The sequence below is a fragment of the Daktulosphaira vitifoliae genome, unplaced genomic scaffold, assembly GCF_025091365.1.
Source record: "Daktulosphaira vitifoliae isolate Bord-2020 unplaced genomic scaffold, ASM2509136v1 Scaffold_1, whole genome shotgun sequence".
Lineage (NCBI taxonomy): Eukaryota > Metazoa > Arthropoda > Insecta > Hemiptera > Phylloxeridae > Daktulosphaira > Daktulosphaira vitifoliae.
The window spans coordinates 21,314,494-21,386,582 of record NW_026099572.1 but is presented as its reverse complement, the minus strand read 5'-3'; the positions used below and the strand labels follow the sequence as shown (position 1 = coordinate 21,386,582).

Below are 72,089 nucleotides of genomic sequence, written 5' to 3'. Positions count from 1 at the left end.
TTTACAAATTTGTAATTAAAATATCTACGATAAGAATAAAAATGACGCATAATGTGTAACTTATGAGTACAATAAATATGTTTACATTTTTGATAATTTGTAAACATATATTTTTGCTTCGATGTGTAGTAGAAAAGTTATTGGTTGATGTCGTATTTTTTTGGATTTGAATCGAATTTTCTCAGCGATATGTCAAAAGATCACAAATTGTATTTAGTTAAAGCTATTTGAAACATAATTTGTAAAAAAATCCTCTCAATTCCCACATTAAAGGAAAAGCTCCTAAAATTCCAAAATTGTTATAAAACAATCGATATTTATATATTTTAAATGTACCCTTTACATCGAATTAATTTTTTTTTAACTAACAAATTATTATACAGTGTTAATTGACAATATTTTAGACCTTTCCCATGCTGACGACGTACTCTTTTGGGAATTACAAACATCAGTCAGAAGTACTGGAGAAAGTTAAATACCATATTAATTTTTTTTCCTATTCAATTTTTGGTAATCCAAAAAAAAATTGCGTTCTTTACAATGTCTTTTGGGATAACGAAGAAAAACTATCCTAAAAGTTAATTTTTATAAATTGTGAATAAATTAGTCTAAAAATCATCTAAAAAAAAAAAATAATTATATCGAAGCGTTTTATGCTAGTGATGGTAATCACTGTCAAATTTTAATCTATACTGAAGTTTACCATTTTAGATTCCTACTATGCTGGATTTTTTTTTATAATTTTGTGAATGTCATAAACTAATAAATAAAAAATAAAGGATATCATAGAAAAATTAATATTTCTCAGCTTCTAATGGAAGCTAAAAACGTTCTATCAAAAAATAATTAATTAAACGTTGAGAATGTACAAGCAAGGTACTAAATAAACATTTTTTTTTTGCTCAAGGCTATTTATGTACACAAGAAAAATCGNTCAGCTTCTAATGGAAGCTAAAAACGTTCTATCAAAAAATAATTAATTAAACGTTGAGAATGTACAAGCAAGGTACTAAATAACACATTTTTTTTTTGCTCAAGGCTATTTATGTACACAAGAAAAATCAAAAAATAAAACCAATATTTACATTATACAAATTAGTATACAATTGCGGAAATATTTTTACAACTTGACTGGACTGATAAAAATCTTTAAGACTAATAACAAAATAGAAACTAAAACTGTTGTGAAAAAAGCAATTCATCTATAATCCCATCTTAAAACTACCACTGTTCATTTTATCTCCCAATTTAAAGTGATTACTAGTCAAAATTATTAAAGTCAACTAATAATACTAAGGTATTATTAGTTTTAAGTTATGACGCGTTTAGATAAAATAAACAACCTTACATGACATTAATACAAGATACCAACACAATCGGTCACTTAAGTATCGTTATAAATACCTTACTAAGTGTTATGATGATCATTTTTATGAATTTTGGTGTCCTTGCAAGTGTAGTTTCGTCCGGATTATTTGTTAAATTTCCACACAATGTATTTTTATGAGTTTTAGTAAAAAACGTAAATATTATATTTTGGCTACCGGATTTGTCATTTGGTAGTAACAAATACGGCTTAGGCTAATATAAATCATGATATAATAATCAAACTCCATTTAATAAATAACAATTTATTACTCTGAACTTGTACGTGGCGTCACAAAAGTCGTAAGAAACAGCTTATTAGGAATTTTTATATGAAGAAAATTCCACAGAACTAAACATTAAAGACGTTATTTATTGGAGTTCTTACATTGCACTTTTGACACTTAACAGTAAGTATTGTACACAAACTTACTAGGTGTATTTTATAGACACCTATCATAGTTAATAAATAAATTTTATTATACTCTATTGAGTTGTATTCAAATCTTGAAACTGACATGAAATATTTCGGATTTGGTTTCAATTCAAAAACGGTTTTCTATCAAGGAACAAATGCAAATAGTTTTTGATTTTAGTCTAATTCGTGAAAAAAAACAATAGATACAATTTTGAGTAAAGCAATACATTAATGACAGAATACCAATAAACACAAATTATGCCGTTTCGCGTAATGGTGTGGAATTTTTATATCACTGTATCAGCCTAATGGGTTTAAATAGGTTGGAAATGGGTTAAAGTTCGTGTCCTCTGGTGGTTGGGGGCTCGAGCTGACCCCAAAATTTGTTTTAAAAAATCTAATTTAATTTTTTTTCCTAATTAGTGATATATTATGAAAAAAACTCATGCGGGGTCGCCGCATAATTAGGACAAGCATATATGATATCTGTTAGTGATGTTAATCACTATCATAAAAAACGCTTCAACGCGAATCAGTTAAATTTCACTTGTAATTTTAGTATTTCAATATATTTTTAAATTTTACTCAAATATTAAATCATTTCCTAATTATATGATTAATAAAAATGCATATAATATATATTTTATGATTTTTATATAATTTAATTTAGATAATGTTCTTTTTTTCAATTATTAAAAATAAAAAAATTGAAGTATTTTTGAAAAAAATGCGATTTTTTTATTTTAACGACCAACATTCATTGGGGCAAATATTTTTTCATGTATTTAGAAAGTCACTTTCAAATCCTTTCTGTACTTATGTTTTTCATTAAATTTTCACAAAGCACACCTAAATAAAGCATATTGTTTCCTTTATAGTGTAATAAAATTTTACGAAGATCAGTATTTCTAATAAATGCTTATAGCAGTTTTTTAATGCAAAAAAAAATAGAGATGATAATGAAACACCAAAGATAATTGGTTCAATTATTAAAATCAGGTTATTTTGACGTATTTATCATTAAAATCAGTCCAGTGAGAGCTGAAAATTACTACACCACCGTAAATCGAACTTTTTTACAACTTAAAAGCAGAAATTCCGGATCATATTAATTTTAGCCGGCTAAAATTGAATTTACTTTAAAAACTTATCTTTGCATAGAAGCTAAAACATGTGCAATGTTTACTTAAAAAAATTTTTATTCATAAAAAAATTTATTAGAGCAAATGTATTTGAAAATTATTAATTAACAAGATTATTCAAATAGTTGAAGTTCAATTAATATTTGTACAACTGCGTTGGGGTTTTAACCTAAAAATAAAATTATGTTACTGTAATATTACATTGTATGCTCGTTACTCAATATCAAATAAACGTCACACTATTGAAATAAGACAGCGCAAAAACTCCATTATATAATTAATCGAAAATGTTTAGTCCTTTTTTTACAAAATATTTAGATGGGTTGATAAAGTCTTGCGATTTGACAAGCATTTTAATACATTGATTATAATACACGCGCTGCATACCCATTCTATATATTAAAAAAATATTTATCCATAATCGTGAAATAAAGATACTTTTTTATTTTTGAATTGTATTTATAAAATGTTGTTAATTTTATTAACTAATTGAGCTATTTGCGTTCAATGCTATGACGTGTATTAATATTTTTTAATATCTTCTAGCATTTTGATAATGCAAATTGTGTATTGCGTTTTTGCGCGTGCGAGATAGTCAGCTATATTAACTATTTCGACGAAACTGGTTTAAAAACGGCATTTGTATGTATACCCATCCCACAACTTACTCTGAACGACACTATGTACTGTATACCGATCACATTGTCACCTGTGGTAGATATTAATTAAAATTTTCTATTGAACTTTCGGCACAATTTCTTAAAATTTCACGACCTTTACCTCTCAAGATAAGTGTCAAAGTGTCGTCGCCGTAACGGCGAGTTCTGAGTTGGGAAATTGTTTAAAATTAGTCATCATCGGAACTGGTTCAAGTTAATTTCCCAATCGTAGCAAGTTGTTTTTTTTCGTGTTGGGTGCGCTACAGCTGTCTTTTAGATGAATGTCCGCTAATTATCGCTTTGATGTATTATTTTAAGCATATATTGGATATACTTAATGTCTTTAACTTTTAATTGGAGTTATAACATATAATATTATTTTTATGTACTACACATATTTAAAACCACCATTGTGTTATTATTTAATTCCATTTTTAAATACCCGATATTTCAAAAATATTGTTGGTACTTGAATATGAAATGAATTATGATTAAGTATAGCAATACTCGAGAAAGGACTGATGTTTCTCGAATATTTTTACAGTTTTAGAGTATTGTTGAATGAATCTATTTACTTATGCAACAATACGTTACGAAATTGTAAACATTGATAACAATTTAATGTAACATTACTTAAAAATGCCACTGCAATGATAATTGTTTATGTTGTCGCAATTTTTCAACGTTATCATATGAAACATTGTTATAATGTGATCTAGAATAATATAGCAATGAACCTAAACATTTATACTTAGGTTACTGAAGTAAAACACTATTTGTAAAATTCTGTTTTCATAAAACACCGCATAATCGCATATGGAATATGATTCCGAACAATGAAAAGCGTTTTAAGCGAAAATATTTGTCAATACAAAAATTATCATACAAAACGATTTTAATAAATTTTATGTTCTTATGAGTTTAAATGATAGGATTTTTAGTGGAAAATCATAATTGCATGAAAAAATTAAGTCTAATTATATATTATGTATTATTTAGTTTATTGTCTAATATTAAGACAATCAACTCTAAAAATTATAACTGAAATTTCGTAAAAATTCCTTTAATAATAGATCGATGCAACTTGTAGCTGTAATATTTAGTTGGTATTAAATACTATGACGTGATTAATATTTTTAGTCAATTTTTTTCCTTTATATTTTCTGTTTATTCTTCTAAAAAGCACGGTAATGTATTTACTTTTAGATAGAATGATTTATTTATTTTCTTATGTACTAAACCGAAAATTTGGGCTGAATTAATTTTGTCACAATAGGTCATTTGTAAACTATTTTATCAGAATGTTTTTTAGATAGAATGTTCAATATGTTAAAATGCTAGGCTTTATTAACAGAAGTACTCAAGATTTAAAAGAAAATCCAGTTTGAAAACATACTGTTCCCTAATTCGACCAACTCTGGATTTTGGCTCTATAATGTAGTCTCAAAATCTTTTTACATATTCAAAAGACCTTGATAGAGTCCAATATAAATTTCCTAAGAGAATAGCTTTCTTATAAAATTCAAATATATCTAGTGATTCATATAGTACTATTCAGGATTCTATTGGTTTACATTCACTAGATCTAAGAAGAAAAATCTTTGATGTTCTATTTATTTATGACCTATTTAATGGTCATATTGATTGTCCACATCTTCTGGCTTTAATTAGAATACGGGTTCCCTCTTACAACTATAGATTATCTGTTCTATTTTTTATTCTTCACTTTTTTTTTTCCTCGTGCGCTAGTTATGGCTAATATAGTTTCCATTTCCGTCAATTTTTTTGAGATAAATCGTGAGTAGTTCAAGTTAAATACATCACTGGTATTAAGAAATAAAACAATTCAATAGTTTTTTGTCTAAGTAATTTATTTATTCTTAGTTATTTTATGTTTTATACTTGTTACAATATGTTCTTATTCTTATAGATTACTGTTTGTCTGTCATTATGTAATTTGTCAATATGTCATGTAATATGTATATATTTATTTTAAATATATATATATATAAAGGGTCAATGCCCGTAAAATGTTTTTATAAATAAATAAATAAATATTAAATATCTATATGAATAGATCTATATAAATAAAATTATACAATAAGATTTATGTAACGTGAAGTATAAAATATTAAGTTATACAAATTATGAATACCAGGAAAATAAGTAATTCCTTTTTTTAAGTTTTACAGAAGTAGAATATTGGATTTCACTTAGTAATATTTATCTTTACAAAATTATTAAAAATAAAGATATTTTGAAAACTGTAATAACGAAATTTGAGGAACAAAGTGAGGAAAGTTATAATGAGATTATCAAAAATATTAAAAATGCATATAATGCTGCCAAAAATTATTATTGGTTCGTGATATATGGATTTTGAATATTTATAATTATCAACAAAAAATCTTTAACATTCTAAGAGTGTTAGTTTTGAATATTTTGAGAAAGCATATAATATACTTAATGTATAATAGTAAATATTATACTAAAATATACAAATTATTGTTCGGTAATGTTACATTGGATAATATATACAAATTTAAAACTACAAATATCGACTACATTATAAATTTATTCTCTATTAAACTAAGCAGCAATGATGATACCTATAATGTTATAAATTCTGATAATATAAAACATAATATGTTTGAAATACAAAATAGTTATTTGTTGAGTCCATTAAAATATTACCGGTACATAACGAACACAATATAACACGAATTCAATTTATGATACTGAGACACGTTCAATTGAGAAAAGAAAAACAAATATTTCAAAATATCTCAGATATGGAAGAATTGATTGATAACTTCTAAAGATTTAATATTTTTCTAGAGTATTTAGAAAATATAATTAAAAGTATTAACATTAGACCTTTTAAAAATATAGAAATTTATCAATTTTAGAAATAGTAATTTTTGGAGTGATTTCCGCCAATAACAGGAACTAGTCAATTTTTTCGACAATAATGCCTTCAACTAGATGATTTGTGATCTTTTGATATACTATTCAGTTAAAATAAAAATAATAAAAATAATAATGCTAAACAAAATTCAAAATTAGTTTTATGAGTTAGACGCTTAAATCTTATACATTTGTACGAAAACGTGTTACAAAAGTAGATAGCTGCAAATAAATATTTTAATAACGAAAACTGAGCACAGTGAGATCACGCAACAGTTGGAACGTACCATAGATGGTATAAGTTTAGATAATATTTGACATCATAAAAAATTATTCTATGAGAATCTGTTGAAATAAACAATATTTTGTGTGCGTAGTGATTCTTTTAACATTAGCCAAAATTTTTCTTTGAAATAATGTATACGAATGTGAAGAAAATTCTTTTTGATATATTTTAATTTCATGTATTTTTCTATTTATTTTTGGTATTATATCATATTTTATTTTATAAACTAATTAAATATACACGTTGCTATTAAAAAATATATAGCTAAAATCCTTATAAGGTATAAGTGATGAATTAAAAAAATACATTTATAATAATAATTGCTGAATTGAGAAATTTATAGTGTTCATAAAGTATGGTAACAGGTCAATTGTTACAAACAATTAAAACAATAGAAACCCTTTTTTTTACGTACTGAACAACTTTATATATTTTAATGTAGGTAATTTTATCATTTTTATTGCAGTGATAACAAATAAGAATTCATTCATTTTGTAAAAAAGTAGAATTGTCCCAAAAATACATTTTTTTAAATACGCCGAATACGCTGAATTTAATATATCTATTAATATCTAAAATATATTAAATAGGTATATAATAATTTGTTGAAATCAATTTTTAAATATTTATACATTTTGGAAAACATTATTTTAGTTTAAATTCAGCAAATTTGACACAATGATTTTCCTATATCCAAATCACCCGTTTGAGTTAATCACCTCTCTATATTAATTGTGTTTATTTTTATTAGTATCCCATTGACACTATTAATTGTGTAAATTCTATGATATGCTGTTCATGAAAATCCAAAAGTATAAGAGGAGTTTGAAAATTGTTCAACTCAATTCATGAAAAGATTCCAGAAAGATGCGTTCATCAAACTTATAGCAATTTAAAACGTTGGAATTGTTTTACAAAATCAAAAAATAACTGTCACATTTTTAGAAAAAAATTACTTAAATTACAATTTTTGGAAATGTTTCAGGACGTATAACAAATATCAAACTGATATATATATTAAATTAAATATTTTTAAGATTACTTAATGATGAAAAAAAAGCTCACTCTGTCGTAAACACATTTTAAATTCTTTATTTTTATTATGTAATTATTAGATAGTGTATTATATTAATATTTAGAAAGTAATCATTAATCCTGTAAATTTTATGTTAATTATATCTTTAATTGTTAATGACATTTTTCCTTATAAAAAGAGATCTGACTACGGGATTCGGTAGTCAGTGTTTCATCAGTGAATGTTAAATAATAGATATTATTTTGACTCTTCCTGAAGACACTTATCCGCGTGAGACTTAAAATACCCAGTTTACCACAACACGATATTTTTTCTATGTAATATTTTAGTTTAAAGCCGAAAATCGCAAAATTTCAGTAAAAATCGGTTACTTTTTTTTATTTTGCTACAACCCACTGTGCAATATGTTAATATATTTATGTTTCATAAACAGGCCCGTATTCAGAAAAATCTTCACTAGGAACATAAAATTTTCCGCACCTCATATTTGAAAAAATAGGAAGGGCCTAATATTTTTAAAAATATATTTTGTACTAAACCTGATAGCGAAAAAACTGTACTGTACTCGTTTCATTTCAATTGAATTTTTTTATTCTCGACGGATCCAAATATTTATGTAATCATTATAGTAACGCGTTTAGTATTATACTTAATATCACGAAGTTTCTCATTTGATGAAACCCACTTTGTCCTAATTATGTCGAGGAAAAAACAAACTGAGAAAAATATGATTTGTGATAAATTCAAACATTTTTGATAATTGAAATTTTGCAGACGTTAAAATAATGTCGCCCCTAAGAAAGAGCCGCTGAAAGTAACCGCTCACCTCTGCCCCTACTTAAATACGGGCCTGTTTATAAACATTAAATTTCTTAGTTTAATTTATGTAAATTTTATATAAAATAACATGCATTTTGTTAATTTTGCGTTTTGTTTTATTGAAATGCAATGACATTACACTATGGTTTTATTAAATAATTAAGGGAAATCCGTTTTTATTATTTAGTAGAATAGCTCCATCAAAAGTGTACACAATGTTATAAAAATCTGAGATTCATTTTCGATAAGAGAGTAAACAATGTTACACATAATGAAAGGCAATGTGCCATATGCGTAATCGAAATCCTAAAAATAATGATATTAAATTCCAAGAACCTAAAACTTAATAATAGTAATATCTTCATACATTTATACAAAACTTACACGTTAACACATAATAGTAAAAATAGTAAGTCAATTGTCCCATATGTATCATAGTTTACAAAAATTAAATGAACCATTTAGCGCTCATGAATTATAATAAATGATTATTGTGCATTATTGGTATTCTACCATATGTAAAATAAAGATTATAATACTCATTATTAATAAAAAATATTCCATTATTGAATACTGACGTTAAAATCATATACATTATAAGTTATTTAAATATCTAATCAAAACCGATATTTTATCAATTTCGGTGATAAATACCGGTATTAGATATAATGGATTTCCATAAGTACCAAATACCGTTTAATTATTGTGTACAATATCATCTCTATGTGACATTGAAACGGTATAATTGTATTTATTTAGGTTCTGACAGTTTTTCTTGGTTAATTCAATGTTACGTATGGTACGCGGAAAATTCAGTTAATGGAAATATTGTTTTCGAGTTTGAGAAGATTTTTTTTGTTGTTCTCGCTGTTTATTTTTGACTAGTGTAGGTTGAGTAATCGCGCATTGTTTAAATGATTCACTCGCCACTTTAATCCGTTTCGTTCTGGTGAAAACCATTAAACTAGTCTATGAAATTATTGAAAAATAGCTTAAAATTTTTTTTATTATTTTATACTTTCATTTATTTAGTACACAAACTAGATAAATTGAATTTGTTTTTTTTTTTTTGTGATCGACTGTTACAAATTGCACATATTCTATTTGTATACGCCTAGTGATGCTGCGGGTACGACAAATCGACGATTGCGATAGTTTGGAGGGGGGGGGGGGGGGGTGGCAGTACGGAATCGGAAACCGCATAGAATACGAGGGGGACGGGTAACCGATAAGTTTATTGTACTTGGCTTGGGCATGCACAAGTAATACATTTTGGCCGGTGAGACCTTGGGACGGTTTCTTAACCGTAGACTTTATAGTCGCAGACGGAGGCCGACGTATGGTGAGACGAGGTCCGAATGAGAAAGACCGAGAGAAAAGATTGGCGGCGGTAAAATACCTGAGGAGAGACATTGTAAATATTGAACTATGTGTCGTGTCGAATCAGCCAATGACAACACGGCCGCGCACGGCTTTTGTTCTTGCACACGTAAATGTACATGGCGCGGTACACCGGACCCGTGACCAACGCGTTTATCTCCGGTCCCATCCTCGGCGCACATAAATATGACAATGACATAGCAATAACACAAGTCGGGGCACACGGTGTTGCGGCACCAACGCGGTGTACGCGCTTGCGAGAGGGGCACGCCGGGGGAATCGTCATGTTTATTATGTACGCCGTGTTGGTTATTACACGTGTACAGCACAGCGACACCCATCTGCTGGACACTATTGCCGTTCGCCACCGCTCCCCGCCCCATGCCGTCGTCCGGCGTCCACACGCATCGTTTTGCCCAAAGAGTGTATGACGTTGTTGCATACGTGCGGCGGCGGCGCAAGGGGATACGGATGAGACTCGCCGGAGCAGCTACCGTGTGTAAATCGAATCGTATTTATTATTATCATTATTATTGTAAAAGGCCTTTGTTGGCTGTGTGTATTACAACTGTGATTACACGCGATCGAAACAACAGTGAAAAAACGCTGTGCCGTGTGACTGTTTTCTTTCATTCCATTTCGATTTGTTTTGGTTCCAGGACGTTTTATTATTATCTAATACGTTTTTCGTTTCGGCAACGTGTTAGGGCACCGATTATGTACGGCTTCGGGTCCCATATAAATATAAACAATAAACGAATTTGAACGCGTACAGAAAACGAGAACGCTCAATTGTAATAATAATTGTTGTACGACTGTTGTGTTGGGGGCAACACAGAGACCGTGTTTATTGTGTTTCCACAATTTTTTCAGGGTAGCTGTCGGCTGTTCGACGAACGGCAATAGCGGTTTTGTGTAGCCGTCAAACGTTTAATGTTTATTCCCTCAAATGTCCAACCCAAACCATACCAACGTTTTCTTCGAGTAAGTTACACTCGTCCTGACCGTGAAATTTATCACCGTCGCTAGTTTATTATTCAGTAGGTTCGGTTAGGAATTGCTATGCATATTTGCGCGTGGCGTAAAGTTAATCGAATAATGTAATTAAATGCGAGAAAACGTCATGAGCTCAACAAACAAGCGGCCGACTCGATTTCGATTATCATTCGGGTTGCCGTGTAATGACATGTTTAGAGCGCCTAAAGACGTGATAACGTAATTGAATTCAGTCGCTTATTTGGAATTCGAAACCCGCACGCATTAAAAATGTATTTTACTAGCGTTTCAACCGAGTCCCAAACGGATTATTACTCTGACTTGAGCGGATTATTATTATGATCAGTACCGTAATGCAATTACACGCTTTAACGTCTTGATCTTCGGATGTACATTTAATTGAATCGCCATGGATTAATTATAGTTGTTGCCATTAAATTTATACATTTTATGCGGATGTGCGAAAAGTAGAATAGTGTTATCCGCACATTATTTTACTGAATTTGTATTTGATTATATTTTTTGTGTGTAAATACAGCAATGATAAAAGTAAATGATTTTTATTCATACAAAAACTACGGTCAAGTCATTGTGGTATTTAAGTTTAATCCGAAGACTACGTTTGTTTAACGACACAAACGGTAGTATTATAGTTTTACTGGAAATAATTGTGTTTATTTTTTAGTGCTAAAACGAATTATAATTCAAAATTAATTAATTAAACATAATGACGCTCTTCTGAGTACATACTAACCGGTCTAACACACACGGCCCGTTTGATGTTATCTAAAATCATAATCTCTACGTATGTACATTTTTAACTCGCACAATGTTTTTATTTTTCTTTATTTTAGCCGTGTTGACCACTTAATTACCTTCCAAATTATAGTATAGCAATGTTTTAATTAAAATGCACAATTTCAAGCATAGAAAACAAACTTATTAACGCTATAATTAGTGCGTCTACACTTTCTGGATGTAATTCACAAATATAGTGTGACATTGCAGGGAATTAATAGGATACAAATAATTTAAACGTTCTTATGTTTATGTTTAATTTAAAAAGGCAGTGACATTTTTCGGTGCACTGTAAGTAAAAGTCAATTGTTTATAATCTTAAGAATATTAGTTTAAATAACAGCCTATATAAGTTCATTTCGAAATCCAAGTAATAACATACATTTATAACAAATATACATTGATAATGGGAAAAAAAGGGGCAAGTGAAGCTAATGGACTTTTCTTTACTATAATCGACGGTAGGTCGCAATTTGTTAGACGTATAACAGTCACATATTAGAAGAGTTTGTGGTATTTTCGCTTTTAGTGGATTTTCGAGAAAAGAATCAACGTCCCGTGACCATCCAGCATAATGCAAACATTGTGTTATGGCATAGAGTCATAAAAACTAAGTGATATAACACCCTACTTTGCAGGGGATCTTATAAATTATATACCATTATATAATACATATACTAAAGCAATATTTACAATTTAGTGGAGGTCGACTTGTGTTGTGGTTGCTAAAAACTTGACGAATAAATTTTCAGATATTTACAACAAATAGTGTTAGTGCTTTTGATACTTACCACTTTATGGAGTCCTACTAAGTGTTGACACTTTTCAGTTGTAGAAACAATTCATGGCTAATAATTATATATTTCAGTTTTTCGGTGTCATATATTGACAGTGTTCTATATTATTGTGTACTTTTTTTATTTATTTATTTTTGTGGTTATCAATTATATTTTGTAAATCGTTACTAGCGTAACTAGAGTAGACTTTAGACGGATTAGCTCCTGTTTGAAGAATTAGTACCCTCACCCAAAATTAAAATTATAAAAGATCATTTTTTAATTCTATAAAAATATTTTTCAGGGCGTGTGGAAAATAAATTTAGCTCTTTTTAAAATGTTATTCTAGTTGCACTGGTGGTCTATATTGATTTAAGTTTTCACTTAAAAATGTGTAGATGAGCGGCATTAGTCCAACTATATGAAGTGCTAGTGATCCTGCAACACTCCACAGCTCTATATTGGCAGCCTCATTGCCAATTCACTAAAATTGTATGAAAATATCTTTTCATTTTATAAAGGATTTTTTTCTATCAGTAGCTGTTAATAATCAAATAATAAAAAATGTATTTTTTTATACAAATAGAAACGCCTTTGTGGTTATTTTAAAAATATGATAATAAGACAGACTGAATATTATGCTAATATAATGGTTTATTAGTAAAAAAAAATGTTTTTTGTATTTGTTTTCAAATTTTATTCGATGCTTATGTATAGAATGTAATTTTAGCACCCCCAACTTCGTAACCTCATTGTGTTTTAGTTAAAAATATAATATAATTTAATTTTTTTCAAATTATTTTTAAATTATTCTTTTTGCAAGCAAATTTCCTTTAGTACGAAAACAATCTATTGGTAGGACTTTTAATTAAAAGATTTCCCGATCAATCACATATTTATAATTTCATAAATTTTTGAACAAGAGTGTTTTTTTTTAATTTAGTGACTTTGTAATCAATCATATTTTAGAGAAAAAAATTTCCGAATTTTCACATACATGCAGTAGAAGTTTTTAACGCATATAATGTGAGGGAAAATTTGGATAAATAGTGATATAAATAAGTACAATTTCTCAAAGGAATGAGAAATGACGGAGAGTGGCCCAATCACTTAGTACTGATCTAAATTAAAAAATTTTTAATATATGGCCATTAATTGTTAATCAACCCATTATTATACAGCCAAAAATAATGATTTGTCATGAAAACAGATTTTTATCTATTTATTCAGTAGTTTTTTTTTTATAGATTTACAACTTTGACAGCATGATCCATAATTAATATATTAATAATACAATGTTACATTATTTGCAAGTATAAAATTGTATAGTATTTACATTATATCATCGGTAGGTTTTGAATTTGTATAAAACGTTATAAAATTTTTAATCTTCAAAAGAATATTAAATCTATTCTGAAATCTATTTTGAAACACCAAAGTAAAAATGACAGTAAAAACTTTACAATGTACTTCTTTTTTCTTTTTTTTACTTGTTATAACATCAAATGTAAGTATTAAACATACACTTTCAAACAACTCTAGTGGCAAAATAATAATTATTTTTTTATTAACATCATTATGTATAATAGAAATTTAGATTTGATTAAAATCAAAAACATATTGATTTTAATTATTGTGGTTTAACAAATAATATTGTCTTTAAATTGTTTTTATTTTTTTAGATAAATGCATTATCATGGCAGGAAGTTGTGAATCGCTTAGAGAATATGCTACATTTTATAGATTTTAGTGATGATACACAATATCAATTGGCAAAAAATATGAAATATATTCATGGTAAGATTTTAATTTGTTTTGCCAGAATAATTATTATTTTTTTGTTTTTGAAAAAATAGAAAAATAATAACAGCGATTAAAAAAAACAGTTTAAGAATTAAAACAATAGGAAATTGTTTATAATTTACTTCCTAAGTAATAGTACCTGATAATCTGTTGCCATGCCGAATAATAAAAAATATTTATTTATAGATTTATTTAAAACTATGAACAATACGACCAGTGTGAGTTATTATAGGCGCATCTAAATTGAAATTTTTGGCGTTCTAATAAGAGATCATCTACATTGTTCTGTGAGAACTACTCGCTCACAGACCGTGAATTGATATTAGTCATATGCGAGTTAAATATTTCTTTTCTTATAATTAATTATTTTAAAATATATTTTTGATTTTTACACTATACAAGTGTTATTGAATTAATAAAAATATATGGCATAACGGCTATATTTTTTTTTATTTTTAGAAAGGTAAATAATTGTAATAGTTTAATTTTTTGAGCTACTGATCTTGTAGTTTATTTCATTTTATAAATAATATACAATTACATTATTTAATTATTAACATATTTCTCTAGTCATAGATTAACACATGGTAAGTAATATTTAAGAATTATGTCATACATTTAGGTTAATAGTATTTGTTATAATGTTCCCCTCAGTACAATATATTACAATACTCTTCCACTAAAATAACCCAAATTTATAACAACTAATTCATTAACTACAGTACCATATGTTTTACAGTTATGTTCACATAATCACAAGATTATTATTATTAGAAATAAAGTTTTTTATACATATACAATTCACTTATACAAAATACACACTTAAAAATAACAGAATAGAAATATACAGATTAATAGTTAATACCCAACCACTTTAAAATAATACATACATTAATATAAAAAATTTTCGATAGTCATTCAAAAATTATTTAAATAGTAAAAATATTCGATAGTTACCCAATATATTCGAATAGTTATTCACACTATTAGATAGTTTTTTAAATATTTGATAGTTTATGCTAAAAATAAACTATTCGGTTGTGTAAAAACAATTATAAATCGACAGTTTTAAAATATTCGAAAATGCCCATCACCAGTTTAAATGTCTCTACTGTGTTGCACCACATTTAATTTTTATTAAGTATATTCTTTCATCTAACCTTAAATATTTTTAATTTTATTCATACAGGATTATTAACATTTCTATAATCTTTTGAATAAAAAGTTTGTCCAACTTCAAACCTTTATTCTTTGCCTTTCATACAATATGTTTATAGTTGCTTCGATTTTTATGTCTATTTAAAATGGCGGCTCGTGGCTTGGACGACAGGACGATCGCATCCCCTACTAAAATTAATTAAAAGAAAAAAATCAATTTTATATTCCTAATTCTACATTTTTATTAAAAATGCAAATTTTTAAATAGTAATATAGTTATAATACATTTGTTTGGTAGATAGGTAAAAATGGACCATTTTTATCTATCTGTATTGTACCTATACCTGTCTGTGAAATGTAAAAACATACTTTAATAGTAAAGCCATGTCGTATGTACTAATAAATCATTAGGTACAATTGCTTCCTTACACTTATTGAAAGCCATGTTTCATTTTTAAAACCAAAAAATTCAACTCCTTTATTAAATAAATTGCATAATAGTTCTAAAATATTAGTTGATTGATTTAAAAATTTATGATAAAAATTTCCTATTTTTACAAATGCTCTAACTTCACTGATAGTTTTAGATTTTGATACTTCTACTACTGATTTTATTCTATCTTTTTATATACCATTTGCAACTACGATATGACCAAGATATTTTATTTATTTTTGGAAAAACTGACATATACTCAATTATCAACTTTTTCAACTTTATTAATATTTATTACTGTCATCTTAAATAAATTCATTAGATCACTACCTAATGTAGATTTATATTCACTTTTAACTATAATTAATTTAGCCATAGTTACATATTATTAATTTCAATATTAACATAAATTTCTGTTACCGGTTTAATAATAAAGCGATATAACATTTTGAGTGTTACTTTAGTTAGTTCAATTAAATAATTTTTTTAATAACATACTTTTTGGTAGTATAAATGTTTCAGTGCTGAAGTCCAGATCCATTTTAACTAATATCCCATTCATTTTTATGTCAATTAAAATACGTTTTACCGTACTTTTAAGAGAAATATTAAACATTTCTATTAAAATATCAATATCATTGCAGTGTTTTGCTTCTAAATAAGCATTATATTTAGTAAATTCAGATTTGCTCTCTGCCATTTTTCTTTTATATACTATTGCTATCTTATATTTATAGGTTTTATATTTACAGTTATTATAATTATGATTATTTTTACCATACACAAAAATAATGTTTAGCTATTGATATTGGTTCTATTTTTTAATTGACGTTAATGGACGCCTTGACTCCTTGATTTTTTTTTATATACATTTGCAAAGATTGCAATCTGCTTCATGCTAGTTTACTTTTTAAGAATTAAATCTAGCCACTCATTCATAGTTCTAGCGTGTTCCTCTTCACACAGTCTTCACAAAATTGGTTCATTTAACACACCAGAAATAGGCTTATCATTGAGAATGTTGTCAAGCATCCCAGAAATTTTGCTCGGAATAATACTATTTTAATTTTAAAGAACTATTCATTAATTGATTCACCACTATTTTGCGTTAACTTATAACATTAATTTCTATTTCTGCATACTGAACTGCATGGAGCTAATTTGGTTTCTGAGCATTACCACTAACTCCTTGTAAATTTTTTTGATGGTATATTACACAAGTCCCTGATCATTTTTTAGGCTTGATTTTCTATGGTAGTCAACAAAACTGCCATTTGATATTGAGTTCATGATTGCCATATAATATTGTTTAAGTCTTTCTTGGTATATTGTCTACTCGCCATTGATATAAAACTCTAGAATGGATCCAATATACATTCTCACCGTTTGAACGGGTTGGGTTGGAATTGTTCGAAAATATTGTCTTATAATCAGATTAATCACATGGTAAGTAATACATAGGAACTATATCATACGGCTGGTAAATAATATTTTATACAGTATAATGTATCACAGATCCCAAGTTGATAATTATACAAAATGGTCAACATTTGATAAATCATTGCAAATCAAAAGATTTAGCAAATGAAATTATAACTATGATAGCTATTATAATGATTATTTTGTTAATTTATTAAAAAAAATAATGGAATCAATAGTTGTCATTTAACTTGTGACTGTAATATTTTCTTTTCAAAAAAAAAAACAAAATTATAAATTATAATTTTAACAACGACATAAATAAGATTATTATTTTTAAGTTCAATCCTAGGGTTACATTATAAGGTTTTTGGAAGTGCTTATGTCTTCTAAATACGTCCTTCTCTAGTTTTGTAATATATAGTTGTATACTGCAGACTGTAATATCTTATTAAAATTCATTAAATTTATAGACTCAGCAGATTTCCTGAAATCAGAATTGGTAGACGAGTATATTATTAAAGGCCTGAAAGCTTCTGAAGAAGGTGTCTATACATTTTGTGCTCCGAGGAACACAGTCAATAAACTGACAAAGTTTGCTCTTAATAATTACACACATCTATCCAAAGATAATAAAACAATTTTTTGTAATTTTCTCAAAAAAAAAGATGTAAATAACGATGGTATAATTGATTTAAATGGTATATACTTTACAGTTATTTAATTTTTATTTACATAAACAATTAATATTTTTCTAAACCTTAAAAAAAAATGTATACATAGACATCAAGGTAGAACAGATCTAATACATACCTTGTATAACTTTTTATACAATTAACATATTGTCTTTTTCTTTTTTAATAATTTAATTCTTTCTTCTGTTTCGTCGCCTTAATCCTAACTACTTGAGTTCGGCCACCCTTATCCTAAACTTCCACTTGACACGATCTCCCACATTATCTACGCTCACATCAGACATCCTCATTTCACATTCAATAACATCCCTCCAACTCATTTTTGGTCTTTTTCTACCTCTTCTTTCTTCAACATTCATTTCTATAATTGTTCTTACAGCTTTCGATTTTCTCTCCTCATAACATGACCAAACCATTTAAGCCTATTTTCTCTCATCTTATCTACGATTGACGCTACACCTACACTCCCTCATATATGCTCGTTCCTTATCCTGTCTTCTCTAGTCACTCCACACTTCCATCTAAGCATTCTTATCTCTGCTACAATCAATCTCTGCTCTATTTTCTTATCAACCGCCCAACACTCTGATCCATCATAGCTGGCCTCACTACAGTCTTGTAGAATTTATCTTTCAGCCTCATTGGAATTCTTTTATCGCATAGACGTCAGACGCTTCTCTCCACTTCAACCACCCGCACTTAATTTTTTGTCTTATATCCTTGTCAATACCACCACTCTTTTGTACAACTGACCCTAAATACTTAAAACTCTCAACCACTCCAATCACGTCTTCGTCTACTGTCACTGATATTGCCATTCCGCCTATCTCGTATTCTCCTCTGTCAAACTAATACTCTATATACTCTATCTTACTCCTACTTATTCGTAAACCCTTTTCTTCAAGAGCTGATCTCCACAACTCTAGCCTTTGATTAATTTCCTCCCAATTTTTTCCTATTAACACTATATCGTCAGCGAACAACATGCACCACGGCACCTCTCCTTGTATTTCTCTAGTAATTTCATCTATCACTATAGAAAATAAGTAAGGGCTTAAAGCAAAATCTTGGTGCATTACTACTTTTACCCCAAAACCTTCTGTTACTTAACCTACACTTTTTACCCTGGTATAAGTGCCATTATACATATCCTCTATTATATTAATGTACATTTTGGGACTCCTTTTCTCATTCATGCCAACTTTAAAACCTCTCTCGGTACTTTATCATACGCTTTCTCCAAACATATAAATACCGTAAACAGTTTTTTCTTCTTTTCCCTAAACTTTTTTATTAGTTAGCCCACACAAAATAATGGCTCCATTGTTGACTTACCAGACACAAATCCAAACTAGTTTTTGGATACCGATATCTCATTTCTTATTTTCTTATCTATTACCTTTTCTCAAACTTTCATACTATGCCTCTATAATTTCTCGACTCCTGTATGTCTCCTTTACCTTTAAATATCGGCACCGCAATACTATTCCTAATAATAAAAGTAACATAACCTGCACTTCTTCCTATTCTTTACCAAATGAGTACATATAACATTATTGTAAAAAAGGAACTAATCACAAGCAGACTCAAGCAATTTTACGACAATATTTGTAATTACTGCACGATTTTAATTTTTTCATGATCTACGCTATACTATACCAAGTGCTAACTATATTGATATTTTTTAAACTTTATATTGACCGGCTTGATTTTAATTTGTTAATTATAAATTTCAGAATTTATCAGTTTCAATAATGACTGGAGTTCAAAATATTTTAAGGACTATAAAATAGACGAAAGCCCGAAATTTAAAAATATTAAGTAGTACTGCGAGTCAATTAAAATTAAATTTTTATTTATTTGTATAATATTTATCATGATACATTTAGCAATATCTAGAGTCTGAAATTTTCTTTTAAAATTGATGTAATTACATATATAAAAACAATAAAAGCTGAATTTATTTTTATTAGGAAATTATGATAACAGTAATATTTCATTTTGTTAGAATATTTACAGTTATATAAATTTCTCTTTGTGTTGACATTGAATTCGTTGCAGAGTTCAACTTGAGAGCGATAATTATAGGTCCATATATAAACTCTGCAAAAAGACATTTTCATGTCAACTAAATGGCCCCCATAGGGACATTATTGACTTTGCAACGAGTTAGAAACGACAGCATAAAACTGAACACATGTATATATCTGTAAATACTCTAAATTACATAACAATCCATGAAAGTCTTATTTATTTCATTGTAAAAATCTTTTTATATAAATCAATTTATTAAAACTTTTTTGGAATTAATTAAGTTAAACCTCAAAAAATTATAATTAATTACTTGTTACCAGTTAGTTAAAATAAATAAAAATTAACCCATATTTATTTAGTAAAGATATATTTTAATAGCATTCATACCAATTCATTTTCTTTAAATTTATAATTGATTTCAGTATAGAACGAATTTGTGCAAAAATAATTAAATAAAACCGTTTTTTGTTTAATTTTGTATATTTGTATTTATTTTTAAATATACGTAAAAACAATAAAAGTTTTTTACGTTTATAAATTAAACTTTTTTTTTTTTTTTATTTATAAAATAATAAAATTTACAATCTGTACATAAAAAAGATACAATAAGCAAATAGGTGAACAATAGAATATAACACATTTGACTTAAAAACGGGAAAAGGGAAGCTATCCAGTGATGGGACCCTTTCGACTTGAATTGGTTATTTAGCCATCACAATATTAATTTAAAAGGTCACGGCACCAGCGTCTTTTTAGACGGCGAGGAGGGTTGTCCGGAATTGTAACTGTATGTTGGTTAGCAATTAATGGATTTGGATGTAGAAGTAATTTGGAATGAAACTTTTTGTAGTATAATTTAACTAAAATATCGACTGGTTCAATGTTTAAATCTTTATGTAGGGTAAGATTGGATACAAAATTAAACTTACAAATATTATTTTCCTACAATATATTTCCATCTGTAATATACACTCGTTTCGTAGTAGACGAATTATAATTACTGGTTTTTAGTTTATAATAATAGACGATAAAATATTTTATCACCATAGTTATTGTACACTGTTAAATTTCAAATACACACTTTCAAAAAAAAATAAAACTCGTCGTTCAGTGTTTGTAGTTTTAGTTACATAAATGTAACTATTAATAAAATTACAGTCAAGTTACTTTGTTGAAATCATACGCTGACAATACAGGTATTAATGATTTTTTTTAAATTTCTACACTTAATGAAACTAAATGCGTTGGTCAGTATCTTATAATCAGTTAAAAAAAGTCACTTTTGAATAGTAGAAAATAGAGGTAGGCTGAAAGTCATTGCGTGTCTAATTTGGCCAACTACTATAGGCGGACTCGCATTCATTTTTCAGTCGTTTTCCAAATATGTTTTACGCTCAGATTTCATACGAATGTTTAATTTCGGTGTTCAGTAGATTGTTATTTAAACCCTTTAGATGTACGAAGCATAGAGTCATAAAAATAAAGTGATATAACACCCTACTTTGCAGGGGATCTTATAAATTATATACCATTATATAATACATATACTAAAGCAATATTTACAATTTAGTGGAGGTCGACTTGTGTTGTGGTTGCTAAAAACTTGAATAAATTTTCAGATATTTACGACAAATAGTGTTAGTGCTTTTGATACCTACCACTTTATGGAGTCCTACTAAGTGTTGACACTTTTCAGTTGTAGAAACAATTCATGGCTGATAATTATATATTTCAGTTTTTCGGTGTTATATATTGACAGTGTTCTATATTATTGTGTACTTTTTTTATTTATTTATTTTTGTGGTTATCAATTATATTTTGTAAATCGTTACTAGCGTAACTAGAGTAGACTTTAGACGGATTAGCTCCTGTTTGAAGAATTAGTACCCTCACCCAAAATTAAAATTATAAAAGATCATTTTTTAATTCTATAAAAATATTTTTCAGGGCGTGTGGAAAATAAATTTAGCTCTTTTTAAAATGTTATTCTAGTTGCACTGGTGGTCTATATTGATTTAAGTTTTCACTTAAAAATGTGTAGATGAGCGGCATTAGTCCAACTATATGAAGTGCTAGTGATCCTGCAACACTCCACAGCACTATATTGGCAGCCTCATTGCCAATTCACTAAAATTGTATGAAAATATCTTTTCATTTTATGAAGGATTTTTTTATCAGTAGCTTACAATAAACATAAATATTAACAATATATTTTTTATACAAATAGAAACACCTTTGTGGTTATTTTAAAAATATGATAATAAGACGGACCGAATATTATGTTAATAATTATTAATATAATATTATTGTATTGGTAACATATTATTTTATTAGCAAAAAAAATGTTCTTAGCTTCAATGCGAAACTGAGAAGGTATTAATATTACTATGATGTGTTTTTTTTTTTGTGTCTGTTACCACTTTTTCTCAGCTCTCACCGAACGGATTTCTTTCATAGATACGTCAAACGATCACAAATCGTATCTAATCGAAGACAATACCCTCAAAGTTGAAAAAATTTCCTTCGTTCCCCGTAAATGGGGAAAACCTCCAAAAAAATTACAAATTAAAAAATCGCTAATTTTTTATACTAAAAACTGCCATAACTTTTTCAAAAATGAACATATCAATATAACTTTTTTTTTATAGATGCTTGATGTCTTTACCTATCATTTAGTACATTTTTACATAAATTTAACTCTTTACCTGCCCACAGGGGGGGATTTAAAATGACAACTTTTTCACAAAATATTAACTTTTGAAAGTGTTCCGAAAGGTCTGACACTTTTATATATATCTTAAATTAAAGCTAATGTAATATACTTTAATTTGATAAAAAAAATTTTTTGACTTTTAGACTTGTCTTCATGGTAAAAATGGCTACCGAATGCTATTTTCGTGTGAAAATTCTTGATTTTATTTTTTACATTTTTAACTTTATAATGCTATAACTTATTGAAAAGTGTATGGATCAACACAATTTTTTTATGAGAAATTATATTCTTTAATAATTCCTTTTTTCATTTAGGATATTAATAAGAAAATAGCAAATCATGTAGCTTTTGGAATAATCCACCAATTTTTTAAAATTAAACACTATCTAAAGATTTGCATCAAAGCGTTTTTTTTTAGAGTGATTTTAATCACTGTCAGATATCATTATACTTGGTCCAACTATGCCACGTCACCACTGTGCTGCGACCCCCCTGTGTTGGGTTTTTTTGTATTTGTTTTTAAATTTTATTCAATGCTAATGAATAGAATGAAATTTCAGCACACATATTTAAAATAACATATTTTATTAGTTGCATCCATGATGAACAGGTCAATTGTTTTCTGGAAATTATAGAACGTAGGATATTAACTTCTGAAAAGAAAAAATTATTTTATGTTTTATACTTTTATAAATATTGCAGATATCATAATTAAACAATCATTCTATAAGTATTTAATTTTAACACAACTTCGTAACCTCATTGTGTTTTCTTTAAGAATATAAAATGATCTAATTTTTTTCAAATTATTTTTAAATTTTTTTTTTTTTAAGCATATTTCCTTTAGTACGAAAGCATTCTATTGGTAGGAATTTCAATTAAAAGATTTCCCAATTAATAATATATTTATAATTTAATATATTTCGGTTCAAGGGTGTTTTTTTTTAAATTTAGGGACTTTAAAACAATTATATTTTAGAAAAAAATATACTCTGAAAAAAAATTTCCTGAATTTTCACATACATATAAATGAGTATGATTTATCGATATTATTTGTCAAAATTACACTAGTTGTGTGTAATATTAACGTGTATACTAAAAATATTATACTGACATATGGTTATTGTCATTTATTACAGTGAATCCATTAATTATGGGCGAGGTTTCTAATTTTCATAGATTAAAAAAAGATTCTAAAGTGTAACTTTTATCCACTCCCCATCACTTAATACTGATCTAAATTAAAAAGTGTTTAATTTATGGCCATTAATTATAAATCAAGCCATTATTATACAGCCAAAAATAATGATTTGTCATGAAAACAGATTTTTATCTATTTATACAGTAGTTTTTTTATTATTGATCTTACAACTTTGACAGCATGATCCATAATTAATATATTAATAATACAATGTTACATTATTTGCAAGTATAAAATTGTATAGTATTTACATTATATCATCGGGAGGTTTTGAATTTGTATAAAACGTTATAAAATTTTTAATCTTCAATGAATATTACATCTATTGACTTATAAAACACCAAAGAAAAAATGTCAGTAAAAACTTTACAATTTACTTGTTTTTTCTTGTTTTTAATTGTTATAACATCAAATGTAAGTATTAAACTTTCAGATAACTCGAGTGGCAAAATAATAATTATTTTTTTTTTTAACATCATTATTTATAAAGAATTTTAAATTTGATTTAAGAAAAAGTTATTTAAGTTGTCAATGAGTGGTGGGCCACCCTGTATATATAATATATATATATGGCGCAAATAAAATCAATCTTCGAAATGTTCATGAGATACCTCATAAGTTTATTATATACATTAAAGTAAACATTTTATGAAAATTTGAGGTTTAAAAAAAAATGTTTACAGGTCTCTCAACGCGTTTTAAGGAAATTGACCAAAAATACTCAAAAAAAACATAAAATGTCATTATTTATTCAATTTTTGCTCAAATTTCTTACTTAGTACATCTAAATTATTTGTTTTTTAATGTCGAATAATAATAATTAGAAAAAAAAATTGTAAGTCCAAAATTTATTGCGTAAAGTCCATAAAAAGCTCAAAAATATGGTTAAGTTTTACGAACATTTAAGTAAGTCAAAAAATTTTTTTTTTTCATTTTTATTTTTTTTAATTTGATTAATATTTGTGTGTATTTTAAGAGAAAAAAATTTTTTCCACTAATGTTTAAAACTACTACCTTTTTTTTAAATAAGAACGTACGCTAGAATACACGATGTACATCAAAATAATGAAAATATCGTCAAATTTTACAGTTTCCTTTTTACATTTTTTTATTTTTAAAATTGGCATTAACTATATATACATACATATATATATTTATAATTATAAAAATAATATTTTTTTTTAATTTTTTTGTCACCAATGTTGATTTTTTACAATCGGGGTATTCATTGCGGTGTCTTATAATAAATAATAAATAAACTTATAATAAATATTGCCTTTCTCTTCGTCGTTTGTTTGACAGTTATTAAAACTCGTCATTAAGGCGATTCTGCGTTCTTTTGGGTCATCTATTAGATATAAGGATTCAACTTTTTTTTAGCCTGATTGTGTTCAAATTTTGAGCCCAAGTGTTTGGTTGATCGTTTATAAAATTCTTGGTTTATGCCAAGCGTAGAAAATAATTTTGTAGTATTTTCTGTTATAAACTGATGTACTCTTTCATTTTCTTTTACTGTTTAAATTTCTATTCTTTTTTTTAAATTTATTTCCCCTTTTTTAATTAATGCTTGAACCATTTTTTTTTTTGTTCTCTATTGATATGTCTTCATCAAAAAATGAAAGTCCTGCAAGTATATCATTTAGATACCATAAATGTCCAGAAAAGAATTTAATAGCAACTTCACTTATAGATTTATTTACATAACTGTAATTTCTCAACTCTTATATTAAATTTAAATAATTATTTTAAGCTTTTGTTGCATAAGAGCTCTCAAACCAATACTTAATATAAATTTTTAAAACAAATATATTAAACAGCTGAATATTATTTAATTCAGAAGATGTCAGTTTAAATTGAAAACAGAACGTATAAATTTTAAAACAATACATTATTTTAGCCATCCATGTCGCTCTGTGAAGTGCTCCTGGTGGATGGATTTTAATTTTTTCATTCTCTTTTCCGATGAATTGCAAATAAAGTTCCAGTAACTCTTTATAGTCATCCTGTGGATGACTTAAATTTTATTTATTTTCACAAAATTTAGAAATTATGTCTATATTTGGTTCTAATATCTTTAACACAAATATTAGTCGGATACCATCAAAAAGATAGTGATTATATAACAATCAGTACAAATCCATACAAGAAAATTACTGGATATAAATATAACGCTAAAACATCGTTTATGGTATCTTATCGTCGTGATCGCGATTATTGTCATAATTAAACTTGGTTTTGTTGTAATACTTATGAAATATACTCATTTAATCCTAAATTTATAACTTCGTGTCAGGCACGTAGCCAGAAAATGTTTATTGGAGGGGCCCACAATTTTGGGCCCTTGTATCATTTTCCATAATTTGTTTCCCATAAAAAGCTTGTGGGAGGGCTCCCTCCACTCCTCCTTAGACAGTATCCCATTCTATAAATCTTACAAGTTCAAAATTTGTTTTTATTTTTAAAAAAATTTGTTGGATTATTCCAAAGTTACATGATCTGCTATTTCCTTATTAACATCCTGATTAAGATAAAGTATGTCGAATGAAAAAGAGATTATTAAAAAATATTATTTCTCATAAAAAAATTGTGTTGATCACCGTGAAGACAAAATAAATTTCGAAATTTTTAAAATAAAAAAGTACATTATATTAGCTTTAATTTAAGATATATATAAAAGTGTCATGCTTTCCGGAACATTATAAAAATTTAAGTGGAAAAAGTTGTCATTTTAAATCCCCCCGTGGGGAGGTAAAGGGTCAGATTTATAAAAAAAATATATCAAATGAAAAGTAACGATATCATGCATCTATATAAAAAATCCAGCACAGTGAGGTCGCGGCATAGTGGGGACGTTGCATAGTTGGGCACAGTATAGATTTAATCTGACAGTGATTAAAATCACTATCATAAGAAACGCTTCGATGCAAATGTGTAGATAGAGTTTAATTCTAAGAAATTGATGGATAATTACAAAACAACATTAACCTTAATATTAAAATAGCATATTTTTGAATACGGTAGCCATTTTCGCATAAAAGAAAGGTCGTCGGGACAATTTTTTTTTCATTTTATAGTACATAAAATAAGCTTTAATTTGATATATGTTTAAAGAACGCAGTAATTCCGGAACATTTTCAAAAATTAAGTTGAAAAAGTTAGTTTTTGCAAAAAATTAGCTATTTTAAATCCCCCTTGTGAGCAGAATAAGTGTTAGATTTTCAAAAAAAATGATAACAAACAAAAGGAAATTACCTAAGGTTTCAATGTAAAAAAATATTATTTTGATTTGTTAATATTTGAAAAAGTTATGGAAGTTTTAAGAAAAAAAATGACAAAATTTACCGATTTTTAAATTTGTAATTATTTTGGATATTTCCTCCATTTACGGGAAACGAGGGAAATTTTTTCAATTTTTGAGAGTAATGTTTTCGACTAGATACGATTTGTGATCTTTAGACGTATCATTGAAAGAAATCGGTTCAATGAGAGCTGAGAAAAAGTGGTAACAGACACAAAAAAAGAACACATCATAGTAAAAACCAATACCTTCTCAGCTTCGCATCGAAGCTAATAAAATAATGATGTGAACATAAACTGATTTAATTTTTCAACTTTTAAGCTATTAAGAAAAAATAATTTATACCTAAATACTAATAACAAATAAGTTTTAAAAAATTTTTAAAATAAATATAAATTATAAACAATGTAAAATTTATTTTATTGAAAATTAAAAACAATTCCTGCCTTTTTTTAGTCATATTTTATTACTATTATTTAGAGCACGCAAATAACAAATTAACAAAAACAAATAAATTACCTATTGTAACTACTAAAATATTAAAAAAAAACTTAACCATATTTTTGAGCTTTTTATGGACTTTACGCAATAAATTTTGGACTTACAATTTTTTTTTCTAATTATTATTATTCGACATTAAACAACAAATAATTTAGATGTACTAAGTAAGAAATTTGGGCAAAAATTGAATAAATAATGACATTTTATGTTTTTTTTGAGTATTTTTGGTCAATTTCCTTAAAACGCGTTGAGCGACCTGTAAACATTTTTTTTTAAACCTCAAATTTTCATAAAATGTTTATTTTAATGTATATAATAAATTTATGAGGTATCTCATGAAGATTTCGAAGATCGATTTTTTTAAAACTATAAAGAATACGATTAGCGTGAGTTATTATAGGCGCATGTAAATTGAAATTTCTGGCGTTTTAATAATAGTTTGTTTACATTGTTCCGTGGGGGACTACTCCCTCACATGTCATGAATTGATATTGCAATCTACTTCATGCTAGTTCACTTTTTTAAGAGCTAAATCTAGCACCTCATTCAGAGTTCTAGTGTGTTCCTCATCACATAGTCTTTTGCATGGAGCAAATGTGGTTTCCAAACAGTTTATATTGTTAATTTATTAAAAACAATAATGGAATCAATAGTTGTCATTTAACTTGTGACTATATTATCTTTTCAAAAAAATTATAAATTATAATTTTAACAACGACATATATAAGATTATTATTTTTACGATCAATCGTAAGTTTTCTGGAAGTGCTTAAGACTTCTAAGTATCTCCCTATCTAGTTTTGTAGTATATAGTTGTATGCTGCAGAATATTGTATCTTATTAAATTCATTAAATTTATAGAAACCATAATATCCCGGGACCAAAAGTTGTTAGCAAAAAATATTCCTATAGAAAGCCTGCAACAGATAGAATGGATGGTGTTTAATTATAACACGAAAACAGTCTCTGGTCTGGCAACATTAGCTCTTGATAAGTACGAAAATCTATCCGAAATAAATAAAAATATTTTTATGGAGTTTCTCAAAACAAAAGATCAAAATGGAGATGATAAAATTGATTTAGATGGTACATAATTTACAATTATTTAATTTCTTACTTACATAAACAAACTTTTGATACAATTTACATATTGTTTTGTAATTTATTTTTTAATAATTTAATGATTCTTAGAATACGTTAAAATCATATTTATTATTAAATGTTTTCAATAATGAAAAAATAAAAAATGTTAAAATACCTAGTTTTGAACAATTTTCTTGTAATAATAATTTATAGGTCGATAAAAATTTTAGGACAAGTAATTATTGAGTTAAAAACATTTTTATAATTAGAGTGGGTATATAATGGGGGTGGAGTATGCATTATAAATATACATTAGTAAGATATGTCCGCCCTCCCACCGACTACATATCCACTTATTTAATAAAAATGCTTGTAATTCAATCATTTGTCTCAAAATTGGTGTCGTCTTATTATTTGATTTTATAAAAAATAAAATAAAAACTAGATATTTTAGCTTTATTTTTACAAAATTTGTATTGAAGATTTAACCAGTGCTCGAATTGGGGGGGTGTGCAGGGGGATGTAGCTCCTCTACTTTTTTTAAAATTTTTTTGCGCACCCCAACTACTTTTTTTTATTGTGACGGGAGGACGGTGGACAATACCACCTCTTTTTTTTTTTTTTAAATATTAGTATGATAATGAAATATGATTTATTAATAAATACTAAATAAAGTAATGAGTAAAAAAAAAAAAAAAGGTCTTCAAAATACTAGGGACGCAGTTTTCAAATTGTTAAGTTGAGCTCCCCTACTTATTTTTGGCCAATTCGAGCACTGGATTTAACTGCAATTACTATATTGAAAAAAACAATAATGAGATGGTTATACAATATGGTCGTAAAATAATAAATTTAAGTCAAATTTTATAATAATTTATTTTATACAAAACATAGTTATCTACAAACTTAATTTTATATATTTTTTGTGAGTAAATATTTTACATATTAGTTTTAGACGTACTACAAAAAATGCTGGGGGACTGAGCATCAAATTATGATTCTTCAAAAATAAGTTTACAATATTTTTTACAATACGGCAGTAATTGAAATAATCGATTTATTTCGATCCAATTATAGTATTAATAATCGATTTTCACTCACTATTTTATAATAATTTGCTTTAAAAATCGAATTATTAGATGATCGTTAGCCGTTGATACAATTTATAAAAATCTCACAAGGCTACTTAATGTGGAAAAACGATTAGTTGTATCAGAATAGATGACATTTTATGATTGTTTATCATAACCCACTAATTTTTTTTTAATATTTACATGTAAAGAGAATGTTCAGCAAGTAGGGATTAACTTATTAAACTTAGGTTTCTATTGTTCCCTTTGTAACAATTAAGGGCAGCAGAGTAATGCTTAATGATAAAAATAACAACGTGCACTTCATCTCCACTTTATAATTAGAGCTTCTCCTTCTACTCGTATATAAAAATATACATAACTTTCATTATATAACACTTAAATTAGTCGAATATATAAGTTGGTATAAGAATGTAGCCTTATAAAGGATCAGGGATGGATATAAAAATAAAAAATATATTCAACAAATTATAATAATTATTATTTTAGGAGAAATCTAATTGATAAATCAATCACCTTGTAATAATAGACCATCAAAAATTGTAAAAATTATGAAATTTTGGTGCTTATATTATTTACTACTTATATTTCCTTTGCCATATCAGTGCCTATAACATTATTGTAAAAAAGGAACTAATCACAAACAGAATCTAACAATTTTACGACAATGTCTGTAATTACTGCAAGATTTTAATTGTTACATGATCTACACTATACTCTACCAAGTGCCTACAATATTGATATTTTTTAAACTTTAAATTGACCGGCTTGATATTAATTTGTTTATTATAAATTTCAGAATTTATCAGTTTCAATAATGACTGGAGTTCAGAATATTTTAAGAACGTAGAAGTAGATGAAAAGCCGACATTTGATAATAAAAAATTAAACGTCAACGTATTAATCGGCATAACGACGAAGACGACGACGACGATAACATACGACGACGACGACGACAACGACGACAACGACGAACGAAGACGACGACAACGAGTCAACTGAACATTTATTTTTTATTTAAATTGTATAATATTTATCATGATACTTTTAACAATTAATTGAAATTTTCTTTTAATATTAATGTAATTGCATATATAAAAACAATAAAAGTTGATTTTTTTTCATTTTTAAATTATGATAACAGTATCATTTCATTTTTTTAGAATATTTACAGATAGATCAATGTGTTTTTGTGTTAAATTCGTTGCAGAGTTCATCTTGAGAGTGATAATTATATGTCCAAAGGTGAACTCTGAACTGAGACATGTTCAAGTAAACTTTGTGGGAGACGAACTAAAAATATTCTTATCAATTATTTTGAAAATAACTGGTGAAAATTGTATTGTGATTTTAAAGGCACTCCATTTCCAAAAACTAAAAAAAAATTCCTTCAATGTAAAAATAAATTTTAACTAAGTTAAAAACAAGGTGAAATACTCTTTTATTTAAAAAGATGTTCAGTTTAGCAATGGCTACATATATTTATGTACATATAAAAAAATGTGAAAAAAATATATATGTATATTATTACATAGGTACACGGATTTAAAGTTTTTTTAACATTGTTAGGGGGACGATGGCCCCCAAAGAAACACTACTGACTTTTTTACGAGTTCGAAACGTCAGTATAAAACTTAATTTCTACACTTAATGTAATTAAATGCGTTGGCCAGTATCTTGTAATCAGCTAAAAAAAGTCACTTTTGAATAGTAAAAAATAGAGGTACGCTAAAAGTCATTGCATGTCTAATTGGCGAACTACTATAGGCGGACTCGCATTCGTATAGTCGTTTTTCAAATATTTTTTACGCTAAGATTATATAATACATACACTAAAGCAATATTTACTATATAGTGATGTCGACTTGTGTTGTGGTTGCTAAAAACTTGACGAATAAATGTTCAAATATTTACAACAAATAGAGTTAGTGCTTTTGATACTTACCACTTTATGGAGTCCAACTAAGTACTTTTTTTAATTAATAATTTATAATTATCAACTCATTCATTTATAGATTTGTGGTTATCAGTTATATTTTGTAAATCGTTACTAGCTTAACTAGAGTAGACTTTGGACGGATTAGCTTCCTGTTTGAAGAATTAGTAAGCTCACACAAAATTAAAATTTTAAAAGATCATTTTTTAATTCTATAAAAATATTTTTTAGGGCGTGTGGAAAATAAATTTAGCTCTTTTTAAAATGTTATTCTAGTTGCACTGGTGTACTATATTGATTTAAGTTTTCACTTAAAAATGTGTAGATGAGCGGCATTAGATGAAGTATTAGTGACGCTGCAAACTCCACAGCTCTATATTGGCAGCCTCATTGCCAATATACTATAATTATTGGAAAATAACTTTTCATTTTATGAAGGATTTTTTTTATCAATAATATATTTATAATTTAATATATATTTGATCAAGGGTGTTCTTTTTTAATTTGAGGTACTTTACAAACAATCATATTTTAGAAAAAAATATACTCTGAAAAAAAATTTCTCGAATTTTCACATACATAGAAATGAGTATGATTTATCGATATTATTTGTCAAAATAACACTACTTGTGCGTAAAATTAACGTGTATACTTAAAATATTATACTGACATATGGTTCTTGTCGTATCATTTCTTACAGTAATTATATTAATTATCGGGGAGGATTCTAATTTTCATAGATTAAAAAAAGATTCTAAAGTGTAGTTATTCACTTATGTATTATTTACTCTCCATCACTTAGTACTGATCTAAATTTAAAAATGTTTAATTTATGGTCAATAATTATTAATTTAGCCATCTATTATATAGCAAAAAATAAAGATTTGTCATGAAATAAGATATTTTCTATTTATTCAGTAATTTTTTTTTTTATTGTTTTTACAACTTTGACAGCAAGATTCATAGATAAAATATTAATAATACAATGTTACATTATTTGCAAGTCTAAAATTGTAAAGTATTTACATTATAACAACGATAGGTTTTAAATTTGTATAAAACGTTATAAAATTTTCAATCTTCAATGAATATTACATCTATTGACTTATAAAACACCAAAGAAAAAATGTCAGTAAAAACTTTACAATTTACTTGTTTTTTCTTTTTTTTAATTGTTATAACATCAAATGTAAGTATTAAACTTTCAAATAACTCGAGTGGTAAAATAATAATTATTATTTTTTTAAAATCATTATTTATAATAGAATTTTAGATTTGATTAAAATCAAGAAAATTTTTTTTTTAATAATTGTGGTTTAACAAATAATATTGTCTTCAAATTGTGTTATTGTTTTTTTTAGATAAATGCATTGACAAATGGAGATGTTGTGAGACGTTTAGAGAATATGCTACATTTTCTAGATATTAGTAATGAAGAACAGTTAGATACAGCAAGAACCATGAAAAAAATACATAGTAAGAATTTAATTTGTTTTTATAGAAAAATTATTATCTACTGTTTCTACCGAAACAGCGATTTAAAAAAAAATAGTTTTAATATTAGAACAATAAGAAAATATTTAGAGTTTACTTCCTAAGTAAAAATAGTAAGTGATAAAAGAATATTTGCTGTCATACCGATTATTATATGTTAAATAATATTTCCTCTTTATTAAAAATATATGTATATATATTTATAGATTTATTTAAAACTATGAACAATACGATTAGCGTGAGTTATTGTTGGCACATGTAAATTGAAATTTCTGGCGTTCTAATAATAGTTTGTTTACATTTCAACATGTCATGAATTGATATTGCGATCTACTTCATGCTAGTTTACTTTTTTAAGAGCTAAATCTTACACCTCATTCATAGTTCCAGTGTGTTCCTCTTCACAAAATTGGTTCATTTAACAAACTAGAAATGAGCTTGCCTTTGAGAATGTCGTCAAGCATCCCAGAAATTTTGCTCGGAATAATACTATTTTAATTTTAAAGTACTATTAGTTAATTGATTCACCTCTATTTTATAATTAATTTCTATTTCTGCATTTTCAATTGTGTGGAGCGAATTTGGTTTCTGAGCATTACCTCTCCTTGTAAATTTTTTTGATGGTACATCACACAAGTCCCTGATAATTTTTTAGGCTTGATCGTCTATGGTAGACAACAAAACTGCTATTTGCTAATGGAGTTCACGTTTGCCATAAAATATTATGTTAGTCTTTCTTGGTGTATTGATTATGTCATCGATTTGCCGTGCTGGGTGGACAAGGGGGTGATTAAAGCAAGACGCTCTGTTAAAGGCGATCTGTACCAAACCTTTTATTTTGTTAATTTATTAAAAACAATATAATGGAATCAATAGTTGTCATTTAACTTGTGACTACATTATCTTTTCAAAAAAATTATAAATTATAATTTTAACAACGACATAAATAAGATTATTATTTTTACGATCAATCGTAAGTTTTCTGGAAGTGCTTAAGACTTCTAAGTACCTCCCTATCTAGTTTAGTAGTATATATTTGTATATTGTATCTTATTAAAATTCATTAAATTTAAAGATTTCACAAAGACCCAGGACCCAGTGTTAGTACCAGGCAGCGTTATTACTTTAGGCCTGCAAAACATGGAATACGTTGTGTTTCATACCATCAATCATACAGTCTTTGATCTGGCAACATTAGCTCTTAGTAAATACAAACGTCTATCCAAAATCAATAAAAAAATTTTATATGATTTTCTCGAAGAAAAAGATCAAAATAAAGATGGTACAATTAAATTTCTTGGTATATATTTTACAATTATTTAATTTCTTACTTACATAAACAAACTTTTGATACAATTTACATATTGTTTTGTAATTTATTTTTTAATAATTTAATGATTCTTAGAATACGTTAAAACCATATTTATTATTAAATGTTTTCAATAATGAAAAAATAAAAAATGTTAAAATACCTAGTTTTGAACAATTTTGTTGTATTAATAATTTATAGGTCGATAAAAATTTTAGGACGAGTAATTATTGAGTTTTAAGCATTTTTATACTTAGAGTGGGTATATAATGGGGGTGGAGTATGCGNAAAGATGGTACAATTAAATTTCTTGGTATATATTTTACAATTATTTAATTTCTTACTTACATAAACAAACTTTTGATACAATTAACATATTGTTTAGTAATTTATATTTTAATAATTTAATGATTCTTAGTATACGTTAATACCATATTTATTATTAAATGTTTTCAATAAGGAAAAAATAAAAAATGTTAAAATACTTAGTTTTGAACAATTTTCTTGTAATAATAATTTATAGGTCGATAAAAATTTTAGGACGAGTAATTATTGAGTTTTAAGCATTTTTATAATTAGAATGGGTATATAACGGGGGTGGAGTATGCATTATAAATATACATTAGTAAGATATGTCCACCCTCCCACCGACTACATGTCCACTGATTTAATAAAAATGCTTGTAATTCAATCATTTGTCTCAAAATTGGTGTCGTCTTATTATTTGATTTTTTAAAAAATAAAATAAAAACTAGATATTTTAGCTTTATTTTTACAAAATTTGTATTGAAGAATTAACTGCAGTTACTATATTGAAAAAAACAATAATGAGATGGTTATACAATATAATCGTAAAATAATAAATTTAAGTCAAATTTTATAATAATTTATTTTATACAAAACATAATTATCTACAAACTTAATTTTATACACTGAATATCATTGGTGATAACGACTTAGAACTTGTATTGGGGAAGTTATTTTCATTTTTTTTATCTTGGTGGTAGACTAAGGGCAGCAGAGTAATGCTTAATGATAAAAATAACAACATGCACTTCATCTCCACTTTATAATGAGAGCTTCTCCTTCTACTCGTATATAAAAATATACATAACTTTCATTATATAACACTAAAATTAGTCGAATATATAAGTTGGTATAAGAATGTAGCCTTATAAAGGATAAGGGAAAGACCTAAAAATATTTAAACACTTAAAAATATAGACAAAATACTACTGAACAAAGCCAAAAAATATATTCGAAAAATTATAATAATTATTATTTTAGGAGAAATCTAATTGATAAATCAATCACCTTGTAATAATAGACCATCAAAAATTGTAAAAATTATGAAATTTTGGTGCTTATATTATTTACTACTTATATTTCCTTTGCCATATCAGTGCCTATAACATTATTGTAAAAAAGGAACTAATCACAAACAGAATCTAACAATTTTACGACAATGTCTGTAATTACTGCAAGATTTTAATTGTTACATGATCTACACTATACTCTACCAAGTGCCTACAATATTGATATTTTTTAAACTTTAAATTGATCGGCTTGATTTTAATTTGTTAATTATAAATTTCAGAATTTATCAGTTTTAATAATGACTGGAGTTCAAAATATTTTAAGAACGTAGAAGTAGATGAAAAGCCGACATTTAATAATATAAAAGACAGCGAGCCAACTAAAAATACAGTTACTATTGTAACTGTATAATATTTATCATGAATCTTTTAACAATAAATAGACATTTTCTTTTAATATTGATGTAATTGCATATATAAAAACAATAAAAGCTGATTTTTTTTCATTTTAAAATTATGATAACAGTATTATTTCATTTTTTTAGAATATTTACAGATAGATCAATGTGTTTTTGTGTTAAATTCGTCGCAGAGTTCATCTTGAGAGCGATAATTATGTGTCCAAAGGTGAACTCTGCACAAAGACATGTTCAAGTAACTCGAATAACTCGATAAAAACACTTGATTATTATTTCAGTATGGAACGAATTTGTGCAAAAATAATTAAATAAAACCGTTTTTTGTTTGATTTTGTACAATTGTATTTATTTTTAAATATATGTAAAAACATTAAACGCGTTAGCCAGTATCTTGCAATCAGCTAAAAATATGTGTATTATTACATAGGTACACGGATTAAAATTTTTTTTAACATTGTTAGGAGGTCGATGGCCCCCAAAGAGACAGTACTGACTTTTTAACGAGTTCGAAACGTCAGTATAAAACTTAATTTCTACACTTAATGTTGGCCAGTATCTTGTAATTGGCTAAAAAAAGTCACTTTTGAATAGTAAGAAATACAGGTAAGCTGAAAGTGATTGCGTGTGCAATTTGGCCAACTACTATTAGACGGACTCGTATGGTCGTTTTTAAAATGTGTTTTAGGCTCAGATTTCAAACGAGTGTTTAATTTCGGTGTCCAGTAGATTGTAATTTAAGCCCTTTAGGTGTACGGAGCGGTGCGAGATGTTTCATTGGCACCGCGCCGTGAAATTATTACTATTCAATTTAATATCACTCCCACGTGGCCCCAGGGCCACCGCGTTCCCTTTGTGCGGTCACTCGAACATTGCGCCGCCGTTCTTGTTATTATTTTCTCTGTGCGTATTAGACGTCCTCGTAAAAATCACACAGCGCAATTAGGTACCCCTCGCACACACTCACACGCGACCGCCGCTTAAGTGTTTACGGCCGCCACAGACAGTTTAAGCGCGAGCACGGCCGACATGATGTGAATCGCATCAAATACACGTTCATTCGGTTTGAGTCGGTGCGTGTGCATTCACGAGTCTCCGCCGCTCTTCAGGTGCGCCGCCGTCCCCGTTGCTCTTCTCCCGTCTGTCATCTGGACTTGATGGGCCCCAGCTCCCGTCTGTATTATGTACGTTATTATTTTATATTACGGTGGGATTTTCACGTGTGTATGTCGGGGGCCCTCGGGTCGTATGAAAATGAGCGATAATAAATCGGGCGACCCGCGTAATTACACTGGCCACTCTGCCGCAAGTGCCAACGGTAATTGTTTTCCGTCCAGTGACAAGTACAAATAGCTGGTAACGATAACGATAATAAAAATGCAATAATTGTTTTTTTTAGACCACCAAAACCGACTAATGTGACGGCCGCAATCACCTGTGTGCGGCGTTTTTTACTCGCGTGTCGGCTACGACGCGGCCGTTTGTACNCCACCAAAACCGACTAATGTGACGGCCGCAATCACCTGTGTGCGGCGTTTTTTACTCGCGTGTCGGCTACGACGCGGCCGTTTACGACCGGCCACGGGTACTCTGGTAACGCATTTGAATTTCAGTCGTGTAAAGTCCGAAAAAAGAAAAACGTAATCAATGCGTTAATTACTAGCTGTAAACGAGCACTGCACGAATGCCCTCGCGTCTTACAGGTAATCCGTAAGTGGGACCAAAAGAGATAAAAAAATAAAAACGTCAAACGATTTCGGAGAAAAATAATCGAAATACGCCGCTAAGTAGTATGCGATGGTGTCCGCTACACACTAAACGACCTCAGAGAGATATTAACCGACCAACGATAAAGAAGTGTGTGATCCGATTAGCGTTGAGGAAATAAAAACAATTTTCGAGAAAGACGCTAACATTTAAAATGCTTCGATGCGACAACGATGAAAGTTTTATAACTCGTAAAATCATATTATATGTGTGTGTGTGATTGTTTTTAAAAACCAATCCACAGACAATTTACAAGTGTACGAATAAGGTAAATGTGATTTATTTGGCTTGCGAGTGGCAAAAAAATGGCGCTAATTTATTTCATATTGCTCGAAAGAAATCGCTATCGATCCCCTACAAAGATTATGGACATGAAATTAGATTTTGATTGACGTTGTTGTTGTCCGACCGCAGATTAAAGAGAATTGTCAAGTGTTATTCGCGAATACAACGGATTGTAAAAATTGCTGAAAAATCAAGTACGTGTGTTTCTCAGCGATAGTTTGTTGTTGTTTTACTGGAAAAACCATAGTACAAAGGTTTTTTGTTTTTTCAAATGTCTAGTTGCCGCCCGCATACTCGACAGAGGTGGATACTACCCATTGTACACGTGCACACACGCACAATTATTGGTAAAAAAACGTATCGTCTCGGAGTCGTTGGCCCAACGAATAATCGGAATAATAATTTGATTTTCGTTCATTATGCAACCAAATAATAGTATTAATAACAACAAACACGACGGCTGCGGATGCCGCCGATGGTCGGCCACTCTCTGTCGGCGTTCTTTTCGTCTTGTTGTTTGTAATTTGTTTACCATTGATTATATATCATTACTATTGTTCTTTGGTTTTTTTGTTTTTCTTTGTACCGAGTGCGAAAAACGCTATTACGAATTGCCGCGCACGATATTTGCGTTTGATCGCAGTAACGTCATGTCGTCTTGGTCTTGGCAACCGAGTGCGCCCAAAACGTGTAATTTTGCACGAATAACTAACGCATAACCCTTTCTTTGATTATAATTTCGTTGCGTTTTTTTTTTTTTACCGTTTAAGTATCAGTCGTGCCGGCAAAACGTTGTGGAAACGAATTGTTTGACGTGTGCGCGATTCATATTTACTGTAAATTGTCTGAATTTCGTGTTGAACAAACTCGCGGGGAAATTCGATTGTTCCAGTGAATTGATCTCGAAAACTATCCTATGAAAGTATTTTCCGTTTGTTGTCAGCACAATTCCGTACCGTGAAACTCGAGGGGCAACATTCTACACATTTAATACCCCTAGTTTTACAAATACAAACGATACGCGCGTACGAAATACATTTGAATAACGACCGTATGAAGCGGAGAAGAAATAATTTCATCTAACAGACCCGTTGGAAAACGAGACTCTCATTGCCAAGTCACATAAAATATCTATTAAACGTCAACTCGCCGATCAATAAATATCGGTTGGGGTCAACGTAAAAGTGAACTCCATGGCAGCTTATGTACATCGATGTTATTAAAAATCACTAACGTCACAAAAAACTGTTAGAGATCAAGTTTGTAACTCGATTGGTAAATCGTTGGCGAAACCGGATTTTTTAATCGGCGGGCAAATAATTCAAAGAAACCTCATAGATTATCGGGTGCCCGCGAAATTATTGGCATGCCCGAGGGGAGGGGTTTCACCCTCTCCATTACGGGTCGAGGGTGCAATTCGAATGTAACGAATGCCAGTTTGACGTCAAACGTATGCTAAAATAAGTTTAAANTTATAAATATACATTAGTAAGATATGTCCACCCTCCCACCGACTACATGTCCACTGATTTAATAAAAATGCTTGTAATTCAATCATTTGTCTCAAAATTGGTGTCGTCTTATTATTTGATTTTTTAAAAAATAAAATAAAAACTAGATATTTTAGCTTTATTTTTACAAAATTTGTATTGAAGATTGAACTGCAGTTACTATATTGAAAAAAACAATAATGAGATGGTTATACAATATAATCGTAAAATAATAAATTTAAGTCAAATTTTATAATAATTTATTTTATACAAAACATAATTATCTACAAACTTAATTTTATACACTGAATATCATTGGTGATAACGACTTAGAACTTGTATTGGGGAAGTTATTTTCATTTTTTTTATCTTGGTGGTAGACTAAGGGCAGCAGAGTAATGCTTAATGATAAAAATAACAACATGCACTTCATCTCCACTTTATAATGAGAGCTTCTCCTTCTAGTCGTATATAAAAATATACATAACTTTCATTATATAACACTAAAATTAGTCGAATATATAAGTTGGTATAAGAATGTAGCCTTATAAAGGATAAGGGAAAGACCTAAAAATATTTAAACACTTAAAAATATAGACAAAATACTACTGAACAAAGCCAAAAAATATATTCGAAAAATTATAATAATTATTATTTTAGGAGAAATCTAATTGATAAATCAATCACCTTGTAATAATAGACCATCAAAAATTGTAAAAATTATGAAATTTTGGTGCTTATATTATTTACTACTTATATTTCCTTTGCCATATCAGTGCCTATAACATTATTGTAAAAAAGGAACTAATCACAAACAGAATCTAACAATTTTACGACAATGTCTGTAATTACTGCAAGATTTTAATTGTTACATGATCTACACTATACTCTACCAAGTGCCTACAATATTGATATTTTTTAAACTTTAAATTGATCGGCTTGATTTTAATTTGTTAATTATAAATTTCAGAATTTATCAGTTTTAATAATGACTGGAGTTCAAAATATTTTAAGAACGTAGAAGTAGATGAAAAGCCGACATTTAATAATATAAAAGACAGCGAGCCAACTAAAAATACAGTTACTATTGTAACTGTATAATATTTATCATGAATCTTTTAACAATAAATAGACATTTTCTTTTAATATTGATGTAATTGCATATATAAAAACAATAAAAGCTGATTTTTTTTCATTTTAAAATTATGATAACAGTATTATTTCATTTTTTTAGAATATTTACAGATAGATCAATGTGTTTTTGTGTTAAATTCGTCGCAGAGTTCATCTTGAGAGCGATAATTATGTGTCCAAAGGTGAACTCTGCACAAAGACATGTTCAAGTAACTCGAATAACTCGATAAAAACACTTGATTATTATTTCAGTATGGAACGAATTTGTGCAAAAATAATTAAATAAAACCGTTTTTTGTTTGATTTTGTACAATTGTATTTATTTTTAAATATATGTAAAAACATTAAACGCGTTAGCCAGTATCTTGCAATCAGCTAAAAATATGTGTATTATTACATAGGTACACGGATTAAAATTTTTTTTAACATTGTTAGGAGGTCGATGGCCCCCAAAGAGACAGTACTGACTTTTTAACGAGTTCGAAACGTCAGTATAAAACTTAATTTCTACACTTAATGTTGGCCAGTATCTTGTAATTGGCTAAAAAAAGTCACTTTTGAATAGTAAGAAATACAGGTAAGCTGAAAGTGATTGCGTGTGCAATTTGGCCAACTACTATTAGACGGACTCGTATGGTCGTTTTTAAAATGTGTTTTAGGCTCAGATTTCAAACGAGTGTTTAATTTCGGTGTCCAGTAGATTGTAATTTAAGCCCTTTAGGTGTACGGAGCGGTGCGAGATGTTTCATTGGCACCGCGCCGTGAAATTATTACTATTCAATTTAATATCACTCCCACGTGGCCCCAGGGCCACCGCGTTCCCTTTGTGCGGTCACTCGAACATTGCGCCGCCGTTCTTGTTATTATTTTCTCTGTGCGTATTAGACGTCCTCGTAAAAATCACACAGCGCAATTAGGTACCCCTCGCACACACTCACACGCGACCGCCGCTTAAGTGTTTACGGCCGCCACAGACAGTTTAAGCGCGAGCACGGCCGACATGATGTGAATCGCATCAAATACACGTTCATTCGGTTTGAGTCGGTGCGTGTGCATTCACGAGTCTCCGCCGCTCTTCAGGTGCGCCGCCGTCCCCGTTGCTCTTCTCCCGTCTGTCATCTGGACTTGATGGGCCCCAGCTCCCGTCTGTATTATGTACGTTATTATTTTATATTACGGTGGGATTTTCACGTGTGTATGTCGGGGGCCCTCGGGTCGTATGAAAATGAGCGATAATAAATCGGGCGACCCGCGTAATTACACTGGCCACTCTGCCGCAAGTGCCAACGGTAATTGTTTTCCGTCCAGTGACAAGTACAAATAGCTGGTAACGATAACGATAATAAAAATGCAATAATTGTTTTTTTTAGACCACCAAAACCGACTAATGTGACGGCCGCAATCACCTGTGTGCGGCGTTTTTTACTCGCGTGTCGGCTACGACGCGGCCGTTTGTACGCCACGGGTACTCTGGTAACGCATTTGAATTTCAGTCGTGTAAAGTCCGAAAAAAGAAAAACGTAATCAATGCGTTAATTACTAGCTGTAAACGAGCACTGCACGAATGCCCTCGCGTCTTACAGGTAATCCGTAAGTGGGACCAAAAGAGATAAAAAAATAAAAACGTCAAACGATTTCGGAGAAAAATAATCGAAATACGCCGCTAAGTAGTATGCGATGGTGTCCGCTACACAGTAAACGACCTCGGAGAGATATTAACCGACCAACGACAAAGAAGTGTGTGATCCGATTAGTCGTGAGGAAATAAAAACAATTTTCGAGAAAGACGCTAACATTTAAAATGCTTCGATGCGACAACGATGAAAGTTTCATAACTCGTAAAATCATATTATATGTGTGTGTGTGATTGTTTTTAAAAACCAATCCACAGACAATTTACAAGTGTACGAATAAGGTAAATGTGATTTATTTGGCTTGCGAGTGGCAAAAAAATGGCGCTAATTTATTTCATATTGCTCGAAAGAAATCGCTATCGATCCCCTACAAAGATTATGGACATGAAATTAGATTTTGATTGACGTTGTTGTTGTCCGACCGCAGATTAAAGAGAATTGTCAAGTGTTATTCGCGAATACAACGGATTGTAAAAATTGCTGAAAAATCAAGTACGTGTGTTTCTCAGCGATAGTTTGTTGTTGTTTTACTGGAAAAACCATAGTACAAAGGTTTTTTGTTTTTTCAAATGTCTAGTTGCCGCCCGCATACTCGACAGAGGTGGATACTACCCATTGTACACGTGCACACACGCACAATTATTGGTAAAAAAACGTATCGTCTCGGAGTCGTTGGCCCAACGAATAATCGGAATAATAATTTGATTTTCGTTCATTATGCAACCAAATAATAGTATTAATAACAACAAACACGACGGCTGCGGATGCCGCCGATGGTCGGCCACTCTCTGTCGGCGTTCTTTTCGTCTTGTTGTTTGTAATTTGTTTACCATTGATTATATATCATTACTATTGTTCTTTGGTTTTTTTGTTTTTCTTTGTACCGAGTGCGAAAAACGCTATTACGAATTGCCGCGCACGATATTTGCGTTTGATCGCAGTAACGTCATGTCGTCTTGGTCTTGGCAACCGAGTGCGCCCAAAACGTGTAATTTTGCACGAATAACTAACGCATAACCCTTTCTTTGATTATAATTTCGTTGCGTTTTTTTTTTTTTACCGTTTAAGTATCAGTCGTGCCGGCAAAACGTTGTGGAAACGAATTGTTTGACGTGTGCGCGATTCATATTTACTGTAAATTGTCTGAATTTCGTGTTGAACAAACTCGCGGGGAAATTCGATTGTTCCAGTGAATTGATCTCGAAAACTATCCTATGAAAGTATTTTCCGTTTGTTGTCAGCACAATTCCGTACCGTGAAACTCGAGGGGCAACATTCTACACATTTAATACCCCTAGTTTTACAAATACAAACGATACGCGCGTACGAAATACATTTGAATAACGACCGTATGAAGCGGAGAAGAAATAATTTCATCTAACAGACCCGTTGGAAAACGAGACTCTCATTGCCAAGTCACATAAAATATCTATTAAACGTCAACTCGCCGGTCAATAAATATCGGTTGGGGTCAACCTAAAAGTGAACTTCACGGCAGCTTATGTACATCGATGTTATTAAAAATCACTAACGTCACAAAAAACTGTTAGAGATCAAGTTTGTAACTCGATTGGTAAATCGTTGGCGAAACCGGATTTTTTAATCGGCGGGCAAATAATTCAAAGAAACCTCATAGATTATCGGGTGCCCGCGAAATTATTGGCATGCCCGAGGGGAGGGGTTTCACCCTCTGCATTACGGGTCGAGGGTGCAATTCGAATGTAACGAATGCCAGTTTGACGTCAAACGTATGCTAAAATAAGTTTAAAAAACTTTTCTCGGTCATCACGACAAATAAATCGACTGTCGCCTTTTTTGATGACAGTTATGATTTCAGTACCAGAAATTCATAAACGTCGTGGTCAGGTAACGTCTTCGTTCGCCGAATATGTGGTGGCTACACGAAAATAGCCAACGCTGGACACCTTCTGGGAATGTCATTTCGTACACGAGTCCCTATAAATTGCCGGCACCGGAATTTAATACAGTCACAAAATACCGATACTCACTTAAATATTAACGCGTGTAAGCTTATTACGCGACATTTCTAATCAATTCATAACGGAAACGTAATTTAAAAACAGTAGCAAGGTAAAAACAGTGAGGTACCGGTATACACATCATGGTGGAAATACAAACGTAAAATCCGTACAGCGGTTCGAAAATTTTATGCTTGTTTAAGGTTCCAATAGAACCATAGACGCCAGTTGTGGCTAATGCGACGCAGTGTAGTCGTTCTGGCTCTATAGATTCGCTTGGTCACAATCGCGCATTGGACGCCTAATCTAACGAATAACGCAAGAGCTTTACGGCGTCGACTAGTCTCAGGTAACCTCCTAAAAACACCAGAGTGTTCTCGTAAGTTCCTTGTACCAAATATTGATATTTGTTGCAAAAATACTAACACTGCTCTACAACATTAGCCATGTAAAACACTTGTGCGTATTTTGTTAAAATATTTGTGTAATGTGACAAGTTATTTGTTTTTTGTTTCGCCACAACGTAGCTCTAGTATAGTTGATAAAAATATAAAAATTGTTCGCTGCACTGTTGTATGGGATATATTTTCTGACGGAATTGATCTCAAATTCAATTTATTATTATGCTTTGGAATCCAGCGAGTTGAAATTCCATTGTTTTCAACAAACGTTTCATTTTGGAAGTAGTTTACCATTAAAATGTGAAATTTCAAACATTGCGACGTTTAAAATATGTCTAAATATGATTCTCCTACGCGGTCGCTTACTTTACCGGACGGAATGGAAACGTTTCCTAATCAAATGCATAAAACATCACATTAGTTACAAAACGTTGGCCAGATGGTTGGTGAGAATCACATTTTACTTATTTTACATCACTCGCGGTAAAATGTACCGATATTGTAAATGATGTCGGCGGTTGCGGTACAAGCTCACACACATTTTTTTCTCCTAACGAATCGATCGAATAAATTTTGTCGGACGTCCGGCAAAGATTTAATAGACTTACACGAGCGTCCAGTTGTGTATCGATAATTTTCGTCTGTAACAAAACCGACAGCCAGTCGGTTTGGTAACTTACGGTTTTGTTTTGTTCGACGAGTAAAACTCGTGTGTAATATAATTCAGAATAAAAAAAAGCTTTGGCCCGGCTGAGTTATGGACATTTAAGTAATATTCGCATTACCATAACCCCGTTGAATATAAAATAATAACAACGGAATAAAACGTACGACGCAGGTATTTAATAACGCGGCACAACGGCGCTCGTAAAAAACGTAATAATATTTTGTCATTTGAGAGGACCGTGATGCAGTTAACGTCGTCGTAACTCTGCCCGTGATCCTCTCGCGCGGTCCATAAAGCATCCCGACGTCCGTTGGCCGCAACACAATCGCCGTGTTTTCCCGTACACATTATTCTCCATTCGATATATTTATTAGCGTTTTCTGTTGGCCGCGTGTAGATTACCGTGAAATATCGTTGCCAACAGTTGCTCACAAACGAACGCCTAAGTGATTAAACCCAATCACAAGGCGCCGCTGGACGGGACGTAATTGAAAATCGTCGTCCATCGTCCGGTACCTGCTTGCCGTTGGAATTATCACCGCTACCAGTTGTGTTGTTATTGCTTTTGAATTAATCGGTTATTTACAACGCTGTTGTTGCCCTATAAATATCCGGCCGACATCGCACTAGGGCGCGGCATTCGACGACGTGTACAAGCTCGTAGCGGACACCGTTCTGGAGAAACGATCTTGCAGATGCCTTTCGTGTGTTAACACAACACTTCAGCAATGAGTGACGCGTGTAAAGGTCAGACGACTGGTTGATATTTTACGTTGTTGGACTTTGTCCTGTGCAAACAAAAACTACGCCAGTCGTTCCTGTTCAAAGATTTTAATTTTGTCGTCAAGAATTTTTTGTCAGCGTTGTTTTTTGACGGGAAACCTGTAAGTAAACTACAGGTGTTCTCTATAAAACTAATACTAATCGTAATTGTCCGGCAAAATCTACTTTGTTGTCGAATGCAAAAAATGCACGTGATTGCAATTTAGAGGCAATAAAAAATTATTTTATGTAAATAAATTTAACAATTATATTACGTGTTTGTACTGGGTGCCAAGATTTCTGGTTATTTTTATTACACAACGTTAAAAAATTATGTAAATTTTGGTCAGCTTCAATGGGTTTGTCGAAAAAGAGTATTCGTAATTTTTTTATACTCTATAAACTTATTTATTTATAAATTTAACGGGCATTAGAATAATATAAAACTAAATGAAACCTAAAGTTAAACGCATAAAATAAATTTTAACTAATTATTTCGGCGGGCATCATCATCAGGTTATTGATTAAAAAATCAAATAAAATTCAAATGAACAAAATATTATTAAATAACTGCAACACGAAATAAAAACAAAAATAAATCGGCGTAAAAAATTAATGAAACATTGGTACAGTAAAATTTAATAAAATGGACTAATATAAAAGTACGAACATATAAAAATAAGTAACACGTTTGAGTTGTAATAATTTGTTATGATTATTGACATCATAATCTCTTAAAAATGTATAAAATAAGTTGTACTTATTATTTTACTATAAATTATTTTAACTGTGTAAAATGTTTAAATACTACTTAAATTTTTATTAATTTTACATTTAATTGTGCGTTTATTCTCTATTGCATATTTGGATATAATTTGATTTCTGAAATATGCTTTTGTATTTAGTATGAACATTTCTGCTTATTAAAAATTGATCACAACATTTTAATTTGTATACTACAAAGCTGTTATAATTTAGTTTATTGTCATTTTTCGTTTTTGTTTTTGAATTAATATATTTTATTTTAAATTATTTTTATTATCATCTTTTATCATGTGTAATTATTAAAATTGTTATTATGTTTAATTATTTTTTCTAAATATATTGCTAAATTATATGAAGGGCTGTTTGGCAATTAATGGTCTAATTGGATGATTATTTTTGTGTAATTTTATAAAAGGTTATAGTTTTTATGTTTTAATAGTTATTTATTATTTTTTTTCAATGTCTTAATCCGAATTAATATAAAATATAAAATTGATATTAAATAAGTATACAATAGAATATTATCATTGGTAACAGAAAGTTATATCAATTGTTTAGAAGTGTAAAATCATTGCAGGTTATTAAACATTTCCTTATAAGTAAAGAACAGAGACAAACGCCATAAGAAGTATTAAAAATTCAACATGTCAAAATTACATTATTATATCGAGTTAACTATTTGTAATTAATAAATTAATAAAAAAAACTCGACGAAAAAGCCAACTAGATATATGAATCCATTTTGTTGTAATTTATAATGGTAAAAATAAGTAAATCGAATTGGCAGCAATCGTTTAAAGAGCACACTTTGCTTTCTTTCATTAGATCCGTCACAGTATTGTTTTTATCTAATAAACTAGTTATACTGGTTGACTCAGTAGCTTAAAACATGTAAGAAGTAAAATGAAATAATAACTTTTTAATTTATTCTAGTTTATTTCTTGTGAATTATAATTATTTTTAAATGTTCTCCTATAGAATAAATGTAATTACTAATATCAATTTTGAAAATGTATTAATGACACCGCACTATAACTTTTTTGTTGTTTTGTACAGTTCATTTGAGCTTCTGATTGAAATACTACACTTAGAGACAAGGTTTGTTCATTTATATTCAGTATAAAGAAATCGTTATGATTAATTTATTATCCAGTGTGCCCATAGGCGCATCGATTTTAAGTCATATTGGCATATTGTGGCATTAGCTTTTAGATGTTTGCATTGTTTTATAATGTAATAATATTGTGTTATTAATAGGTTAAAGACATTAATCATTAAAGTTCAAATTATCGGAATAAAAAATAAAATTAGAAGGATTTTAAAAGAAAACTTGAAGACAATGCGACGGCCGAATGTTGAACAATACAGCACCCTCTTATAGAGCCATTAAGGATTTTTAAAAACTATCAGAAGTCGCTTATTATACTACGAACAAGGCTAATATTAGATAAAGTGCGTAGATCGGATATGATTGATTAGCGTTTGACGGCGAGACCGGAAGGTTAATATAAAATTTATAATTCTCCAGGAACTGAGTTTTTATTATGATAATAATTTTTCTGCCCCTTTTCTAATGTCCCAGTCATTATTTTAATCTCAATACAGGTGAAGGAGGGCGGATCAAGATTGTCGAATGATAAATCATTATGCGATAACTTAAACACAATCATTAAACAAAAGAAAACGGTTGAAAAATGTTTTAAAAAATAATAATGTGTGGTTATACGTTTAAAAAATATTAACTCGAGTAGTTAACGTGTTTAAATTCAAGAATGCTGTAAATAATTACGCAGGTCCAGTCGGACTGTAAAACTTATTCACAGGTGAAATGTATTTTAAGTATCAATGAATGATAGTGATTGATTAATTAGTGAATATTGATACATTTTACAATTCAAACACACACGTCAAGTACCTAAAGTTTTAACGAAACGCTCACGAGTTTGAAAAATCTGAAACGCATCCATCAAACTTATCGTACATAATAAATCACTCTTTACACACCTCAAGGTGCAAATGTAGTGGGTGTTAGGAATTAGGAACCGTCTTACCACAATTGAGGCAATCGTTGTCTAAACCGTAACTGCCGTCACATTTTATTGGATCTAAAAAGATTATTGAACTATGAAAATATGACGCACTATTAAAATCGTATTAGGCGCGTTAAAATTTCGAATGATCTATGCCTCCTTCCCACGAATGCACACACATCATAATATTTGTTAACACGAGGCAGAATTTCCGTGATTAAATGTAAACAATATTTTTAAGGTCAAATGAGAATTTGCTCTTGTTTAAATAATTTTTTATAGTCGTCGACAAATTAGTTTTGGCTCGAATTGTGATTGTAACGGCCAAGAAGTTGTCTTGGTTACTAAATTTACATTTTTATCATTTAAACAAATAGTTGTAATTTTGCGCGGTTTCATTGTACGGTTTTTGAAATTTATGAACTTTTATTATGATGAAAAAAATGCGCTCCGAGTGATTTTAATGTCATTTATACAGCCGTTTCGATAAAACCGTTTAATGTTTTTCAACAATGTGAATGTAAACGACGACGAATATTTTCTCCAGTCAGGTGTGCCTTTGTGACACGTCGCGGACAATAAGATACGAGAAATACACACTGACACAACGCGGAACAAGGTGCTCCCTGCTGCGCTAAACACACAAAATCCCTTTGGTCGGCACCGACACGATGACTACTACACTGGCTGCGAGTGCATAAAGAGAAGGCCCACTTGTCATTGGTATTATTATTACAAGACACATACACGCCACTCGCTACTAATACTTATTTTTTTACACGATTTTCACACCCGTGTACAATACACCTCTATGTTGTCGGCATTGTTGTTGTTGTATGCGATTGTAATGCGCAGGCGCACAGCAACAAAGCCCTGACTAAATTGCTTTGCATTGTACGAAATTTGTATTATCCACACACGCGATGTGTGTGTGTGTGTGTGTGTGTATAGTACTGTGTACTCGAGTGGGGTGGTGTTCTTTTTGTAGAAACCGCGAACGATCGAGCAAATTTGTTTTCGTTTCGAAATCAAAGCGGCGGAATTGAAAAAAAAACACGGTTCGGTACCGAATAAATATAATAAAAAAACTTAGCGGTCGTGATTTACTGTTTGGAGGCGCCCATTACTGCAGGCGTAACGACGGACTTGCCAACTAGTTTGCACAGCAGCACATTGCGTACAATAAAAATACACGAACGGTGAGCTGATTGATTAGGTTTTTTATCAGTACACACTGATAAAGAGCTCTTGAGTACACACTCAAGAGCTCTTGTTTCGAAACTTTCTATTGTACGGCAGTCATAGTTCTCAAACTGGACGTCGAATGCCCAATTCTTATCTGATTTGTATTGTTTCGCCATTTACTTCTCTCTCAGCTACACAAAATATGATTTTCCATGTAATTACATGATCATTGTAGTTAAGAGTGCGACTTGTCAACAGTTATGTGTTACGTTGACGTATCACAAGAAATTTTATTCGACACAAATAATATTAATGAAATATAACATTTTAAGAAACATAATTATTTATTGCTTGTCTAGCCATTTTGCCAATCGCATTGTCTTGAGATATATTAGATTTTTAAGATTTTATTTTTCGAAATTTTGTCAATTTTTATGTACTCGAGTTGTTTCTGCTATTTTGTTGAATGATATATAGTGATCCAGTTTCGTGGTAGTTATCGTTTGCCCAGATGACCGTTTCGTGTGACATGTGAAGTTATGGCGGAAAGAACAATTGTATCCTATTTGTCATAACCAATAACCATAAAACTGATACAATACCCGTGTAGTCTTATAAATGTCTCGGTTCGGCAGTTACACAAAGATGTTCGTCCCACTCCATCACGTATGATTTAATGTGATGTATACGCACCGGTTAACCTAATCTCATACATGACTTGACATGTAGTTGACGACAGTTGTCCTAGGTGATCCAAAATAAGGTTTTATTTTTTAACCTTTTTCCCGCATACGCCTTCTGAGGCATCGGTGTTATATGACTTTTCAGTCATGTGTAAACTGTATCGTTAAAAGTGTGATTTCAATCGCATTGAAAATACGCGTTGAACCATATTTGACGTTTTGGTCGAGCACTTCATCTAAAATACAAGTGACCCNTTGAAAATACGCGTTGAACCATATTTGACGTTTTGGTCGAGCACTTCATCTAAAATACAAGTGTTTTATAAGTACAGTACAATTTATCTGTCAAAGGTTATACAAAATCTGTCATTTCATTGCTATCTTTTTATTCAAGCAAAATTTTACAGCTCGTTTAGCACTTTGAATCCTTCCAAAGCCTTTAATGACACTAGCATATAAGATTTCGGTTAATATACAACAAAAATACTTAGAAATGAATAATTCGATTGATGAAATCAATGCAGGTGCGAGTTTTTAAACTTATTAAAATTAAGTTAAATAAAAAAAAAATTAACCAGTTAATAGTTAAAATTAATGTGCAATTTTTTTATTGATTTAAGTCAACAAAATCTCATTAACTCCACAAGATAAGTTAAGTTAACGCAAGAAATAGTAAGTGCGCAAATATATCATAGGGGATAAAAAATGTTTAAGTGGATATATATTTAATTTTATCCTTCCTAATTTTTGAAGGCAGTCTTATAAGGATACTTGAGTCAACCCTCCAACTAAACGTTTCGGACTCAACAGAAATCCATTGCGATTTAAAGCAATCTTCTTTATAAATATGCAACAAAATACACAAGCAAAAAAATATATAAATATCTTTTCCAGAACTCAAAGGATCTCGATGATAATAGTAAAAGTACAACCTTTAAAATCGTTATGATTATAATTATAATTGATTTCAAACAACACTAGTAATAAGTCATATTAAATTATTAAAAAATAGCAGTTCTATATATATATATATTTTTTTTTTGGACGTTTTGGAAAAAAGGTCCTCAATTAAAAAAAGTTAACACTATAGTTAGTTAAAGTGCAAATTTCCAGTACACCACCTTACATGATTCTGGTTATATTTACCAATTGTAATTTCAGTAATTCCCAAAAATATATATTAATCATAATTTAAAATATTTATAATATTAACATATTCATGTTTACATGACAGTTATCCCATTAAGATAATTTAAAAAAAATAAAACAACCGGCCGACTACTTGTCCACAACTAGCAAGTTTCGGAGAATCAGTAGTATTATTGAATTTAGATATACTATCTATACTCAATGGTAGTATTCTTATAAAACAACAGGAAACCGTAAAATAGATGTTGTATATTATTTGTTGACACAATTTATCGTTAAAGACAAATATTTTTCGATTTTTATAAATGTTATTTTTTGTAGTATTTAGAATTTGATTTAAAAACAAGGTATTTAATGAAAAATACCAAAAAATACGCCGTTAAATGAACAAGTTTAACTAAGTTAATATAAAAAATAAATATTTTAGTTGAGCTAAAAATTTAACTTAACTTATTAATTCGATTGTGCTCAGTCTTTGATAAAATTAATGCTCTTTAACCGTATACCCTTTAGAGTAGATTTATTAACACTTCATTTTAGTTATATCCGCCGAAAATTGTTGTCTCTTATATTCAATTATTTATGATGTAGTACCCTTGAAAATGTGTAATTTTTAAGTTGTGATATTAAAATATAAAAAAAAAGTTTCGATTATGTTTAAAAAAAAGGGTTGTGCGGATGTATGGGACGTTTAATAATTGTTCGTTGTAATTTAACCGTGGCTAACGTTTTTGTGTAGGAAAGGGTGAAGGGTAAAAATTGTTATTTAATTAGAATATTATTGTAACTGTTGAGGGTGGTTTGTCACGAGGATTGCTCGACCGGAACACGATTCGTTGTACTTTATTGGTGTCATCATTATTTGCGGTTTGTAAAATATATCACGAGGCGCATCTTCAAAAACAGCTGCACATTTTGTACATGTACTTAGAGTGCGCCCGCAAGTCGGTAACGCGCGTAATAAATAGCTAAAATCTTTTTTCTTCTTAAAACCGAATCACAAAAATGTATTTCAAGCTCAATTTAAAAGTAAAAAAGTAATGCTCCGTGTGCTGCACCCCTTCCACACATCGTGCACGCGCCTCCCCGTCGCCTCTGACTCCGGAATAATACAGCGGCAATAATAATAATAGCGATATAATAATGAAAAGCCACTTTTTTATGTTCACGGCGTGTTGAACACCGTTACTGCGACCACTAAATGAACTACCACGACAGTCGGTTGGCAGCGCAGCACATCATTTTAATGCTGCAAAAATATTCCTCGTTTAAAACCGCGGAAATAACTTTTTAGCAAACGCATGGTTTTTTTTCTTTTGTCCCAGATAAACGTGCCGGATTGCTATTTTGAGGGTAAAAAAACATTAAACTCAACGAACTGGGGAAAACCGACACGGGACAAGGGCAGCTCGGCCGAGTCGTGGGCGATTCGAAACCATTATAAACTCATAAACCGTACGAGCACCGCAAAATGTATTCGAATAAATATCAGTATAGTCAATTGGAATTCCGAACGTCACTGGACCATAAAATTGAATTATAACTTTGATTTTCAATCGAAAATTGACTCGTTTAAAACTAATTCTAAGGTACTCATAATATCGTTTCGAACCAAAATCAACCCCACGCGTACGAGGTGCTAGATTTTGCACATATTCGACAGACCCGCCCACTCATATGAGTGACAGATGTACCTCCCACAAAAACCCATACGGAGCACCCCGCTGTATAATTTCCGCGCCGTATTCCGACATACTTGAACAGACAATAGTATGAACGAAAAAGTCGAATGGCTTTGCAGATGTGTTCGATTGCGATCATTTTATCTTAACTGTTAAAATTACCACCATTCACGAGTTGCATCAGAACATATGAGATACATTTAAACAGCACTTTATGGGGAGAATTCTAATGGCTTTTTTAACCCGATTCGCAATCGACCGTCAAATGTTGAAATCAGTAGAGTTCACGATGTTAGTTATAGAAAACCGATTACTTGACTGTTTGCACTTGTCCGTACAGGCACGTACTTCACGGCTCCGGAGCAAATTAGAACGGCATTGAGATCAATACTGAGATAATTTTTACTACAAATACTTCGTATTGGTCCAACGTCGTGTATTGATTTTACAATATTACACGATTTCGAAATTATTGTTTTACAACAATAATAAACAAATGAAATCGTTCTTGAATTCAACCGTAACAACAGTTATTAATCCCGAATATTGTCTATTGACATTATTGCAACACTAAAAATATGAATTTAATTTAGAGTGTCCTGGACAATGAATATAATGGACGTGAAACATAAAAACCAATTATGACACCCAGCACCATGGAGAATAATCGCATCAACGCTTATGACTGCAATAAAAAATAGACATGATGTTTATTTATTATTTTTCGAACGCTATACCGATAGTTCCGTCTTATCTGAAGCGTTTGTCTGAAGATTCCGATAAACTTGTACCCAACGTAATGGACAATAATAATAATATTATTTCACACAATAGTGTTTGACGTCGGACGGTGTGCCCCGGAGCTGTTGCGCGTCGGCTTTTCGAGTAAAGGAGACCGTTTTGTTGAGCGTACGATTCGTTTTTCTCAGCGTGAAGTTTTACCGGGTGATGCACACGACCGACCGGCGGAGTCGGTGGGTGGCTGCAGCGACGACTGCAACGAGAGTACACATAAGAAAGTGAGGGGGTATTTCTGGAACGGATTACAAATGAAAATTCCTATTGTTGTGTTTGCTTTGATTCCGTTGCATTTGAAGAAATCATGTTTGTTGTTTTGTATTATTGAGACGACGGCGACAATGATGATTTCAATGCCACCACCATTTCACCGGAGAGGGCTAATAAACCAAGAATAATATATAAAATAATCTTCGATTGTTATTGCCGGGCAGCAGCTATTATGCTATGCGACGACGACGATTGTTATTACTATTATTATTATTATTATTATTATATTGTATAGTCGGTTGTTATTGTTATTATTGTATAACTCTTTGTTGTGTGATTCTGTAACACCTCACACCTCATTACCTGTCCTAACGCGGCGGGCTATCATTGTCTGTGTAGTCATCTGCGCAGGTGTCTCTATAAGTGTTGTTGTTTTATTTTTTTTTTTTTTTTGTTTCTCGTGAAAAATATACAGACATAACGTATTTGTCTATGCCGGACGACTTGGTAAAATATTTGTCGACACGCCGATGTACAAGAGGATATCCGCCTCGGCATACGCTTTGAGCAGGATGCGTACACATTTACACTGGACATTACCTTCCACAGCGGTTGCTTGCAACGAACACTTCGACTAATTCAATTAATCGTAAAAAAACGACGACAGCGTAAGTCAACGTAGAAAATGACGAGTGTTTACTGATGTAGAATCAACGCGTCTTCAAATTGACGTCAATGTTAGCTGCTCGAAACGGCTTTGGGCAAACAGCTAAGAAAACTTAACGTGTGCAGATAATAAATTGATTGGCTCAAATACTTAATGAGTGACCATAGCAATTTACCAATCAATAAATTATTGGCTGTCGATAGTTGTCATAACTCGTTTGTCGTATACAACTCGAAGTGTCGACAGTTGAAATCTGCGAGTGAAAGAAATTATTTTACCGGGTCGGTCGTTGGCAAATCTGTCAGTGTATTCGGTACGATCGCTTTACCGGACTCGATGAATACAAGACGGTAAGGTTGCGCAACATCCCTCGGGCCGCTATTACAAGCCGTTAGGCATCAATTTTATCTGTCAAAGTTTAATTTTTCTACATCTCGGTAATATTGAATCTTTTGTATAAATATTATTAAATTATACGTGGAAATTGTAAATCATTTCGTTGTACTCAGAAATGGTGTAGACAACGGCAGACCACCGATGGATGTTACGCAACACTAAAAGAACATAATAGACGTAACGGAAAAAAACTGTTTGTTCGGCCAGCGAACTATCGCCAGTTTTTTATAATAATTTGTGTAATATACTCCATCGTCCATTAAGTACATACAACGCGCACAATGCTCACTATTATTATTTCTATTGAAAGGGACACGCCTTATTATGTTAATACAACTACCTACTTTTAAGGAAAATACACAATATGGAGGGCAACGTCAAATATTGAATTTGAGTACATACGTGTCCACCGAATAACAACACGGTGTTCAAAAATTATGCAAAATTTATTTTCAATTCAATCTATTGGCCAATATTCGCAGTTTCATACCGTGTCGTACAATGAAAATTGCAATTTTCGATCAAGTTGTTATTTGCTATATATGAACAATTTTAATTGATAGTTCATCGTAGTATAATTATAGTATGGAACATAATTGCAACACTTCCTTTTTATGGCAAGTGGGAAATGGAAACCGAGAAAGTATCTAAGTTGCCTATAACAATAATCGGACTGAGTAAAATTTCCCAAATAAAACGTGTGAAGAAACTAAAAGGTATTCAAATGTTTACTTAAATGAATAAAACTGAATTTTTATTAGATTAGAGTAGCTATTCCAGTTCATACACTCTAAAACATCAATTAGAATTTAATTTAGTAAATTAAATTAAATTAAATTACTATGCTATTAGCCACCAGTTTCTACGCGCAAGAAATGTTTAAAATTTAAAGCTGTGTGAACACATTTACTTAAAATACTTATTCTATAAAGCAAATAACTAACTGCTTAATAGCAAGTTATTTTTTATGGCGTTGAGCCTACTAGGTAACGTCGAAATACTGAAACATACGTATGTTTATATTAGCTTATTTGTTTAAAAGATTTTTGGTACCATCAATACTATTAACATGATTAAACAATACAATTGGTTTAAATAGCTTTTTTTAGCTAGCAATAAAAGTTAATTGTAATCTCAATGTTCCATTGTTTTTTGTACCAAGTTTCGTATAAAATTTTAGTAAGTTATAATCACAAATAGCGCATGTTTAATTAGCTTACAAATTAAAAAAGTTCTCACTGAGAAAATGGTTGGTTGATAACAACTTTTGAACCATTATTTTAATATGATTATTTTTATACCGGGGCGAGATAATTAGTGTGGTTCATAGAGGCCTAGAGCTAAAAATAAATAGATCCAAGCTTAATCTCCAGTCTTATTATTGAAATCTGTTAGTAACTACCAAAATAGCAGGGCTGGTACGTTTTGAAACACTGCTTGTTTAAATTAGTTTTTTAAACGTGTTTAAAACACTAAAAATGTCAAAATTTACATTGGTCTATAAAACGTGTAAAATTGTACATTATTTAAAAAAAAAACATGTTTGGTAACAACTCTACGAAATATTGGTTGATAAGTTGTTTTCCACAAGCCATTTTCTGATTTATATATTAATTATTATTTATTTTTCCGCCAAGAAAAAAATAAAGATTTTTAAATGTAAAGAGTGAATGGGTAGGTAGAATTATATTTTTTGGAAAATTATTAATTTATAAATTATTTTTAGCAAAAGTCATAGTAATACAACGAACCGAAAACATATCCGAATAATAAAGGAAAGATTAACCATTTTAGTATAATTAACCGAATATCTAAATACCTTTTATACTAAATAGTATTAAAAAGAATAACTATTGGGTATTCTTTGAATAATAGCCTAATACTAATAACTAATAATTTCTGAAACGAAAAATTTATATTTTGTCTTCTACTTTGAAGATATTGTGTCAGACATAGTTAGTGGTTTTACTGTAATGCTAACTAGTATATTATGTTATGAAATTAGCACAAATTACTAATGGACTAATGGAGACTGATTTAATAATAAATTTTTAGTTTAAATTTGATTATAAATTGAAAATTTATAAAGCTATAAAAAAAATACTTTCGAATTAATTTGAATTTACAACTAACGTAGACCGTAAAAAAACTGATGAAATTATAGAGACGAATTTCTTTGTAATTTAGATAAATGTACACTTCTAGCACAAGGCATCTCTTAAATTTAAATGCACCACTTAACTGTAATACCGTGAAATTATATTCCATAAAATTTAACTAAATTAATACCTAAGACTCTCCATTATAAAATAAAATGCTCATATTGCACAAATTGTAGTTTGCGACCATAACCTAATTTGCTATTATTTTTTTACTCTCTAGAGTCTGAATCACCGTAGCGGTAATTACATCAAGAGGATCGTCACTTTCTAGATAAATCAACGGTCAGTGGCCAACAAATAGCGTGCAGAATAATCACCTATCTCAATGAGCTTAAGTCGTTTTCACGTGCCCTGTAAACTCATTTAATTAACCCTAAATTACCCAGTCGTCAGCTGAAAGCACACATTGTACAGTGCCATTACTTTGTAAGCTACTTTGAAATTCTAAATTTCCAATTATTAGTTTAATAGTTTAAACAAAAAAAAGTGCTTTTAGTGATGAAAACGACATAATAATAAAATTTTTTTTTTAAACGCAGTGTTTTATAGATTAGGCATCATTACAATTTTTTTATGAGAAGTAGTATTTATATAGATCTTTCATTCGACATACTGTTTTTTTTAAATCGGACCATTTCCCTAAATACAGGGGGGATTCAAAACATAAAAATGCATATAGAAAGTAGAACTTTTTCAACGTAACTTTTGAAAGTGTTCCGGAAGGTCTGACACTTTTATATATATCTTAAATTAAAGCTAATGTAATATACTTTATCATGGAAAAAAAAAATTTCGGACTTTATTTTATCTTCAAGGTGAAAATGGCTACCAAATGCTATTATTGTGTGAAAATTCTCAATTTTATTTTTTACATTTTTAACTTTATAATGCTATAACTTATTGAAAAGTGTATTGATCAATATAATTTTTTTATGGGAAATACTATTTTTTAATAATCCCTTTTACATTCGACATACTTTATCTTAATCAGGATATTAATAAGGAACTAGCAGTTTATGAAGCTTTTGGAATAATCCACCAATTTTTTAAAATTAAACACTATCTAAAGATTTGCATCGAAGCGTTTTTTTTTTATAGTGATTTTAATCACTGTCAGATATCATTATACTTGATCCAACTATGCCACGTCACCACTGTGCCGCGACCCCCCTGTGCTGGGTTTTTATTTTTGTATTTACGCTTTAAAATTCATATAGTTCTCTTATGTTGGTGTAGTTCTTATCTCATATTAATATGTCATATACTTAATTAAACTTATAAATAAAAAAAAGTTGTAGAGGTTAAAAAAATTAAGAATAGTCAAAATGAAATGATTATTTTTATTTGATTTTTTTTACTTGTGAAATTTTATTTATAAATTTTACTTTAAGTAATGTATTTAAAATTGTATGGATTTATTTACACTTAAATTTGTATCTATGGTTTTCTTTTTTGTTTATTTAATTATTTTATATAAACCTACTTATTATTATACAAAAATGTGTTTTTTTAGTCCATTAGTTGGGTTGAAAAACATAAATATTGTTAGTCTGGCCTTTATAATTATAATGTAAAAGGAATTTATTAATTTTATAAAACAACAGAACAAATTGATTGATAATTATTCGCGAAACGAGATAACATTGTTTTTAATACTTAAAATATGCAATGTCCATTTACTTACATAATAACTGTCAATGATTAAGTAAAAAAACGATTATGGATTATTTTACATGGCTTTCTCGAAAAAAGGGTTGGCGTTATAAATTACTGCTACCAAAATTATAGTAGGTTACATTTTCCGTGCAGAAGCGAATAAAATACACTGCCGGAGAGTATAATAACTAGGTACATTTATTTTTTAGAATATTATTTAGCAAAATATGATATTGTAATCGGTATAATAATAAAAAACCCATTATATTATACGGATCAAGGTAAATGACGATTATTTTTCAAATATTTACTTGTATATTCATTGGGTAATACGGCCCTTTTATTTTTGATAATAACACATGAACAAATTACATTTGAAAATACTGTTGTATATTTTTATTGCCCACTGACATGAAGGCGTGTACACGTGGTAGGTTTAACGTGGATAGTGATCTTGTGCAAGGTTATTTAAATACAGTCCACAGAAATTCCTAATATAGGAATAGTTTTTTTGGCAAATAAATCTAATAATATTGCAAAATTATAAACCTTAATCATTCTAATAATTATATGACGTCCTATAATTTTAAATGTTATTGTGATTTCGACTTTTAGTTTGTCGATTTTGTTAGATTATTTGTTACGTGAAGTTTTAATAACATCAATTTTCGGGCATGTAGTACCATGTACTACATATTTTTCAAAAAAAAAATTTTTATTAAGAATATATACTTCAAACAAATAACACATTTTTTGAAAATACGTATTTTGTTTTTTTTCGTTTACATTCCATTTAAGTATATAAAAATAATAAAGTCCTGTTAAAGTTAGATACTTTACAACAGCACTTTTTTATCACGTGAATGGTAATCATTGTTTATTTTACTTAAAAAAAATATTTCCTAAGAAAATATTCGTACCACAGTTGAAAATTTTTAACTTCGATGATCTTATTATTAAATATGGCTAGATATTTGTCTATTTAATATTTAGTATTTAGTATAAAGAGTTACAATAAACTATTACTAATTCTGTAATTTGTCATAGTCAAATAAATTTTAATTTTATGACTTGTTGATATTTGACGTTTCTTTAAATGCCAAATTAAGTTAAAAACCTGTACTTTATTCATAGAAACGGCGTCATAGTGTTTCAACTACCTCAACTGAGAGAGATGACGGACTCATTTGCATTGATAATATGCAATATGTCGCACTAAGCTCCATGATGAACTTAGGGAGTTATTTTTATGAAGCTAATTCATGTATCATTGATTTACGTCAATGTCTTTTCTCAAGTTATTTTTATTAACAAATTCATTTTGTACGTTGAAAGTAAACAATAATTAAATACGAATTCACATATTATGATTTCACGAGAAATTTAACTACCGAACCGTCATAAAAAAACACTCCGAACGTTTGTCTTCTATGGTGAGCTTGATATATTGGTATTGAGTTTAATGTACCGTTTTAAAAATTACATATCACACTCAATTATCATTAGTTAATATAATATGTAACATTTGAATAACCCGATAACTGTGCACAAATATCTCAGTTGTAAACCAGTAATTTCTTTTGAAAAATGTCAAGATTTGGACAATTAATTTTGATGTTCCTACCACCGAACCGGTGGAATTTGTCATAGACACCGTAGAAAAATTGTATGTTTAAAAAATGTATTAAACACTTCATAATTGAATCTACTTAATATACCAAATTAAACAATTATTATTGTTATTATAATATTAATATATAATTATATATATTACATATACAATTATAATATATAATTATTGGGTACATAATTACGCAGTAATATTAATTAGCTGTAACGATATTTTAAAATTCATTTTTATTATTAATCATAAAATTACTTTAAATAATTGTTACAATTTCAATCAAATTTAAGCGATTTTATCAATTTTGTTATGCGGTGTACTTGCTGTAAGAAATAATTTATTCTTAGAGCTTAAAGTATGATATATCCTTTACAAGTTTATTACTAAATATGAATGTGACTTAAATATTTAATTGACACAATCTAAATGTTCAAATGAAAATAATTTCTCATAAAAATATATTGTATACTCAATGTTATTTTATTAAAACTTTGCGTCAAGAGTTCATTTTATAATTTTTTTACGTTTATTTATTTATTTTTATTTAAAACTTACTAAGTCACTTTAACATACATTAAAAATCAAGTAATGGATTATTTAATTTTGAGTGAATATTAAACATAGTAACTGTAAAATAACTCTTCGTTCTAGAATGGTTGGTTAAGTTATTTTTATAATTCATATCATCAATATGCTGCACAGCAACATGAAACTAATAGAATGAACTTTATATTGAGTTTTTTTTTTTTTAAATAGGACCTACGGCTATTTGCGTCAAACGAATAAGTCATCACATGGCTGTTATTTTGTGGAACTCAAGTCATCAATGCGTAATGGGATGTATTTTTTAAACATTCTGACTTCGTAAATCGCTTCCCTTGGTTAAAAAAAACTAAACAATAAAAAGCCACATAGAACACTCCATTGTTGCTCCGGTTGGCCAAATTGAAAACTGTGGTTTTTCTTTTACGAGTTGACTGATTGTAGACGGGGGTAAATACTTTTTATTATTTTTTATAAGGGTTTTTTTGTTTCAGATAGTATGAAAAACGGCATGGAGGGTGAACACGTGATTTATTCTAGGGTCGTGTGTGGCAGACGGATTGCCAGAACTGATGTAAAAATTCTACCCGAACATTTTAAAATCGAAAAAACAGTAAATATCTAATGATTGAAAGACAAATGGTGTATATAGCATTCTGCACCTTTTGACTTGATGTATTTGATTAAAACAATTAAAGTAAAAAAGCATTTCACAATTTTCATAAAGTGTCTGAATTTGTTTTTATTTTAATAGAATATAAAATTTACCACGTAAATAAATAATAAAGTATAATAAAGAATTTACATTTTTTTTTATAGTTTATATCGTTAAAAATATTTAAGGTCTCTTATTCAACAAATTATAGTTAATGACAATTCAGTTCATTAAAATAAGTTCATAACACGATCTCATTACCTCACACACAAATAATTTTATTTGTAATTTGGTTATTATTATATTATAATTTAAACGTTTTATTTAATTTTAAGAACGTGAATTATAGAAACCTGAAATAATAATTTAGAAATTTTATTTAATTTCTTTACTATACACAAAAATCTTTACTTCAATTAATCAGATATATGTCTTAACTGTTTTTTTTATCTATAAATTAACATCTCGGAAGGCACTATTCGTTCTCTACTCAATCTAACTTTATATTATTTATGTTACTTTTTTTGTGTTTAGGAAGCAGATTTTATCGGTAATAAAATTTTAATTACGATAGGGGGTTTCAGGTGTCAGATTTTAGAAAAAAAATTAGACAGATCACAATTTTTGTTTAAATATGTAGTGAATAATTTTTTTATGTTCTCTTTAGTATAAAATGCATTAAGAAGTACCATATCGGTATTCTACCAAAAATGAAATGATATAACGTCAAAACCGTTATGAAATTGAAAAAATAAAAAGACTATAAATATAGAAATCAAGCCGATTATATTATGAACAATAATCATGCTAGTGTTCAATAAATTGATGACCTAAGAAGGAATTTACAATCATTGATACATTAAAAACCAACAAAAGAGATATTCATCTTCATTTTATAACAAAATCACAAGAATTGATTCATGTTTGTATGGGTTTTAGTACAATAAAACGATTGACTCTATTTAGGCCAAACAAAAAATTTGTGTCTTGTTTCTTTTAACTATGTATGACAACGATGAAGCGATTAATGAAACAACTGGTCAGCCATTAATATACGTTGATTATAATTTAAACAAAGAAGACGATGAATAAAATGTGTGCTTCATACAGTACTATGCAACAAACTAGGAGATGGTCTCCTAGAATATTTTTTTATTTAGCTGGCATTTCTTATATCATCATCTATTAAATCAATTAAATATTGATAACGAGGTTTAATCAATATTTAATTGATTTAGCGTTCAAATATTTGAAAGTTCATTTGGAAATAAGAGTTCAAATAAATACTATTCAATAAGACATCAAAATATTTCTAGTCGAATATAATTACCAGCGTCAACCTCTAATTATATCAGAAATTGAAAAAGAAGTGAGAGATGTCATTTCTGCAGAGAATAAAATGCAATCGTATAACTGTCGTAATTAATAGTTGTTAAAAAATTTGTTTGCAAAAAAACGTTCAAAATATGCTGCGATTTGTAATGATTAAACATAAAGAGCATAGAAAATTTCCTTTAAATGTTATATAAAAATTGTATTCATTTGATTTTATTCAAGTTACTATATTAGTTTTGTTAAAAATAAATATTAATTCAAGTTAACAGAGATTATAGTTCTGAATGATTTTACATTTTTATAGAGTTTCATTGGTTAAAAGCATAATTGTTTAGAGACAGCATCGTTACACGGTCACTTGTGTAATTTTCGTCGGCGCACCAGTTTGAACAACAAATAAAAGATAAAATAAATATTGGGAAGCCATAGAAATGCAGAAAAATATTAAGAACCCATAGAAATGCAGATAATTATTAAGAACCCATAGAAATGCAGATAATTATTAGGAAGCCATATAAATGCAGAAAAATTATTAGGAAGCCATAGAAATGCAGAAAAATATTGAGAAGTCATAGTAATGCAGAAAAATTATTAAGAAGCCATAGAAATATAGAAAAATTATTAGGAAGCCATATAAATGCAGAAAATTATTAGGAAGCCATAGAAATGCAGAAAAATATTAAGAAGCCATAGAAATATAGAAAATTATTAGGAACCCATAGAAATGCAGAAAATTATTAGGAACCCATAGAAATGCAGAAAAATATTAAGAAGCCATAGAAATGCAGAAAAATATTAAGAAGCCATAGAAATGCAGAAAATTATTAAGAACCCATAGAAATGCAGAAAATTATTAGGAACCCATAGAAATGCAGAAAAATATTAAGAAGCCATAGAAATGCAGAAAATTATTAGGAAGCCATAGTAATGCAGAAAAATATTAAGAAGCCAAAGAAATCTAGAAAATTATTATTTTTATTATAAAATTAGTATTTGGTTAGAAATTTAATTACAATTCTAAGTAGGATCTTGGCAGTAAAAAATCTTTAGACACCTTGTCTCTAATATACTTAAAATATTGTGGTAGGTACAGTCACCACATTGTAATAGAATGGGCTCAAAGATTTTTTGCAATGGTTGTTTTTTCTATATTTTTTATTAGCGAAAAATCACTTTGGTAGTTGCCGCGAACGTACGTTTGACCACCCTCTTCCGTCACACTAATTTACGGATGTCCCCTGGAATGCTAATAAATTGCTTATTTTAGGTTTGTGCCAGCCCGGTCGGCGTCGTGTGTGAAACGGACCGAAGCAAATTCCGTTCACTGCCTCTCCGTTGCCAATCATACACATTATGTGTGATATTTGCCCTTTTCGATTCACACGTAGATCCGCGATTATAAATGGATGGGGGGGGGTGGTGGTTGAGAAGAGACGACCGATTATTATTATTATTCGACGGTTTGTATCTCCGCGGGAACCGCGCGATAATATAACGTGTGTATAGAGAACGAGAGAGAGAAAAGAAAAATCATCAACACTATCATTGTCGGGTTTTTTTTCTGTATTAAATTTATAACAAACACCGACGGCGGCACCTACAAAAAGCTAAGCGCACACACACCTAAAGGTGCGCAATATAATAATAATAATATAATGTATTATTTGTTATTATACGGTGCAAATTGTTGTGCGCCAACCCAAAGGACGCCGCCGCGGCCTGTTTGCTCGTCGGTAGACTTGTGTTCACCAACCGCGGTGTTTAAGGCGCACCTCGGGGAGCCTGTACGGGATTTGTTCCCCTCAGTCTTTTGAACGGATCGTCGGCGATATGGCAAAGGTCACGTATGTAATTCGGTGTCAATGGGACCGAGCAAACTATCAGAGAATTAATGTTTGCCGAAGTCACGATTGCAACCCCTTTCAGGAATGCAATAACGAAATATTGGGTAATGAAATCTGATGAAATGTCCAATGAAATAAACGTTTAATAACACAGAGCTTGTTTTTTTAATTCTACGCGCCCAAGTATGACTTGTAGTACACCAAAATGAGAATACTGCAAAACATACGAGTCCATCCGAATTAAAGAAAACCAAATATTTATGCTGACAGATAAATTACCATAAAATAATTTGAATAATACATATAATTTCGATTGCCGCCGGTAGCCGAATTAAAACCGGAATGGCATAATCAAATAGTTTCAACGATTATTGTTTAAAAGTGAATTAAAATAAAATTATAAGAATTTAATTTAAGCATTAGTACACGCTATGATTTTTTGAAGAAGCTGTCGGTCAAGAATTTCAAACTCTACGATACCTTGAGATCCGTTTCAGGTGTACACGCAATGCTGGTGGACCATTTATTAGCGTTTTATCTATACAAACACCCGACCGGCAGTAATAATGCCCAAGGTGGTATTAATAACTACACGAAAATTTCCATAATATTTACATTCGTTTAAAATCAAAAATAATAATACCAATATGCGGTATTTCCATGTAAATTCAATATTCCTTTCAATAATTATATGTTTATGGATTAACGTCTGAAACAGTAGCATCATTTCACTTTTATTTTACACCAAAAAAAAATCATTTAGTTATTACAAAATACTCAAGTTTACTTTATTAATGTATTATAACGATTTTTCAATAAAAATTAAAAAGCGATAGCCTGTGATGCCGCAATTAAATAAAGAAAAATAAAAATGTCTATACTTTGGTGATTTGGTTTCTTTACTAGTGGAATGTATTTGTATAAAGTAAACAAAATTATTCGTTTACTTAAAAAATTTTAAAGTTATTTTTTTTTTTATATTTTAGCCGAACTTTTCTATCATTAGTTTGTATATAATTTATAACATGCAATGAAAATAAACAAATATTGTACCAAGAACAACAAAAATCATATACCGAGTAATTTTCAATTGATTTAAGTAACAAGACAGCTGTAATACGACTTTTCAAGTCCATTCGTTTTACAGATCAATTAAAATCGTACACTAATGGGATGAGCAACTGATCAAACCCGTTAGTAAACATCTACTTCATATACTACTTAAGAAATGTTGAAGTCTTTTAAGTGGACACCTATCACGTGAACTAACATGATAACCACATGATTCGATGATATATCATTTCTTAAGATTTGTATTATTCTTCTACATTATTATTGTTATTGTTATAATAATACTGAATACGTTGGTGGTATAAATGGTATAATTTCAATAGCGTCTCACAACAAACCATTAGTACCGCGGACAGTTCAGACCCCGCGGGCGGCTTTATAAAAGCATTGGCCTTATAAAATGTTTAGTACAATGTATGCATATAAAATACAACCGTCTGATGTACTTGAATTATATTCTTTTATTCAAATCGCCGACTTTTCCAACGCCTCCCTCGATATAGTCGTAGTCACTCAAACGAGTTAAATCACAGTTCTTTACCCGCGCAAAGCGTCTTCAGGAAATAGCAGCTTAAAATTTAATGTTCGTACGGAAATTTTATTGAGCTACACCAACAGCTAAAAAAAAAAAAAAAAAGTTGAATTATTCGCAACGACTTATCGTAATAATACAAATACAAGAAAATAGTAGTCGATAAAAAAAAAAAAAAAACTTCAAAGATGCGTTTAGCAGTAACCTTTCTACAACGCTTGCACTCATATGGTTGAGTAATCAGGTATTCACGGAGTACGGTTAACGACACGCGTTATTACAAAAAACCCAACGATTTATTGCATTCTCGTGAAGCGTTACACTTGCACCAGTTATTTGTCGGGGGGACGGGGGGCGCATACGGCGGTGGTTTACGATCGCAATAGACGTGCGGCCATAAAAGCGGTCAGGTGGTATAAAAAAACACGGATTGAAGATGAGACTGAAGGAATGCGCATAGTTAGTGCCAAACCGTATATGATATATGTGCCTTGTACGAGTAGAAACAAAGACGATTGGCCGTAACGTGTTGGTAAGCGCGACAACGGGCGAGTAATAATGAAACAATCAATTGTGGACGACGAACAACGGACGGGGTGGGCGAGGGTGCCACGGTGTCTAGTTCGGCGGTGCAGCTGACGCGGTCGCATGTGCACGTATGTGCCTTAGAGACGTTATTATACCTGGAACGCGCGTCTCCGCAGCAGTAGGTACATGCGATATGATTATTATAACCGTCGACCGCCGCCGCCGCCGACCGTTTGATCTCCCTGTAATTTGTCCATAACCGTCGAAAAACGGTTCTCTCCACCGCGTTCCCGTTGATCGTGTGGGTACACCCACCGACCAGATATCGGCAGGCGCGTCGAAATCCATCTAGGAATTCGATTCACCAAAGAAAAAACGTGCGTTTACCATTTTTACGACGCTTTCGACCGACCTCGTTTACACAACGGGGGGGTAGTACGCCGCCGACTCGGATGAGATGGTCGGGCGCGATACCGCAGCGACCGTAGACCGAGAGTCGCCTGAAATCGTAAAGAATGCCGCCGCGGACACGGGACGTGGCAAACACGACACTTGGGCGTACTTGGACAATAATGCGTTCTAATTATTAGAACTGGTTTAAAAATCCCAATAATGTGTTTCCACTCGCGATATTCGCCCTACCAGTCGATATGATAACTGTTTTTAAGACCGTCGGAACGCGCCATTGGCTATTGCGAGGCGGCACACCAACACACGCCAGCGACTATGTGCGCGCTAAAAAACTATTAATGCCCGTCTCAAACAACACCGGCGGGGAATCGTAAACGCTATTTAAACATAATTAAAATTTCTCCATGAGAACCGCGCGGTCAAAACAACACACACGACTCGGTACATTTTATCGCCTTATTGATTATTTGCGGTGCGCTCGCGTGCAGAGTGTAATTATGTTTCCAAGACATTTCAATATCGTTACATCACACGCGGACTGTTTATTTAAAAAAACACCCGACCCCGCGTTATTCCTAAGTGTTTTTTAAGCGCTGTTTAACGTTTACACGAGGAATATGATTTTAAATAGTCTCGATTAACAATCGGACGAAAACAATATATTGTACTTATTCGAACGCGCTGTTTAATGAGTTCAAAACTCGCGCGGGGTAAATTATAAAGGAGGCGCGTCATTAAGTCTCGCGTTCCGACACGATAAAAGAAAATTATTATACCCGTTTGGATTTTTCATGTGTAGATGACCAATTTCAGAGAAAAACAATTATTAGTAAGGATAACGCGGTTACTCTCACGCGGCCAATGTTTAATGGCTATTTTTTCGTGCTTAAGTGCGTATAACCGCAAACCATATACCGAACTGCTTAAATGAAACACTTCGGTAATAGATTTGTTCAAACGTACCAGTTCGTTTGTGGTATTACATTCAAAGTCATTCCAACCGTGTTCACTGCGGAACGTCGTGTAAATAGTCGGTCATTTTTTAAACGCCAATAAAATAATTAATTAAAACGGTTTGTCATTTTTGAAATGTTAACGCTCCGGTGTTCCATAACCTAGTTCCAATATTTCTATTCTGAATACCGCAACTACTACTTGAAAAAAGTTACTTTATCTTTTTTTTTTTTTTTTCGCGAAATAGTCGTTGTTTTCATCGATGATAATTTTTTAACGCGTAAACAGACAAACAACAGCATATCGCACTCCACAATTGAAGTTTTAAAAAAGAAAGTTAATCGTGAGAGCCGATGTACATCGCACGTGCTTACTATTATAACTCTTTTTTGGTTGCCGCCAACTCGATCGCATCGCGCTAAATTGTCGATAAGGAAAAATAACCAGACTAATTATACCGTACGAATACATTAGTTAGATACGCGATAAAAGGACCGAACAAGAGAAACATAATCTAAGCCAATCATTATCGATTATCCTTTTTTAGTTTTAAGAATATCCGGTCTCGTGTGTAGATTAAGTAGATTTTTCATCGGTACATTTAAGTACTATCAATGCACGTACACGATTTCAATGATAATATCACTAGTTGATTAAAATCCATTCAAGTGTAGAAAAACACATAGAATACATTTAATGGCGTGGTAAATAATGAACGGCGCAAGTTAGAAATTCCCTAAATTTAAAAAATGTCAAGTTTGCTCACTGCAGGTAGATGCGAATTAATAGAATGTTTGGACGTTTCCTAATGATATCTTCGGAAAGCAGTAGGAAGTCCAAGTACCCTCCCCCCCTATTTGAACTAATAGCTAATACCGAGTTATTGTGATTTCTATTTTTTATATCGATGATTAGCAACATTAGTTAAAGAAACGACTACGTGGCTTACATAATATTTATATTACGCATGCCGTTCAATCGATCATTTTTTGTTTTTTAGATGTAGTTGTTGTATTTTACATGACCATTGTTAGCCATCAATAATTACATGACTACAAATAGACAAACATCAAACGAATTAGTTATGTTTGAATGCACCTATAGTTTTTTAATGTATACATGACCGCTAATCATAATGCGATGGGTTGGATTGTCTGTCACTTTGCAGCATAGATTTTACGTCTAGATTATATGCTCATGTGAATAACAACCGATCGTCCAATGAAATGAATGAACTTTTTACATTTTATCACAAAACACATCGTACTTTTACAACAATTAATTTCCACGTAATTATAGGACAATAAATAAGTATACTTACATACTCAATTCACAATTTAAATCTATGTAATAGAATATTAGTGATATAAATATTATATTAAAATCGCACACGTGCAATATTTTTTAATAGAACAAAATATTTCAAGTAAATAAATTTTACTTACAAGATAGAATAAAAATATTCTTACAATATAAGAATTATTGTTTGATCAGCTTCCTCGGCGTTGTTTTAATTTCTATTATTGACTATTGTGACAATCGTTCATTATGATTATCAATGACAAATCATTCTATTGGTGCACACCTCTTTGTCTATATCGACAAATATTTTTGTTTTGTTCACAGCGTGTGCTTTAGTCCGGAACTTAAGACTGTAGTTCATAAGAACCCACACAGACACATACAAAAAAAAAAAAAAAGTACAATCAAATAAATATTATCGTATGGTGACATGAATAACTCGTTCGAATGCATAAGATTTTTAACAGTTGAAGTTCCAATACTCTTGTTGGGACCTAAAAAGGTCCTTCTGACAGTCCGAGACGTTGAATTAATACTAATGCATAAATAAATATGAGGACCTATTTTTCAATAGTCCGTTTGACTAACGTATGCGTTGGTTTACATTCCATGATTGTTTGCAATTTATTGTAATAATATGAATAAATATTTTGAATTTTAAATTTATACAACTTGATTTTTAATATTTAATTTTAATGTATTACTTTTTAATAACAAATAATTTATTGCTAACACATACATTTCTTAATTTAATTGATGTGAATTTAGTTTAAATGATTCGTCAAAATTATAAGTAATTTTTCTTTGTAAATTTCAAACATTTTTTGTAAATGAATTTATGTTTTGCATAACAACCAAGTTGATTGTAACAATACTTGTTATAATAAATATGTTTTATAAATGAAAATATATATTAAATTTTTTTTTTATGTCCCTAAGTCAATTAGGGAATCTAATGAAAAAATGCGAGACTAAGGCCTCTGTTTTTTCCGAGCAAACCTTCTTCTACGAATAATTGATTTGTTTAATAAATTTAATTACTCAAATACGATTTAAAATTATATACGTTTACCTAAAAGGTAAGGTAATAAATTTAAGTAATATTTTAACTCCTCTCCTATGAAATCAAAGGAAATATCGTGTAAATTGTCTATTTAGAATTGACAGTTTATTGAAACCTAATAGTCACTGATCATCTAGTCTATTTCATTTTAGGTATTCCTTTTTATAGTTGTACTTGACGTTTAGTGTATCTAAATAACATTGAAAAGCATCTCCAAATTGACTGCTTAAGTCAATTATTATA

At 29.9% G+C, this 72,089-nt stretch overlaps 3 protein-coding genes across 5 annotated transcripts; all 3 read left to right on the top strand.

Moving 5' to 3' along the window:
- Window positions 1–13,923: 13,923 nt before the first annotated feature.
- On the top strand, window positions 13,924–20,598 carry LOC126893541 (uncharacterized). Its single transcript, XM_050663854.1, has 4 exons — window positions 13,924–14,089; window positions 14,265–14,379; window positions 17,869–18,096; window positions 19,827–20,598. Exons 1-4 carry the CDS (start codon window positions 14,027–14,029, stop codon window positions 19,913–19,915), a joined length of 495 nt encoding a protein of 164 aa, XP_050519811.1. The 5' UTR covers window positions 13,924–14,026; the 3' UTR covers window positions 19,916–20,598.
- A 3,700-nt stretch (window positions 20,599–24,298) lies between these two features.
- LOC126893540 (uncharacterized) lies at window positions 24,299–41,444 on the top strand. Of its 3 annotated transcripts, none has more exons than XM_050663853.1 (4): window positions 24,299–24,452; window positions 33,309–33,423; window positions 34,517–34,741; window positions 40,995–41,444. In XM_050663853.1, exons 1-4 carry the CDS (start codon window positions 24,390–24,392, stop codon window positions 41,123–41,125), a joined length of 534 nt encoding a protein of 177 aa, XP_050519810.1. In that variant the 5' UTR covers window positions 24,299–24,389; the 3' UTR covers window positions 41,126–41,444. The 3 variants fall into 3 exon arrangements, with proteins under 3 accessions (XP_050519810.1, XP_050519808.1, XP_050519809.1); XM_050663851.1 differs by lacking the exon at window positions 40,995–41,444 and adding an exon at window positions 36,348–36,796; XM_050663852.1 differs by lacking the exons at window positions 24,299–24,452; window positions 40,995–41,444 and adding exons at window positions 32,998–33,136; window positions 36,348–36,797.
- On the top strand, window positions 24,905–31,146 carry LOC126893543 (uncharacterized). The gene is made up of 3 exons (XM_050663855.1): window positions 24,905–24,944; window positions 28,699–28,923; window positions 30,811–31,146. The coding sequence occupies exons 1-3, from the start codon at window positions 24,920–24,922 to the stop codon at window positions 31,011–31,013; spliced, it is 453 nt and encodes a 150-aa protein (XP_050519812.1). The 5' UTR covers window positions 24,905–24,919; the 3' UTR covers window positions 31,014–31,146.
- Window positions 41,445–72,089: the final 30,645 nt, after the last annotated feature.

What these genes read in the sequence shown, in the direction of transcription:
- LOC126893541 (XM_050663854.1), top strand. Translation starts at nt 14,027, where the DNA reads ATGACAGTAAAAACTTTACAATGTACTTCTTTTTTCTTTTTTTTACTT. An exon ending in AAATATGAAATATATTCATG is followed by an intron (nt 14,380 to 17,868) that starts GTAAGATTTTAA and finishes TTAAATTTATAG; the next exon opens with ACTCAGCAGATTTCCTGAAA. An exon ending in TGGTATAATTGATTTAAATG is followed by an intron (nt 18,097 to 19,826) that starts GTATATACTTTA and finishes TATAAATTTCAG; the next exon opens with AATTTATCAGTTTCAATAAT.
- LOC126893540 (XM_050663853.1), top strand. Translation starts at nt 24,390, where the DNA reads ATGTCAGTAAAAACTTTACAATTTACTTGTTTTTTCTTGTTTTTAATT. An exon ending in TAATTGTTATAACATCAAAT is followed by an intron (nt 24,453 to 33,308) that starts GTAAGTATTAAA and finishes TGTTTTTTTTAG; the next exon opens with ATAAATGCATTGACAAATGG. An exon ending in TGGTACAATTAAATTTCTTG is followed by an intron (nt 34,742 to 40,994) that starts GTATATATTTTA and finishes TATAAATTTCAG; the next exon opens with AATTTATCAGTTTTAATAAT.
- LOC126893543 (XM_050663855.1), top strand. Translation starts at nt 24,920, where the DNA reads ATGGTTAAGTTTTACGAACATTTAA. An exon ending in TAAGTTTTACGAACATTTAA is followed by an intron (nt 24,945 to 28,698) that starts GTAAGTCAAAAA and finishes TTAAATTTATAG; the next exon opens with AAACCATAATATCCCGGGAC. An exon ending in TGATAAAATTGATTTAGATG is followed by an intron (nt 28,924 to 30,810) that starts GTACATAATTTA and finishes TATAAATTTCAG; the next exon opens with AATTTATCAGTTTCAATAAT.